The 67,332-nt window shown below is 63.8% G+C and overlaps 5 protein-coding genes across 6 annotated transcripts in view; 4 read left to right on the forward strand and 1 right to left on the reverse strand.

Annotated features, from left to right (window-relative positions):
• The first annotated feature begins 1,630 nt into the window (after positions 1 to 1,630).
• SYT8 (synaptotagmin 8) lies at positions 1,631 to 3,796 on the forward strand. The gene is given in 10 exon segments (XM_028117954.2): positions 1,631 to 1,724; positions 1,811 to 1,860; positions 1,862 to 2,002; positions 2,406 to 2,442; positions 2,445 to 2,503; positions 2,636 to 2,818; positions 2,875 to 3,042; positions 3,127 to 3,232; positions 3,324 to 3,457; positions 3,557 to 3,796. Coding segments are annotated over 10 exon segments (1,212 nt in total).
• A 2,939-nt stretch (positions 3,797 to 6,735) lies between these two features.
• TNNI2 (troponin I2, fast skeletal type) lies at positions 6,736 to 7,581 on the forward strand. The gene is made up of 4 exons (XM_028118335.2): positions 6,736 to 6,864; positions 6,981 to 7,070; positions 7,187 to 7,363; positions 7,480 to 7,581. The coding sequence occupies exons 1-4, from the start codon at positions 6,742 to 6,744 to the stop codon at positions 7,573 to 7,575; spliced, it is 486 nt and encodes a 161-aa protein (XP_027974136.2). The 5' UTR covers positions 6,736 to 6,741; the 3' UTR covers positions 7,576 to 7,581.
• A 6,032-nt stretch (positions 7,582 to 13,613) lies between these two features.
• On the forward strand, positions 13,614 to 52,731 carry LSP1 (lymphocyte specific protein 1). Of its 2 annotated transcripts, none has more exons than XM_028117916.2 (11): positions 13,614 to 13,770; positions 41,413 to 41,550; positions 43,398 to 43,565; positions 45,327 to 45,522; positions 45,855 to 45,947; positions 46,216 to 46,259; positions 46,431 to 46,512; positions 47,475 to 47,609; positions 47,952 to 48,029; positions 48,173 to 48,275; positions 52,280 to 52,731. In XM_028117916.2, the coding sequence occupies exons 1-10, from the start codon at positions 13,703 to 13,705 to the stop codon at positions 48,260 to 48,262; spliced, it is 1,092 nt and encodes a 363-aa protein (XP_027973717.1). In that variant the 5' UTR covers positions 13,614 to 13,702; the 3' UTR covers positions 48,263 to 48,275; positions 52,280 to 52,731. The 2 variants fall into 2 exon arrangements, with proteins under 2 accessions (XP_027973717.1, XP_027973716.1); XM_028117915.2 differs by having other exon boundaries at positions 13,617 to 13,770; positions 48,170 to 48,275.
• On the reverse strand, positions 49,775 to 51,145 carry PRR33 (proline rich 33). The gene has a single exon (XM_028117914.2). It carries the CDS (start codon positions 51,143 to 51,145, stop codon positions 49,775 to 49,777), a length of 1,371 nt encoding a protein of 456 aa, XP_027973715.2.
• A 13,501-nt stretch (positions 52,732 to 66,232) lies between the features above and the next one.
• TNNT3 (troponin T3, fast skeletal type) overlaps positions 66,233 to 67,332 on the forward strand; it is an 8,067-nt gene continuing 6,967 nt past the window's right edge. Inside the window, exon 1 of the mRNA XM_028118107.2 lies at positions 66,233 to 66,249. The gene's annotated coding sequence lies outside the window, so the exon portion shown is untranslated. The remainder of the gene's footprint in view (positions 66,250 to 67,332) is intronic.

The following is a 67,332-nucleotide window of genomic DNA, read 5'->3' on the forward strand; positions in this document are numbered from 1 at the left end:
AAAGGGAACCCAAAGAGAATCGACCCCGTCATTTGCAGGGCCCATGCAGAAAACGTGCAGCCTTTGGTGCCAAATGGTTAGAATTTCAAGACGGCAATGGGGGGCGTTAAACCAGGCCCGGGCCCTTCTCTCCGAGCGCTGTTTCCTCCTGCGTGCGGGGCCGGGCACCTCGTCCCTTCCCGGTGCTGCAGCTCCCTGGCTGTCTGCTCCTCCCCCAGCTGTCCCCTTCCTATTTGTACAAGACCCCACAGGGACAGCGCACACACAGCCCCCTAGGGGTGGCACAGCCGGGCCTGGGAGGCGGGACACCCGGGGCCTGGGCACTCTCTGAGCGGAAGCTCCCTCCACCGAACGAGGAAGGGTCAGGGGCTCTGGGAGCGGGGCGGCCTGCATCCAGCCCGCAGGGGAGGGGGCATCAGTGCCATGTGCATGGTTGTCATCTCTGGGGAATCGCGGTGGGGCTCCTTTCTGCCTCTCCCCATGCGGGGTGCAGAAGGGAGGGGATCCAGCCCTGCTGCCCGCTTACTCCTGGAGGGAGTGTGGCCCGGGCCCCTGGGTCGAGGGGTGGCAGGCTCTTGTGGATGAAGAGGCAGAGCCCCTAGTTGGAGGAACTGTGACCTTGGCTGCCAGTGCCCCCCAGAGGAGGGGAGGCCAGGAGGAGCTGAGCCGGGGGAGTTCCCATGGGTCTGGGGTCCCAGTGTGCCCCAGCGTGGCATCCACCGCCCCCCCCGCCACCGCCCACTCCGAATCCCCAGTCCCTGATGGGGGTGGGAGCAGCCCGCCCGGGCGGGCCAGGTGTGCTCCCGCCCCGGGCCCCAGGCAGGTAGGCTGCGCCAGGCCCACCCTCCCTCCCACCAGCAAGAAGGGTGGCAGGTCGGCAGGTGGGCAGGTCTGGGCAGTGGCTGCTGAGTCAGTTTGCGAGGAATGTTCTGGCCGCTGTCAGCTTCACCCTGTCCCTGCCTGCCCCCACCTCACCCTGCTCCCCGGGCGCTCCTGGCACGGCGCCCGTGCCGGGAACGCATCTTCAGCCCAGGCTTGCTTGGACAGGCTCCCCCCAGCAGCCGACCCCCACTCCTCTCCCTACGTGCCCCCACGACCCCAGCAGAGCCCTGGCCCCTCAGAGCCCCCGTCTCCACGTTCCCCGGTTACTCCCGGCTCGCAGCGGCCCCCACGTGTGAACAGGGCTTCACCCGTGTGACCGACAAACCAGGGCGGGCCTGAGGTCAGGGCCAGGGACGAGTCAGGACCCGACAACAGCCCCCAGGCGGGGCCCAGGGCCCCGGGGAGAGAGGCCGGGAAGGAGGGGGCTTCCTGGAGGAGGAGGCTCTGTAATGAGGAGGCCTGGCCTGCTTGGCTGGGGGCTGGGGGCTGGGGGCTGGGGGCTGGGGAGGTGGCCAGGAGGCTGGGCCTATGGCAGCCAAGCCGGCACCTTGGCCAGAGCCCAGCGCCTCCCTCCCCTTGGCTCCACTCAGAGCCCTTGCCCCTGGCCACCCTGGGCTGCCTCCTTGCCCAGGCAGACCCTGGGCCCGCTGCTACTGGGCAGATGGGGCACTGGGCCGGGGGCTGGGGGGCCAGCCCCAGAGGTGAGTCGGCCACCCGGCTGTCTGCTCCTAGCCAGCAGGGACGGGAGATGGGGCACCCCCCGGGCCCCCACAGCACCCCGGCCCCAGAGGGCACCATGGCTATACCCGGGTTCATTCCGGACCTCATCGTCAGGCTCCCCTGTGAGTTGTGGGACCCCTGGGGCGGGGGAGGGGGGAAGATGCTGTCCACAGAGGCATCTCAGCTGCATTTCTGCGTCCACCCCCAGGGCCCCGCTGGGTGCTCATTGCCATCGCCGTGGCAGCTGGTGTCCTCACGGGTCTCCTGCATCCTCTGTGCCGCCTGCTGCCACCACGGCCACAGGAAGAAGCCCGGGGACAGGGAGGCTGTGGGCCTGGGCAGTCCTCAAGGGACCACCACCAGCACCCACCTGGGGAGGAGCAGGCACCAGCGCTCCCCGGTGCCCAGCTCCGGGCTGGGCCGCCCCCGAGGGCAGCTCAAGGCCCAGGGGCAGGGGCAAGCTCAGCGCCCAACGCTGGTCTGGTCGCCCAGGAGCAGAGGCAGGGAGGGCCCTCCCGGCAGGGGAAGTGAGGAGCGAAGGCGAGAGGGAGGCAGGAGAAAAGGGGGGCAGGTGGGACTAAGGCCTGCAGGCCCAGAGGCTGGTCCACGGGCCACGGGGAGCCACAGGAGGTTCTTGAGGAAGGCAGTGGTGCTCGAGATGGATTTGGGGGGGATCCGTCAGCTAAGCCCCGTCTCACAGAGCTGAGCTGAGGATGTGAGCCCTTGTGTGGCCTGGCCCAGGACGTGGTGCTGCCTCCCCAGGCGTCCCAGCAGCACCTGTCACCTACCCCTACCTACCTCAGGTGCAACCTGACATGGATAACTCGGAGACTGCCCCGGGGGCCCCCAGCACTGGGGACGCCTGCAGTTCTCCCTGGAGTATGACTTTGGAAGGCAGGAAGTGCAGACCCCCCCCCCCCCTTTGCAGGCACAGAGGGTCTGCAGGTTCAGGGAGGGTTTGGGTGCTGGGCAGGTGCTGGGTTCGGGGCTGACCAGGGAGGGCCCAGGGGGCTGAGCCACCCCTGACTCCCAGATCAAAGTGGGCCTCAAGCAGGCTGCAGACCTGAGGACCTGTGGTCCGGGCGGCATGGCGGACCCCTATGCCTGAGTCAGCCTGTCTAGCCAGGCAGGGCACGGGCACGAGACAAAGGTGCACCACGGCATGCTCTGCCCCACGTTCCAGGAGACCTGCTGCTTCCACATGCGTCTGGGCTGGGTGAGCCGGGGGCCCTGGGCCGCATGGGGTTGCCCAGCTCGCACCCTTGCCCGCAGGTACTGCAGGAAGAGCTGTCTCGGACCACCCTGCAGGTGCGGGTGCTGAGCTTCAGGCGCTTCTCTGCCCACGAGCCGCTGGGCGAGCTCAGCCTGACGCTGGGTGCCGTCGACCTGCAGCACATCCTAGAGCAGTGGTACCAGCTGGGCCCGCCGGGCGCCACAGAGGTGAGGCCACGGACTGCCGGGCTCCAGCCTGGCCCTGCCCTGGGTGCCACACGGGAAACTGAGGTCCCCTCTCGCTGCCCGCAGCCTGAGCAGTCCGGAGAGCTGTGTTTCTGGCTCCGGTATGTGCCCAGCTCAGGCAGGCTGACTGTGGTCGTGCTGGGGGCGCGAGGCCTGAGCCTGGGCCTGGCAGGTGAGAACCGTACCTGCCCCTCTGCGTGGAGGGGGTATCCTATGCTCAGCGCTCAGACCTGGGACACTTCTGATCCCTTTCACCTGCCCAGACCCCTACGTGAAGGTCCAGCTCATGCTGAACCAGAGGAAGTGGAGGAAGGGAAAGACTTCGGCTCGCAAAGGCACAACCGCCCCCTACTTCAACAAGGTCTTTACCTTCCTTGTGCCCTTCAGTCAGATCCAGGTGGGCTGCCTGGAGGAAGGGGTCGGGGGGAGCACCCTTGGCGCCAAACCGACCGCTGTCTTTTTCTTTCCCCATGTGCTTCGGCCTGCCTCTACCCAGAGTGTGGATCTGGTGCTGGCTGTCTGGGCCCGGGGCCCACGGGTTCAGGCTGAGCCCGTGGGCAAGGTGCTGCTCGGCACCCGGGCCTCTGGTCAGCCTCTGCAGCACTGGGCGGACATGCTGGCCCACGCCCGGCGGCCTGTTGCCCAGTGGTACCACTTGCAGCCGGCCAGGGAGGCGGACTGGGCTCTGGCCCTGAAGCCCCACCTGCACCTGCCCTTGCCTGGCTCCCGGGAGTGAGGTATGGGTGCTGTCCCAGTGCTGCTGGGACAGGGGGCTGCTGTAATAAATCCCTCCTCTTGCTGGGGCCGTGTGTCTTTCCTGAGCCCGTGGGGACACTGTGGGGTCAGGGACTCCTCCATCACTGCTGTGGGGAGAGGACTCTCTCCAGGCTCAGCCAGGCCCTGAGGCCTCTGACCAGTGTTTGAGCCCTCAGGGGGATGAAGGGGTCCCCTCCAAGCCCGCTGGGGATCGTAGGAAGAGGTAGGAAGACCTCTCTGTCAGTGGGGCTGCGGGGTCTGGGAGGGAGACTGCAGCCGGCCCCAGGGGGACACGGGGTAATCGGGAGGCGTTTGGGGGGTGGTGACAGTGAAGGGAAAGGACCCCAACCCAAGGGGCCGCCCTAGCCCCCTGCAGGGTCCCACACTTTCCAAGGGCTGTTGCTGCGGGGCTTCCTCTTCGGGACAGCAGGGGGCAGTAGATGTCTTAGGAAGCCTCCTCGGGCCTCCTGGGGCTCAGCCCTGGCCAGGAATGCAGCTCTAATCCCCACACATCTGGACGGCTTCAGCTCCCCTGACCCTCCCCACGGCCCTGAGGCCGGCAGGGCTGGGGCCACGCACCCCCAGCTCAGAGGATGCCAAGTCATGGTCCTCCGGATGTGTCTGCTGGGTGGGGGCCCGGGCGGGGGGCGCAGGCCCGGGCCAGGGTGAGAAGGGCAGCAGTGCTGGGCCTGCCCAGGCGGGCCCCAGGCCCCTCGGGTCAGGGAGAGGTTCCCAGGCGGGTGGTGCCGCCATCCCTGGGTTGAAGGACGTGTTCCGAGTGAGCCAGGAACCACCCCAGGGCAGGGCGTTCTGGCCCGCTGCACGTCCAGGCCCCCTCCCTCCTGCTCCCGGGAGGGCAGGATCCCAGCCGGGGGAGGGCAGCCCCCACCCAGAGGGCCCCTGCCACTGCCGTGGGCCACATTTGGGGGGCCAGGCCTTGCCCCCGAGCTGGAGCCAGCTCATGCCCAGGAACACCTGGCCCAGCTCAAAGGCAGCACTGAGCTGCAGGGGAGCTGCTCCACCCCAGGAAGCCGGCCCCCTGGGGAAGCAGAGGGCAAACTGAGGTGTGGACCCTGCTCAGGACCAGAGTGATCCCTCAGCTGACCCTGAGCCTGTGCCCTGCAGTGGCCCAGCAAGGCCACCTACCGCTGACCAGAGGCTCCTTGCAAGAACAAGGGAGGCTTCTCGAACTTGTCACTGAGCTCTAAATAGAGCAACCCAACCTCGGCACCCCCCCTCCACCAAGACTTCTTGGACTGGACGACAGCACGCGGCTGGGCCGGGCCAGGCGGCCTGGGCAGGTGGGGAGGCCCCTGTGCCCCCATTGGTCTGAGGAGGGCTCCATGCCCTTTCTGAGCAGGGGCCCAGCCTGGGGGAGGCCATTTATACCCCTCCCCCTGGGCCCACCAGCCCAGCTTGCCGCCGCCGGCCTGACCTCGCTCCCGGCACTGCTGTCCAGACGCTAGGTGAGGCCAGCCGGGCCAGCTTAGGCCGAGGACAGGCACTTCTTGAGCTAGCTTGCAGGACGACGTCCCAGGGTGGGGGTCCCGGAGGTTGGGGGCCGCCTCCAGCAGCCTCTCTGGGGGGGCTTCCATGGAGCTGGGAGCCAGATGGAGATGCACTGGGAGGTGGCTGTGGGGGGCAGGGGTCGTGGACAGCCCCTTGATCACCGGGCCTCACTTCTGGGTGGGAGACAAGGAGGAGATGCGACAGGTCGAGGGACCCCAGGCCAAAGTGGGGAGCAGTTTCTTGCATGCACTTGGGCCCAAAGCCGAAGGAACAGAACTAAAAATAGCTGGATGGCTCTGATGGCCACCTGCCCCCCACCCCCCCGCCAGGGACAGCTGCAGCAACCCAGGCCCCGCCTGGGACATTTCGGGAACACTTTCTCCTCTTCTCACCCTGGGAATCCCAAGACAGCGCCTCCAAGGAGGTCGGAGCTGGGGGCAGCGTGACAGGCGGCAGGGTTGGTCTGAGGGCTGCCCCCACCTGGGGAGACAGGGACCATGGCGCTCATGCCCAGGCCTTTTCTCTTCCACAGGCTCTAAGCCCAGGACTTCAGGATGGGGGAGTAAGTGCAGCTCCAAGCCCAGGGCCCCTGACGCCCCCACCCTCCCCCCACCGGGGGGGAGGTCTCTGCAGCTCCCCAGCCCGCTCTGGCCACCTCCCCCCCGCACCCCATCACACTGCCCCATCCATGTCCCTAACCATGTCCCTAACCTCTCTCTTCTCTCCCCCCTACCCCACCTGCCCCCTCCCTGGGACAGTGAGGAGGTGAGTACCTGCTTGGGGCTGGAGGGAGCATGAAACACAGAGGGGATGGGACCCCTTACTTGGGATAGGTCAGAGGTCAGAGCTCGAGGGAAGCTGACCAGCCCACCCCTGTGAAAGTGCCCCACCCCACCACCCAGACACTGACGAAGCAGAGGATGCGGCCTCCGTGCCTCACAGGGCAGGGGAAGTGGGGCTGTGGCCAGGTCACCAGAATCGCTTCTTCTTTCTGTCCGCTCCCCCCACCTACGGCGCCCTGCCGGGACCCCCCGCCCCTCCCACTGCCCCTAGGCACGGCCCCTTCTCCACCCTTCCCCCAGCCTTCGGACCTCACCTGCCACCTGGGCCCAGGTGTCCTGGGCCCAGGCCCTCCAGCAGGGCCTCAGGAGCCCCCAGGTCCAGCTGTCCCCCAGGCAGGGCCCACCGGCGCGGTGGGCGAGCGTGGAGGGATGTGGGGGTGCTGGGGACCCGGATGGGCCCTGACTCTTCCTCCCCCCGTACCCCGCAGAAGCGCAACAGGGCCATCACGGCCCGGAGACAGCACCTGAAGGTAGGTGCTGCCCCCCGAGAGGGCCACCCTGGGGTGTGTGCAGGCTGGGCCCCCACGGCCCCTCACTGGCCTGCCCCCCCGCTCCCTGTCCCCCGCAGAGCGTCATGCTCCAGATCGCGGCCACGGAGCTGGAGAAGGAAGAGAGTCGCCGTGAGTCGGAGAAGCAGAACTACCTGTCTGAGCACTGCCCCCCACTGCACCTCCCCGGCTCCATGTCTGAAGTGCAGGTACCCTCCCCGAGCAGCGCTCCAGCCTGCTGCCTCAGTTTCCCCATTGGTCAAGAAGGTGGTTAGGGCAGGTGGACCGCCGCCCAATCCCCCCCCACCTGCTGCCCCACCCCCAGGAGCTCTGCAAACAACTGCATGCTAAGATCGACGCAGCCGAGGAGGAGAAGTATGATATGGAAGTGAGGGTCCAGAAGAGCACCAAGGAGGTGAGCGGGCAAGGGGCGGGGCCGGGCACGCGGGGAGGGGCGCTCCGAGCCGGCGGTGGGGGGGGGGGGGCTGGCCACCGCTGGCTCCCACCAGCCCTCGCTCCTGCCTCACACAGCTGGAGGACATGAACCAGAAGCTGTTCGACCTGAGAGGCAAGTTCAAGAGGCCCCCGCTGAGGAGGGTGCGCATGTCGGCCGACGCCATGCTCAAGGCGCTGCTGGGCTCCAAGCACAAGGTGTGCATGGACCTCCGGGCCAACCTGAAGCAGGTCAAGAAGGAGGACACCGAGAAGGTAGGTCACGGTCCCCTCCACCCCACAGCGTGGCCTAGCACCACCACCCAGCGCCCGCCTGGGGTGTACAGGGGGTCTGCAGCCTCTTCCTAAGCCCCATACCAACCCCTCCCCAGGAGCGGGACCTGCGCGACGTGGGCGACTGGCGGAAGAACATCGAGGAGAAGTCTGGCATGGAGGGCAGGAAGAAGATGTTCGAGACCGAGTCCTAGGCCGCCCGCCACCCCCACGCCCGGCCTGGCACCCCCCACAGAGTGAGGGAGGACACGGCTCGTCTCAGTGGTCAATAAAGGATTCCAATCCCCATGACTGGTCTGGTCTGGTCCTGCCCAGCCTCACTGCCCACAGACTGCCCCTGGGCGCCCAGCAAACTGCTGCGTGCTGGGGGAAACCCGGGCCGAGGGGCCGCGGGCAGCCGGGCACAGGCTTCTGGGACTTCAGGCGCTGCTGGGGGCGGGGCGCCTGCACCCTGGGGCTGGGCGGTGTGGTCAGCCCCCGGCCAACCCCCAAGGCTTGCCCTGGACATGCCCGACACGGCAGGACCGCGGGTTGATGGCCCGAGTCCTGTCTGAGCCAGGGTTCTGGACCACGGCATGGTCATCCTAAGGGGACCAGCCAGGCCCAGAGACCCTGTCCATATGGCATGGTTCCAGGCCGGGGGTCATGCAGGCATGCCCTCCCCCATGCAATGTGGGCAGCCCCCATTCCTCCTGCAGGGGGCACACGGGCACAGTCCAGGATCAGACAGCTCCCAGGGTGGCTTGTGCCCACGGAGCAGGGACACACGGAGCTGGGGTCCACGCTCCCGCCTGCCCCACAGCAGGCCCAGGGGGAGGGCTTGCTTTGCCTTTGCTCTTCCCAAGACCGTGGCCCTCCTCACACATCAAGGGACGATGTCCCAGACAGGCCCTGATGAGGACCGTCACAGCAAGGCCACGGCTGTCCCACCTCCTCTGTGGGGAATGACACGGTGACCCACCAAGCTCCCTCCGCTCAGATCTTTGGAGGGGTGCCCAGGGAGGCCAGGCTGCCCGCCGTGCCCTTGCCCTCTGGACATGCCAGCAGCCGGACACGGGAAGGGTATGCCCTCAGCCGTGGGTCACCTCGAGGGACCACGTCAGCCTCCCCTGCGGCCTTGCCTGAGTTCTGCTCCCGGGCCCTGCTGCCGCCCAGGGATCTGGGTTCATCCTTCCAGGCGCTCCCTGAAGGCCCTCCTTGGAGAGCCTGCAGCTTGGGGCCCAGCCTAGTCAACCCCTGGGCCCTGCGCCTGTAGGTGGGGTAGAGAGGACCCAGGGGTGTTCCGGGCTGAGGCGCATCCCGTGCAGAGCAGAGTGTGGGGATTCAAGGAGCAAGCTGTGGTGGCTGGATAGAGTGATAGAGGCAGTACCCTACGCTGGACCCAACAGAGTGGGGACCCGGGCAGCCGTCCAGGGCCCATGCCCATCAGGAGAGGCGGCAGGGACCCTGGGGGCCCGGCTCCCACGGCTCAGCTCACTGGGTTTGGGAAGACTCACTGTGTGGCAAAATGAGGTTTTTTTTTTCCTTAAAGTCAAGGAAATGTCAAACAGAAAATTCTGGGTAGCGATCCCCCAGGGCGGTGGTCCGAGCAGGGACAGATGGAGCGGAAGCACCGTGATCCATGTAGGTTTGGGGGATGTTGTTAAGTCTTGGACTGGCAAGCGGATCTGATGGTGTTTGTTGCTCTCTAATGACCATGTGAGTGAGCGAATGAGGGAGCAGAGGATGTGGCAAACCAGACCAGACCGACGAGCAGACATGGAGACCAGCTCCGCGCTGGCCTCCTCGCCTCTCTTCCGCCCGCCCGGCCGTCCGAGTATCCCAGGCAGAAGGGCCTGCAGACACACAGCCTCAGCAGGATTTCTGCCAAGCGTGTGGTCCAGCACCTAGCACGTGGGTGGGGACGGCTCTGCATTCTAGAAAGATCTCTGCAGGGTGGAGAACAGGGGCTGGAGTGTGGGACAGGGCATAGGAACCACGGCCACCTCCTGGGAGGGGCAGCAGTGGCAGATGAGGAGCTATATAAGGGGCGGAGTCCCCTCGATTTGTTGCACAAGGCGGGACGCCCAGGCCCATGTTGAGGGGACCAGGCTGGGGGCTGCTCTCTAGGGAGGGGGCTCAGAGCAGGTGAGGGGCTGGCTCTCAGCTGTGGGTTTGCTGGATGCAGGGGTCTGGGCTGGAGATGGGGGTCTGGGTGTCCTCGGAAGTGAGTGCTGGGTGATGCCCCAGTGACGGGCAGGCAGGGGAGGCGGGGAGGAGAATGCTGCTCCAGGAGACCCCAGCCACATGCAGCCCAGGAAGGACCCCCAAAGGGAGGAGGAGGGCAGCCAAGGTGCAGGGACGTGGCCTGTGCCATGGGTGATGCTGGAGGTCGGGGTAGACACGTAGCCCCAGGAAGCCCCAGGGGGACCTCAGCTGGGCTGTGGCCAGGAAGGGCGAGGGGCCTGGAGTCAAAGTGCCGGAGGTCAAGGACAGGAGGGTGTGGGTGGGTGAGGCTGGCGCGTGTGCAGGTGGGCGGGGTGCACCTGCGTGGGGCAGGTTTGTGCCCACAGCCCTTTCCCTGTCGCCGGCCACGAGGCCGGGAGGCGAGCAGCGCCCCAGCGCCCAGGCCTTGGTCCCCAACAGCATCCTGCACAGAGGGCCTCGTGGAGGAGGGGCTGAGCGCTGAGCTGGGGGAGCAGTGACGTAAGTGAGGGAGCAGGTGACAAGGACGCTGCGTGGCAGGTGCAACGGAAGTGGGGTTTTGTGCCGAATGGACCGCCGGCCCTGGACACTGGCACGTGGTGATGCTCCCTCCACGCATGGCGGCTTGAGCTCAGGCCTCCGTGGGCCTCGTTGTGCCCCCACGCTCTGCCAGGTCAGCTTCCGACCCATCCGTTGCCCTTCTCTGGCCTGACCTGGTCTGTGTGTCGACCCTGCTCTTAACCCCTCCTCGCTCATTCTGTCCACCCTCCGGTCTTGTCACCCAACGTCACTGAGTGTGTGGTCCTGACACCTCCTTCCCTGGGGAACCCGTCCCACCCGGGCCCTTGAGGCCCCACCTTGCCTATGGCCTGCTGCCCCTGGACAGTGGCCTTGGTGTCCCCCCGACAGCGTGGAGTCAGTACCCCCTCCCCCAGGTCCTTCTGTGCTGCCCGCCCTGCAGAGGCCTCCTCCCGGCCTGGCTCTCAGGGCCTCGCGCTCCTCGGCTCAGCACGTGCGCTGTCAGAAGCCCACCTGGCGCCCACCGGCTGCCGGCAGAGCTGGTTCCGGTCTGGCCTGGGGTCAGCTTGTGGCTTCACTGGTTCCGGTCTGGCCTGGGGTCAGCTTGTGGCTTCACTTGACCACTCACTGTGTCACCGGACACTGCACCGGGCTCAGAGGGTTTGGAGGCATGAAGACGGACAACACGAGACCGGTACCCTCTCGACACCACCCTCTTGCACTTTGGACGATGCCAAGGGGGGACAAATGGTGGAGTGTCTGTGTCTCGGGCAGACTCATCTCCTCCACGGAGGGCGCAGCGGTGCTGCCGTCAGGATGGACGCTGGGCCCCCGGGATGCCTCTCACAGCATCCATGCCTGTCGGTGCAGGCTGAGTGCAGATGAGGGACCGGGAGGTGCTTCCTGTGAAGGGAGGCGCAGGAGGCCCAGTGGCCAGGGCTGGATGGCCCGGGGGTCTAGGGGACGCTGCTGAGCAGGGGGGCAGACCTATGCTGACTTCCATGTCCTCTGTGAAGTGGGGGTGACAAGGAGGGAGGCCCAGGTGCCCCTGCGGGGGGGTGGCGGCCGTGTCTGAGCCCCTCCCTCCCAGGTACCTTACCAGGTGGCCAGGTGCACCCCATGTACCCCCAGGCCCCACAGAGCGTCCTTGGGCATCGCGGCCCCACCTGGCGCCCCCAGAGCAGCGGACTGCCTCTTGCCTTTTGGCCCCAGCAGGCGTTGGTGAGACAGGGGGCGGGCGGCTGTCAGAGCCCCACAGCCAGAGCGGCGTCGACAGCAGAAATGCATCGTCCCTCCTGGTCCTGGAGGCTGGAAGGCCCAGCTCCAGGTGTAGACAGGTGGGTCCCTTCTGAGGCTGAGAGGGAGAGTCCGTTTCGGGCTGTCCCCTGCTGCTGGTGGTTTCCTGGCTTCTTTGAAGTTCCCTGGCTTGTAGACATCCCCTCCCCCGCCGGCCTCCGCCTCCATCCTCACATGGCCTCTCCCTGCGAGAGAGTCTGTCTCGAGTTCCCCCTTTTCATAAGGACGTAGTCATATCGGTTGAGGGGCCTACCCTAATGACCTCACCTGCAAGAACACTATTCCCAGATCAGGTTCCGTTCTGAGATCCTGGCAGTCAGGACTTCCCCTAGGAATTTGGGGGGGGGACACAGTTTAACCCCCACCAGGAGGGATCGGGCTGCCTCTGGGCCTTTGGGGCTGGGGGTCGGCAGAGGGGGAGGACAGCACAGTCCGGAGGGCCCTGGAGTCTGGGGAACACAGGTGCCAAGTTCTGAGAGGAGATGAAACAGGGGGGCCGGGCAGGTCAGGCCAAGCCTTGGAGGGCAGAGCCGGCCTCGTGGGCCTGGAAGGGGCCTGCACTTGGTTTCAAGCGCCACTGTTTCCCTTTGGAAATTCCTAGTAGCTTTTGACTCAGAGGCCCCGCATTTTCACTTTGCCCCGGGCCCCTGGCGTCAGGGCGTAGGCCTAGCCCTCAGGCAGTGAACGGCACACGGTAGGGAAGCCATGTGTCGGGGGGTGCCCGGCCTCCATCTGCCCTCACCCATCCTGGCAAGACCCCTACTGTTAACAGCCAGGATGCTGGGATCAACCTCACCACAGGCCAGAGGGAAGGACCCCAGTGGCGGGTTGACTCAGGGTCGCAGCCCCTGACGGGGCGCCGGGATGGTCTGTGTCCCTGGGCATGCTGGGGCCCAGCTCCCACTCGGATGGACATCCAGCCACAGCATCTTTGTCCGTGGTGGACAGCGAGTGACCCCTGGAAACCACAGAGGGGACAGGAGAGGCCTCAGGCTGAGGGGGCCCTGGGGGCCCTGGGGGCTCCTCCGTGCAGCCCCTGGGCCTGGCCTCAGTCCAGCCCTGCCCCGTAACCCCCAGTGCGGGACCCTTTCCTATCTCCAAGTGGGAAGGCTTCTTGGTGTGTGTGTGGCGGGTGGGGGCTCACGGCCTCCCCATCGGCTTGTCCCTCGGGCAGGGCCCACCTGCTGGCTGAACACTCTGGGGGCCCTGTCACCCGTCCCCACCTCCTTCTGCCTTGGGGTCCTCTGCAGGTCACGTCCAGCAGGGTTTCTAGGCCCATGGCTGACCAGGGTGTGGCAAGATGGCCTAGCACTCCCTCCTTTCCTTCTTGGGGCCCGGGGTCAGCCCAGCTTGCCAGGGAAGTCTCTGACGCCTTCACAGCCAATTCTGGGTTCTGGCCCTCACAGCCCCATGCCACCCCTCACTGACTTCTGAGCCCCTGGTCTGGCGACTCCCAGCAGTAAAGGACTGTGAAGGGTGGACATGGCCTCAGTCCATCCCCTTGTCCTGCCAGTGCCTCCCGGGGGAGCCCCTGAGCCCCCTGCCTCCAGACCCCGGTGACGCTGACCGGATGTGGTCAGCTCCAAGCTCCCTGAGTATGGGGGTGAGGGGGTCGGCAGAAGGGCAGCTCAGAGAGCAGGGAGCCCAACAGTTTAGGAAAGTAAAGGAGGCACAGAGAGGTGGGGGTGTGCAGCACGGGGCATTTCCTGCAGGGCCCCAGCTGTCAGCTGTCTGAAGAGCTCAGACTGGTCGGCAGGGCTTGGAGCAGGGCCTTGAGGACCACCCGGTCCCTCATCTGCACTCAGCCTGCACCGATGGGGTGAGATGGCTCGAGGCCCAAGGCTCAGAGGACGGGTGCATCCGTGCTCCACTCTGTAAGCGCCCAGGAGAGCTCCATCCAGAGAGGCCAAGGTGCTTCACCTGGAGGCCTGGGGTGCTCATGGAGAGCCAGCCAAGCACAAAGAGACTTCAAGGCCAGGCCTGCAGGGGATTCTCGAGGAGCGTGGGGGGCTCCCAGGCAGGCGTGCGCACACCGTCCCAGCCCCTGCACCCCCCGCTGCCTTCCCAGGGCCCCTCTCTGTCACCCCTGCCCTTGCAACTTGCCTAACACTTCCTGATGGCTGGTTTTTTTCTCTCCTCTTGCATCAACCGATTAGAAAACAACACCCCAACCCCAGCCCCAGTGTGCTTCAAACCTCAACCTGCAGCCGGAAGGGGGAAGTGAAACCCGGCTGGGGGTGGGGGCTCTGGGGCCCGCCGCCTGAGGAAGCACCCAGAACCACAGCACATACGCACAGCCCGAATCAGCCCGGCGCCAGCCCAATGGCGGAGGCTCCCAGCCACCCCAGCTCCGAGGAGCAGGAAGAGCTATTGGCGGAGAAGGATGCCGGGTAGGGATCTGTTCTGAGCGCATTTACACGGGGGCTGGGGCACTTCGCCTGGTGGTGGACGGTGCCATGGGGGCCTCAGGGCAGCACAGGGCGGCAGGGTACTTTCCTGGGACCCCGTCTCTCCACACACTGAGTGGACGCCTCTGCAGTGGGCTTTGCGGGGAGAGGCCAGCTCTGCCCACGAGTCCGTGGGACACCTGGACACCTGATGCAGGGACTCGGACATGGCCCGGACAGCCTGGGAGTAGACAGGCCTTGGTGGGTCGGCCCGGGCCAGAGCTCCGACCGAGGGCAGGAGGTGAGGGGGGTGGCCGGCGGGGGGGGGAGCCCGGCCAGGAGGACTGGCTGAGAGGGGCTGCTTGGCCCCGTGACCTCCGAAGCCTGTGCGTGAGGCCAGGCTGGGGCTCCGTCCCCGGGCTGCCCCCTGCCTCGCGGCGATGGAGGAGGCCGAGGATGATGGCTGGTGCCTGTTCTGGGGATGGGACATGAGGGGGCATGGGCAGCGGCTGTGTGCCGGCAAAGATCCACCCCCACCACTGCGGCCAGAGCCGGGCAGAGAGCCTGTGGAGCCGCAGGGTGGCAGCCTGCACGGGGCAGAGAAGGGCTGTCGGCGGGCGTTGGTGGGCCGGCATCCGGGCTGAGCCAGGCCGTGGGGGTCTGACGGCTCCGGGGCACAGATGAGATTGGGGCTTTGGGGACAGGGGGGCTTCGAGGGGCAGATCTGTGGGGGACAGGCCAGCGATGGACGCCAGTGGGGGATAGAGGCCCCCCGCGCAGGAGGGGGGACCGTGGCCGGGGGCTGCTGCCTGGGGAGCGGAAGGCAAGGAGCAGGTGGCCCGGGCCGGAGGGAGAGGCAGGACATACGCCGACCACAAGCCTAGGGAGGAGAGTGCTGTGGGCCGTGGTCACCTGCCCCAGGGCAGAGCAGCTGCTGGGTGGGGCCGGGTGGGGCCACCAGGCCGGGCCTCAGCAGCCCCGGGGCCGACTTGCCTGCGGAGGCTGGTGGCCGCTACCTGATCCTGGGACCATGCCTTTATTCATAATGAGGGAAACGATGGAAATATCGGCCGTGAGCCTGTGTGTGTGTGTGTGTGCGCACGTGTGCACGTGCATGAGGGCGGGGGACGGTCACCTCTCCTTGCCCGGTCCCACAGGGGGCCCTGGTTCGGGGGCTTCAGGGACCCAAGCACTGGGGCGTCTGGAAAGAGCAGTCAGGGTCAGGGTGCATGAGCCAGGCTGGGGCTGTGGGAGCCACACAGCCCCTCACAGGTCGCTAGGGGACCCATCGCGAGGGTTGGGGCCATGGAGCTCGCGTGTCCTTCCACCCAGGGGTGACCGGCAGACAGCTGCGCCCCACTCAGAAATGGCTCCTCACGTCAGCACCATCCCCGGGCTCCTCGGGCCACCGCATGCCCATAGAAGGGCACGGCTTGAGCAGTCTGGCCGCGGCCCCCCCGCCTCCCTCCTTGGCCCCGTCCTCGGCCCCCCCTCCCAGCTGTCCCACAGGCGGAGGAAAGAGAGGACGGCGTGGACCCAGCCGAGGCCTGGGCAGGCGGGAGGCGGGGCTGCACCTGTGCAGCTTGGTCAGGGGCTGCGGCTGGAGAAGGAGCTGGCTGCCCCCCGCCCTAGAGCCTGGTACCCCGCGAATGTCACCCCCCCTCCAGTGCAGTGTCAGAATGAAACCGAGACCCAGGGCAAGGCAGGGTTCCCATTTCACAAGGTGACTAAGGGAACCGGGGATTTTCCTGTCCAGGGTGGTGAGAAGTCCTGGTGCCCAGGGTGGGGATGTGGGGCCTGGGAAGCCCCAGGACGGCCAAGCCTGGGCAGGGTCTGCTGCGGCTGGGGCACTGCAGCCAACACCTGCTGCCAGGCCCCCCCCACCTTGCCCTACCACTCCCACCCAGCCAGGTCAGGCCGCACCCCTCCAACGAGGCAATAGGCTGCCCCCTCAGATGCCCCAGGACGGGGCCTCCCCACCTCAGACGGTTCCAGGATGGGGCCAACCTCTCAGATGCCCCAGGACCGGGCCTCCCCCCTCAGACTGCCCCAGGATGGGTCCCCCCTCAGAACCTCATATTGGGGCCCAGGACCAGGGTGACCCCAGCAGCAAGCCCCAGGCAGGGCGTTGGCCCCTCCTCTGTCTCACCTGTAGGACAGGTCAAGATGTTCTCTCCTTGCTCCAGCTGCCCAGCTGTGGGATCCCACAGAGCTGGCCAAGGCCACGGGGCTTTAGCATGGCTCTGCGGGGCCTCCCTGGAGGAGCTGAGGTGTGGCCGCGCACCCCACCCTGTGGGGAGTGATGGGCCCGGGACCCCGAGGAGGGCAGGGCCGGGGCCTCCATACAGGTGCCCCGAGAGAGGGCTTTCCGGATGCCTCAGGGATCCCGGGTTTGACAGGTCCAAATCCTGGAACCCCAAACCTTTGAAGGCCCCGTGTGCACCCCAAACTTCACCAGGGCCGACCATGCTGTGCTGGGTCCTCCCTGTGTCCACATGGCAGAAGAGCTGCCCCTCACCTGCAGACAGGCCTCAGCCCTGCCACATCCCAGCCCACTCCCCAGCTCGGCAAGATGCCCTCTCCTGGTGGTCTCCAGGCCCTTATCCACCACGTTCTTTCTCCACAAAGCCACTGGACCCCACGTGCGGAACCACTCACCCCAGGGCAGCTTCTCCATGCCTCTGGGCGGCCACCACAGGCCTGCCTTGGTCACCCTGACCTCACTTCCCTTCCAAGGTCTGGCACTCCTGGCACCTCCCAGTTCCCACCGGAGCCAGACCACTGCAGGCTTAGCACAGACCCTTAGAGCGATCCCTGCCGTCCCGTCCCTGCCCCAGCTTTCCAAGGCTCATCCAGCCCACCTTGGGTGCCCACCACCTAGGTCTGGGCCAGCCAGGGAACCCTAGTTCTATTCTGGGAACCCTGGTTCTGTCCTGGGAGCCCTGGTTCTGTCCTGGAAACCCTAATTCTGTCCCGGGAACCCTGGTTCTGTTGTGGGAACCCTAGTTCAGCTCTGGGAGCCCTGGTTCTGTCCTGAGCACCCTGGTACTTTCCTGCGAGCCCTAGTTCTGTCCTGGGCACACTCGTTCTGTTTTGGGAGCCCTCGTTCTCTCCTGGGAACCCTGGTTCTGTCCTGGGAACCCTGGTTCTGTCCCGGGCACCTTGATTCTGTCTTGGGAGCCCTCGTTCTGTCCTGGGAGCCCTGGGCTGGCCTCCTCCCCACCCCCCGCCCCAGGCTGGCTGGGCTGCTCTGGCCCTGGATGACCCTGATGGGGGCAGCAATTGGGTGAGCCATTGTCTCCTTACCCCTAGGCTTCTGGCCCCCACTGCCCTTTGGGCAAGACATGGCTCCTGGTCCCAGGTGACTCCGGAATGCTGCCTCCATCACTTCTCCCTGTGCTGAGCTAAGAGGCGGGAGAGGGCAGGGACCACCTTCAGGGTCACTCTGAGCAGAGGCCCTTTCTGGGCTATCTGTCCCTGCAGACTGTTCTGGCCTTGCCCTCTGGGCTACAGGTGGCTCGCAGCTGCAAGAAGGGGCTGAGCTGGCCTGGAGCCATGAACACCCTGGACTTCATCTTCCTGTCTAGCTAAGGGAGCTGGGGGGTGGGGGGGGAGTGGGCCTGCTGCATTGGAGGGGGCCAGGACCCCACAGGTCAGAACCCCCATGCAGCCAGACATGCTGGTGGCCCTTCCACCTACCTGCCCTCTCAGGGAGCCCGGCCACCAATTGGTAGAGCCAGGATGCACGGCTCTGCAGAAGCAAGCAGCACCAAAGGCCACTAAGGGGCAGGGGTGGGACCGGGACCCAGCCTCGGTGGCAGGCTGAAGGGTGGGTGAATTGGGGGTGGCATGCTGGGGCTCTTTCCCCAGCCCTGCCCAGGGTCCGGACCTGAGGACAGCAGTCAGAGCTGGGTCAGGCCTAGGGACACCCAGGTGGGCCTCCTCTCCTCCTCCCTCCAGGTCAGTGGTCTCAGGCACCTGGAAGTTTCCCGGGGATGGGGAGGCTGAGCTCAGCCCAGATGATGGATGCCTCCTCCCGTGCCGGGGCTGGTGGAGGTCACTGGCTTCTTCCTGCTTTCCACCTGGGCCCTGTCACATTCCTTCCCTAGGTGGGGGACAGGGAGAGGACACCACAGCACACTTGGGGACATTGTAGGCCCCCGGCGCTGGTGATTCAGGAAGCCGGAAATCCTCCCCTGCATCCTGGCCCCCTCCCTGGTCCCCCATCTGCCTTCTCATGAAAACAACGCTGGAGCCACATGGGGGCAGTGCCAGGAGGGTCTCAGGGAGCAGAATGGGGCAGGCCCAGATTGGGTGGCATTGCAGACCCCACCATCCTGCCTCTGCCTCAGTTTCCCTGGAAGGGTGCCAGACTGACTGGTGAGCCCTTGGTCAGGAAGATGAGAGTCCAGCAGTCCAAAGTTTAGCTTTCCTGGGGTCTGAGTTCCCAGTGCCTGGGGGAGGAAGATGAGGGACACAGGGCCCCAGAGGCATGTCCAGCACCTCTTTCTGGAACCCCGAGGCCCCCTGAGGCCTCAGTTTCCCCATGTGCCAGCCTCCATCAAGCTCTTCAAACAGAGGTTCTCGTTTCATGGTCAGAGAGGCACTTCACAAGGAGAAACCAAGGCTTAAAACGACTGCCATCAAGAGACACTGTCCCGAGCCTGGAGGGACACTGGCTGGCCCTAGCTTGGAGGCATGTCTCCTAAGGATGCTGCCCTGCAGGGACCCTCTTTGGGGAGCCTGTGCCCCCTGTGGGCTCATGGTTGGGGTGCTGGGGATTTGACAAGGCCTCAGGGAACCCAGGATGTCTGGGCTGCCCCTTGGAGGTGCTTGCAAACCCCATGCAGTGCTGCCAGATGGCTCTGCACCTGTTGGGTTCCCGTCGGGGCAAGGGTGATGTTTCCTGGGGCCCATCCAGAATAGGGCGTAGCTAAGAAGACACCCCCAGAGACCTCCCCAAAGGCAGAAATGGGATGTGGCACCATCAGAACAAGCTGATTCTTTCTAGAGGTGTCTCACCCAGGCCCCAGTCTGTTCCTCTCAAGGAATCTTTCCAGGGCCTTCTAACACCTTCTTGGAGATTGGGGATCCAGGGCAACAAGCAAAGGGAGTTCTCAAACCTCTCCTAGTGGGTGGGAGTACACAGCCACAGGCCCCCAGCCTGCGCCCCTCCCCCACAACCACGAGGCTGGAGAGAGGGGCCGGGGGCCTATGTGGGGTATGAGGTGGCCAGGAGATTAGGAGATTGAAGAAATCAGGCCTCCTAACCCTGCTGGACAGCACAGCCCTGTGGAGCCAGACACAGGCAGATAAGAGGTGAGGGTGGGAGGTGGGGAAGAAAGCCCCTTGCCCTTTCCTGGGACCAGGCCAGTCCTGTCCAAACTCCATCTGCTAACTGCCTCTGAACTGGGAAGTTGGGAGTTGGTGGGGTGGGGGAGGGACCAATATCTGCTCTGGCTTGCAGGGAGGGGCTGTCTGGGAAGCCAGAACCTGTCTGTGACCCCCTATGAGGCACCCACATCCCCCTGCAGGAGTGGGAGAGACTTGGGCCTTAGACACTGCAGCAGGAGCAGCTATGTGGATGTGTGGAAGACAGCAGGGGTGTGGGGTGTGACAGTAGTTGGGGGGAGTGGCAGATTCTGCGCCTTCCCCCCCCCCCCCGAGCCTCAGCTTCCTCCGCAGCACACGGGCTATGTGGGAGGATGGGGAAGGGTCAGTGCCCTGCTCTGTGCCTGGCGGGTGGGATCTCAGATGCTGCTCCTTCTGTGCTTCCCACAGGTGTCTGTACCCCTCCCTGGGTGTGACTGGCTATTTTGATGGTTTTGCTTCTGAGGTAACCCAAGGCTGTCTTCTCCTCCCTCAGCTACCTCCCTCAAAGGAGAAATGGGACTCAGGAGAGATGGATCTAGCCAACTGATTCTGGAGGAACCTAGAAAGAAACCTTCAGTCTTTATCTGGTCCTATCCCCAAACCAGTCCCAGCTTCCTCATGACACCCACCCACCCCCCACCTTGGCCCCTCTTTCTTTGCTGGGCTGGCCCACGTAAGACAGATAAGTGTTCAAGACATTTGGAGGCTGCCTTCTCTGTAAGTCAGAACATTTCTCTATCCAGGGTCACCCAGGAGCCACAGAGGCCACCCCATTACCCTTTCTCGCCACCCCCACCTGGGCCCCACAGGCATGCCTGTTGCACATTTCATTGGGATACCGCTCCGTGAGCATGTGGGGTGTGTGTGTGTCTGTGTGTGTGTTGAAAATGTTTGAACAAGAGAACAGATTCTTACTTCTCCAGCCCTTATTTAGGTTCTATTGTAATGCTCAGCCTACTGGGCCATGAGGGTCTTCTCTTTTATCTTCTTCATGAACCATGAAGAAAGAAAAGAATAAAAGACTTAAAAGGAAACTAAAAGACTTAATGATGGAGAAAAATATGAATGAAATAAAAGTGAATGAAGAAAGGTAGGAAGCAGGAACACCTGGCTGGCTGGATGATGGATGGATGGATGGATGGATGGATGGATGAGTGGATGGATGGATAGATGGATGATAGATGGATGGGTGGGTGGGTAGATGGGTGGATGAATGGATAGATGGATGATGAATAGATGGATGGATGTGTGGAGGGATGGAAGAGTAAGTGGATGGGTGGATGGATGGGTGGATAGATGGAAATATGGATGGATGGGTGGATGGATGATGGATGAATGGGTGGGTGGGCAGATGGGGGGATGAATAGATAGATGGATGATGGATGTATGGATGGATGGATGGGTGCATGGATGGATGGATGGATGGATGGATGATGGATGGATGGATAGACTGGTGAATGGACACATGAAATGGAAGTATAGGTAGGTTGGTGGGCAAATGGATGGAATGCTGACAGATAAATAATTGGATAGGCTAAAAGAAGGTTATCAAGACATATAGATGGATATGGATAATGGATTGATTTTTAGATGGACAGATAGGGGAATATAGGAAGTGATAGATGAATGGAAAGATTGATGGTGAGTAAATATGCATATGGTTGATGCTGTATAAACTATCAAAGAGATAGATTGATGAACAGGAGCACCTAAATCAGGAATTTTTCACTCAGTGTTCTCTTTCTAGAATACTTTTTCCCACCAATGTATATAGCCACCTCTAATCTTTCTCAAGTCTCTTTTCAAATAAGGAAAAGATTATCCCTTCCTATGAGGTTTTCTTTGACTATCATACATAAAATATCAATTTCCTCCAAGACCCCATATCCTCCCACCCTGATTTATATTTTCTATAGTATTTACCACCATTTGATATATTACAGTATATACTTACTGTTTATTTTTGTCGTTGTTGCGTCAGCTAAAATGTCAGCCTTGTGAGAGCATGGGCTTTGTTAATGCCAAATCCCTGGTACCTAAAAAGTGGATACAGTAAGTGTTCAATAAGTTTGTTGAAAAATATATAAGGATAAATGGAGTTATGAATAAATCAATAGTTGGTTGGATGAGATACGGATGAGTGAATTATGGATAAAAGTAATCACCTTTATGGAAGGTTTACTAGGTTGCACCAACTATTTTAAGTTTTAACTCATTTGGACGGCTTAATGGGCAAAGTAATGGGAAATATGTATATGGAAATATAAACATGTATGTATTTATGCACATCTTCATGACTTGCTAGATGGAAATATGGGTGAACATATTGGACAGATAGATATATGAATGGGTGTATAAATGAGATTGATCAATAGTAAAATATTTGGAGAGATGGATGAGAGTAAAGACAAAAATATTTGGAGAGATAGAAAGGTGTATTAGAGATGAACAGATAGTTCACTGGTTGAGTAGTGGTCAAATAGATATAAAAATTGATGGTTGAATATATACATAATAGTAATTAACATATATTGAGTTCCAAGTGGATGGATGGCTGAGTATTTCTTCTAAGTGTTTTATATGTATTATGACATTTAGATAAATGGTTGGATGGGTGGGTGTTGGGGGGTGGATGGATGAATGGAGGGATGGGTATATATTATTGATAAATGCTTGAATGGATCAAAGGAAGGTTATTGTGTTTACATGGATAATTGAATGGATAGGTATCCTGAGAAGTTGATGGATTGATAATGATGCATGGAAAGACAGATAACAATATAAAGAGGATGGATGGATGGATGGATGGGTGGATGGATAGATGATGAATGAGTAAATGGATGGATGGAGGGTCAACGGATGGATGGATGGATGGATGGATGGATGGATGGATGGATGGATAATGGGTGGATGGATTGGTGGATGGATGGATGGATAAATGGATGCATAGATAGATGATGAATGGGTGAATGGATGGATGGTGGGTTGACAGATGGATGGATAGGTGGATGATAGATGGAGATGGATAGATGGGTGAGTGAGTGGATGGATGGATAAACGAATGGATGGGTGAATGGGTGGATGGATGGATGGATGGGTGGAGGGATGGGTGGATGGATGGCTGATGGCTGATGGATGGATGGGTGGTTAATGGGTAGATGGATGGATGGATAGATGGATGGGTGGATGGATGGATGGGTGAATGGGTGGTTGGATGGATGATGGATGGATGGGTGGATGGATAGATGGATGGATGGGTGAATGGGTGGATGGATGGATAGATGGATGGGTGGATGGATGGGTGGTTAATGGGTGGATGGATGGATGGATGAGGGAATGGATGGATGGATGGGTGGATGGGTGGGTGAATGGATGGGTAGATGGATGATAGATGGATGATAGATGGATAGGTGGTTAACAGGTGGATGGATGAATGGATGGATGGATGGGTGGCTGGATAGATGGATGATGAATGGGTGAATGGATGGATGGGAGGTGGTCAGATGGATGGATGGATGCATGCATAGATGGATGATGGATGATGGATGGATGGGTGGGTAAATGGATGGATGGATGGATAGATGGGTGAATGGGTAGATGGATGGGTGGATGGATGGATGGGTGGATTGATGGGTGGATAATGGGTGGATGGGTGGATGGATGGTTAATGGGTGGATGGATGGATGGACGAGTGGATGGATGGATGAGTGAATGGGTGGACAGATGGATGGGTGGGTGGGTGGATGGATGGATGGATGCATGGATGGATGGACGGATGGATGGATGAGTGAATGGATGAATGGGTAGGTGGGTGGATGGATGGATGGGTGGGTGGGTGGCTGGGTGGATAATGGGTGGATAGATGGATGAGTGGATGGATGAATGGGTGGGTGGGTGGATGAATGGATGGATGGGTTGGTGGATGGGTGGATGGATGGATGGATGGGTAGATGGATGGATGGATGGATGGATGGATGGGTGGGTGGATGGATGGATGGATGACAGATGGATGATGGATTGATGGGTGGTTAATGGGTGGATGGATGGATGGATGGATGGCTGGATGTGTGGGTGGATGGATAAATGGATGGATGGGTGGATGGGTGGATGGATGGATGATAGATGGATGATGGATTGATGGGTGGTTAATGAGTGGATGGATGGATGGATGGGTGGGTGGATGGATGGATGGATGATGAATGGGTGAATGGATGGATGGATGGATAGATGGGCAAATGGGTAGATGGATGGGTGGATAATGGGTGGGTGGGTGGACAAATGGATGGATGCATAGATGGATGGTTGGATAAATGGACGGATGGATGGGTGGATGAATGGGTAGATGGTTGGTGGTTGGGTGGATGGATGGATGGATGAATGGTGGGTGTATGGGTGTATGGCTGGCTGGCTGGCTGGATAGATGATAGATGGATGATGGATGGATGGGTGAGTGGATGGATGGATGGGTGGGTGGGTGGATGGACGGGTGGGTGGGTGAGTGGATAATGGGTGGGTGGGTGGATGGATGGATGGGTGAACGGATGGGTGGTTAATGGGTGGTTGGATGGATTGATGGATGGATAAATAGATGACGAATGGGTGAATGGATGGATGGTGGGTAGACGGATGGATGGATGGATGGCTAGATGGATCATAGATGGATGATGGATGGATAGGTAGTTAATGGGTGGATGGATGGATGGATGGATGGATGAATGGTGGGTGTATGGGTGTATGGCTGGATGGATGGATGGATAGATGATAGATGGATGATGGATGGATGGGTGAGTGGATGGATGGATGGGTGGGTGGGTGGATGGACGGGTGGGTGGGTGAGTGGATAATGGGTGGGTGGGTGGGTGGATGGATGGGTGAACGGATGGGTGGTTAATGGGTGGTTGGATGGATTGATGGATGGATAAATAGATGACGAATGGGTGAATGGATGGATGGTGGGTAGACGGATGGATGGATGGATGGCTAGATGGATCATAGATGGATGATGGATGGATAGGTAGTTAATGGGTGGATGGATAGGTGGTTAATGGGTAGACGGATGGATGGATGGGTGGATGGATGATGGATGAAGGATGGATGGGTGGTTGATGGGTGGTTAATGGGTGGATGGATGGATGATAGATGGATGGATGGATGGATGAATGGATGGATGGGTTGGTGGATGGGTGGATGGATGGATGGATGGATGGGTGGGTGGATGGATGGATGGATGACAGATGGATGATGGATTGATGGGTGGTTAATGGGTGGATGGATGGATGGATGGATGGCTGGATGTGTGGGTGGATGGATAAATGGATGGATGGGTGGATGGGTGGATGGATGGATGATAGATGGATGATGGATTGATGGGTGGTTAATGAGTGGATGGATGGATGGATGGGTGGGTGGATGGATGGATGGATGATGAATGGGTGAATGGATGGATGGATGGATAGATGGGCAAATGGGTAGATGGATGGGTGGATAATGGGTGGGTGGGTGGACAAATGGATGGATGCATAGATGGATGGTTGGATAAATGGACGGATGGATGGGTGGATGAATGGGTAGATGGTTGGTGGTTGGGTGGATGGATGGATGGATGAATGGTGGGTGTATGGGTGTATGGCTGGCTGGCTGGCTGGATAGATGATAGATGGATGATGGATGGATGGGTGAGTGGATGGATGGATGGGTGGGTGGGTGGATGGACGGGTGGGTGGGTGAGTGGATAATGGGTGGGTGGGTGGATGGATGGATGGGTGAACGGATGGGTGGTTAATGGGTGGTTGGATGGATTGATGGATGGATAAATAGATGACGAATGGGTGAATGGATGGATGGTGGGTAGACGGATGGATGGATGGATGGCTAGATGGATCATAGATGGATGATGGATGGATAGGTAGTTAATGGGTGGATGGATGGATGGATGGGTGGATGGATGGATAGGTGGTTAATGGGTAGACGGATGGATGGATGGGTGGATGGATGATGGATGAAGGATGGATGGGTGGTTGATGGGTGGTTAATGGGTGGATGGATGGATGATAGATGGATGGATGGATGAATGGATGGATGGTGGGTGGACAAATGGATGGATGGATAGATGGATGGTTGGATAAATGGACGGATGGATGGGTGGATAGATGAACGGATGGATGGTGGGTGGGTAGGTAGGTGAGTGGATGGATGGATGGGTGGATGGATAGATGGGTAGATGGATGATAGATGGATGATGGACGGATAGGTGAATGGGTGAATGGATGGATGGATGGATGGATGGATGAATGGATGGATGGATGGGTGGATGGATGGGGGATGAATGGGAGAATGGATGAATGACAGATGAGTGGTGGATGGTTGGATGGATAGATGCATTGACAAGTAACAGTAGAGTTAATAGTTGATATCAAATACTCTGCCCTATCATTCCTATTAGGACATGCCCTAGTTATGAAATGATGGATGCTGGCCACTGCATTTAAAGATCTATTCTTGCCACTTCCCATCCATCAGCATTTCTGATAGAGAATCAAATAATTGTATTTTAAGTTCTTAGTGACAGAGAACCGCTGCCATTCCAAGGCAGCCTTCTCCCCATGGGAATATTTTTCCTTCTTTTGAACCGAAATATGTCTTGGCACATTTCCTCCCTGGCTGTCTGTGACTGGGATTCCAGAACCAGGAGCAGGAGGCAAGGGAGAGATGCGTAGGTTGAGATGGAAATGAGGCACAGGCTCACTTCCCCTGGGCGATCTGGCTCAACCTGAGGGCCAACCCTGCACCCCGCTCCCCTTTCCCTTCTCCTGTTCCTCTAGAATCTTGAGGCATCTGCAGCTCTGGCTGGATGCTGGGATGGATGGTGGGCACAGCTGCTTCTGGGGCACACCCTCACATTCTCTGGCTCCCCCGGGGGTTGTGGGAGGGGAGAGCTGTGAGCTCCCCTCCCGGGCTGGCCACAGGACCCAGCCTGGTGTGTGTGTGGGGGGGAGGCGGGGGACGAATCAGAGCCAGACTTCGTGACGCCCACGAAGTCTGCACCAGTCAGCCCCTACCTGAGTCACCGCGGACCGGCGTTATGGGCCATGTGGCTGGCACTCAGACACACACGGCCTTCAGAGTGACTTGGTTGCGTGTGCGCCACTCGCCCGGATGATCTTAGCCGCGCCCTCGTCCAGCCTCACGTCCCCCAGGTGCTTTCAGACCTGGCCCCCTGGCCCAGCAGAGGCCAGGCTAGCTGCGGAAGTGAGAGGGGCTGTTCACCCGTGCTATGGGGAAGGAGGGCAGCAGGGGCAGGCAGTCAGCACACCAGCTTGTGGTACTGGCTCTGCCGACCCCAGCTCTGCAACCTCGGATACCAGTCTGAGCCTCGGTTTCCCCATGCGGGACCTGGGTGCAGCAGCCGTGAGGGTTGGCGAGCCGGGCAAGCTGCTGGACATGACTGCTGGGCACTGAGCTGGGCTCGGTGACGCCCTGCAGACATGAGTCCAGTACCCGCCTTGTCCGGTCACTCGCCCGCGAGCGTTCTCAAGTGAGTCACGGCGACTGAGCCCAACCAGAGGAACAGTGGGCTGGGCTGCACCTCCCGGGCCTTGGCCAGAGCACGAGGGGCAGGGGGCCCGCCGGCCAGGGCACCGCACTGACCCTGTGCCCACCGGCCACCCTGGGCGCGTGCTCTCTGCTACCAAACGGGGCAGGCCATGTTCGTCTCTGCCTCTGGGGTCTCCCTGCTCTGACCTCCCAGTGCAGTGCGGCGGGTGCTGGGGAGGGCAGCAGCCTCCCCATTTGGGGAGCAGAGAGGATTCCCCCTCGAGGTGATAAGTGGAGCAGAGAGCTGGGCATAAACAAGGGGAAAACTGGAGAACCAGGAGGGAGGGGAGGGAGGGAGGGGGAGGGAGGGAGGGGGAGGGAGGGAGAAGAGGAAGGGAGGGGAGAGGAAGGGAGGGGGAGGGAGGGAGGGGGAGGGAGGGGAACAGAGATAGGGGCAGAGAGAGACACAGAGGGAGAGGAGAGGAGACAGGGTCTGAGTGTGGGAGCAGGGAGGGCTGGGGGCTGGCGGGGAAGGAGCAGAAGGCCCAGGCCGGGAGGGGGCAGGGCAGGGGGGCTTGACCCAAGAGACCCATAAAGGCGAGGACAAGAGGAGGGCCAGAGGGCCAGCCAGGCCAGGCCCAGGGCGAGGGGAGAGGTGCGGAGGGATGGAGAGGCAGATGGGGGGGGCTAGATGCCCCGCCAGTGGTGGGGATGAGCTGCAGGAGAGCAGAGTGAGGCTGGAGCGGCCGCCAAGGTGGCCGAGGGGAGACCATGCCCATCCCAGGCCGCTGAGGTCCTGCTAAGCCCCAGGGCTGCTGGGCTGGAGGGTTTTCTCTCTGACATTTTTACTAGTCTCGGAAGGAGGGGAGGGGGAGGAGGCCGAGGGGGGAGAAGGGGGCTGGGGGGAACAAAAGGGAAGCAGCTGCTAAACGTCCTGAAGGAGAGACCCACAGAGTCCGTGAGGCCGCACAGACGGGGACAGACAGACGGGCACCCAGACGCCCGGGGGGCAGCTCGCGGGGAGCCGGCCCGGGAGACCCCCAGGGCCAGGGGGCCCGGGGTGGACAGACACAGGCCACAGACAGGGAGACAGGGCGAGCAGACGGGGAGGGGGTGTCAAAGCCAGAGAGCCCAGACGGCCAGCCAGACGGAGAGATCGAGGGACAGGGACAGGGAGCGAAGGAGGGGACAGGAGCAAGGAAGGAGAGAGGAGGGGGAGAGGGGTCCCAGTAGCAGGAGGAGGAGCAGGGGGAGGGCAGCAGACAGAGGCCGGCAGCCTTTGAAGAAGGAGCAGCCGCGTCCCCAGGGCTGGGGTCAAGCCAGGTCGCCGGCCCGCGGGGCGGCCGGCCAGCAGCATGAGCGGCTCGGCCCTCCTGAGGAGCAGTTCCGGCAAACGGGGCCTGGACAAGCTGGTGAGGTAGGTGCCCCCCGGCCCAGGCTGGGGCAGGGCGGGCAGGGCCGGGCAGCCGGGCCAGGAGCCCGGGCACCCAGGGCAGGGCGAGGGCTGTGCACGTGCGCCGGCTGTGTGCACGCGGCCCGCTTCCTCCTCTCGGCCCACGGCTCTGCACACTCTTGCCCACCTGCACGCCCGCTTGGCCTTGGCAGGACCACTCTCTTCCCAGACACCTTCCCCTGGCCCCGGGGCCTCTGGCCCAGTCCGCTGGTCCCAGGGTGAAGGGGTGTCCTCGGCACGCTTCCAAGGCCTTGCCTATGCTCCCGCCGGCCCCTGGGGACCACCCTGTCACCCCTTGCTTTACAGATGATGAAGCCGGACTTCGCGGCCACATTCACCACCCCCTTAGTGCACCAGCCCTGCATGGGAGGCGCCACAGGGCCGTGGTGAGTGCTTGGGCCTCGGAGTCAGAGTCTCCCTGGGCTGGAATCCTGGCTCCCGTGTCTTGGGCTTTGGGCCAGGACCCTATCCTCCCTGGGCCTCAGTTTCCTCCTTTGTAAAGTAGTGGCGTGGTGTCACCTACCTTGAAGAGGAGTGAACAGAAGCAAAGGGCCAGGGGCGGGCCCAGAGCCACCACTCCATTCCACGGGCTGCTCACCACTTTACTCTGAGCCGCCTGCAATGCCCTTCCTCCTTCTCTACCCTTCCAGGCATCTAAGGCCCAGCTGAAATGCTGCCTCCTCCATGCAGCCTTCTTTGGCTTCTCCTTCAATGGCATGGAGCGTGCTGGGCAGACTGCAAGCTCCTGGAGGGAGGGACAGGCATCAGCCTCCCCAGCTCCACCCACGCCTTGACTCTGGGAGGGAGGAGAGACACGGCGTGTGGGTCGTGCAGGTTGGCTGAGAGCAGCCCCAGACCCCTCCTGCTCCGGCCGGTCGGGTCCCTCAGACACTGAGTGACGGCTCTCTCCTGGCCCCTCCCAGGCATGGCCCACGGGCCACCACTCAGGGTCAGGACCAGCAACGGGGTTTGAGGGGGCCCCTGCTGGCCATGGTCCCCCGCAGCCCCACCCTGCCCGCTCGGAAGGTGGACCCCCGTTCCTGGGCTTCACACCTGCTCCTTCCCGGCTCTGCCAGGCCCACCCTGGTGCTGCTGACCAAGGGACCCCCAGGCAGGGCTCCTCCTCCCTGCCCAGCCGGGAAGCATCCTCCCAGGAGTCACTGCGGCTGTCCCCTTCCAGAAAGCTCTGTGGCCCGAGGACTAACGGGTGCCCAGGGTCAATCCGTGAGGCTCACCAGCACTGCTTAACAAAGGGGGAAACTGAAGCCCAGCAGGGCAGTCATGCAGGAAGAGCCCCAAGGTGCACGGGACTCAGGTCCCTCATCCCAGGAGGACCTGGGTCACAAATGTCTGTCCAAGAGTGGCTTTGGCTCTGCTTCCAAACCCAGTGTTAGGCTGCTGCCCTGGGCGAGCAGGGACAGTGGAGGCAGCGGCGGGGCTTGGACGTGCAGCTCCAGCTTGGCTGGGGCGGGGGGCGGGCACAGGCTGGGGAGTGAGCCCCGAGCCCCTGAGGGACCTGCAGAGGCCAGTGGCACAGAGAGGGAAGGACGCGTCCCTTTGAACTCCGTGCGCCGTCCTGCTGCCGGGGGGCCGCACGGGGAGCAGGAGAGAGTCTCTCCCAAAGAGTGATGTCAGGGTGCCTGTGTCCGGCTTTGGTGAGCGAATCATACAGCTCACATGGTGATGCTCCACAGGTGTGTGGTCAGTGCAGGCCCGGAGCCAGCCCTGGGCCGGGAGACCCCCACCCACCCGTGGACTCCAGGGGCCAGGCGGCTAGTGGCATTGCCACCACCCTCACCGATATTAGCACCTGTCCTGCCTCTCACGGGCTTCACTTCCCGAAGCCCGGGCCGACGGCCCCTTGTCCCTGCTGGACAGACAGAAAACCAGGCTCAGAGAGGCTAGTGACTTGCCCTGGGTCACCCTGGGAGAGGGGACCTGACAGCCGTGCCCACTGCGTCACCCTAATCCTTCGCTGGGGACCGCCGGGGTGCGGGGTAGGGCCCCTCTCTGTGACAAAGCTCAGTGGAGGCATTCGGGAAGCCAGGAGGGGTGGGTGTAAATTGAATCCAGTTTAAGTAGGTTAAAAATGGGCCCGGGAGGGGGGACTTGTCCCCATGCCTATCCGTACCCCTGTCTCAGCTCGGCACCATCCCCGCGGCCGCGGTGCGGGTCCTCGCCAACTGTCACCGCCCAGGAGGAGGCTTCAGGTGGCAGGGCTGGCCGGAGCCGACTCCTGCTGCTGTGCCCCCAGACCCGGCTCCATCCTCTGTCCCCTCCTACTGCCCCTGGCGATCCAAAGCTCAGCCAGGCCCATCCTGGGCCAGGCCAGTGTTAAGGATGAGCAGGGAGCACCACTCAGGTCCACAGAACCCCTGGGTTCCAGCTGCCTGCCTGGTCAAATGGTCTCGGGGGACCGGGCTTGGTGAAGGGGGGCCTTGGCTGGCACGGACCAAAGGGGCTGGGTCACCCTGCTGGTGTCTCTCTTGGCATTCAGGCTCACGGTCCCGCCGGGGAGGCTCTGGGAGCTGGAGGAGCCCTGAGGCAAAAGCCCCTCTGCCCACTGCTCTGGGCACACGTTCACCATAGACATGCCGGCAATCTTCACGCCTGCCCTCCCACCCTGGGCAGCCAGGTCTGGGAGGCCTCTGGGGACCCCGGTGTGGCCAGCAGGGCCAGGGATGAGCCAGCCTGAGGAGGTGGGGGTCGGGGTGGGGGTGGGGGGGAAGCCAAGCCTCCAAACCAGTGTCCAAAGGGGCGTGGCTGCCTCGGGCCCACCCAGGGCCCGAGGGGAGGGGGGCTGGCCCTCACCCTGGCAGAGCCCGGGCGTCTGGTGGGTGGTGCTGCCCTGGGACAAGGCGGTCTGCCGGCCAGAGCTGCCCCAGGAGCCCAGGCGAGCTGGCATCGCGGGGGTGCGGAGCCTGAGTGGCCCAGCCCCCTGGGCAGGGCATCAGGGCCGGAGCCCAGAGCACTGAGGTTCAGGCTCCAGTCCCATCCCACGAACAAGAGCTGGACAGGGCGGCGAGCAAGCAGCAACCCCGGGTGCACTGGGCACCTGGGGGCTCTCCCCCCACGCCCCTGCCGGAGCCTCGAGAGGGCACCCTATGGCACCTGAGCCCCGAGGGTTGGCTGGAGTGGGCAGGGCTCCCGGGAACACCTCATCGAGCTCGGAGTGGCTCAGCACAGGTTGGTGGCCCGGGGCCAACCCACACAGGTGTCCAGGGGCAGGTGGGAGCTGGGGGTGGAGGAAGCCTCGGCGGCCCCTGGGGGCAGGGAGAGCGTGGGATCAGACCAGGGGCCACCCCAAGGGGTGGGAGCGTGGCCAGGAGGGGTGCTGCCCATCTGGGAAGGGAAAGGTGCTGAGTGGGCTTGAGGTGAGGTGGGGGGCAGGGGGTCGTGTGCCCAGCGGGCTGTGAGGCTCTCCCAAAATGTGTCCTAACAGGTGTGGGGGGGGGAGAGACGAAAAGAGAGAAAAGAAATGAGAGCGAGTGAAGGAGAATAGAGAGGAGGGGGCACGGGGCGGGGGTCCCGGTGGAGGCAGGACGAAGGTGTGCAGGGAGGGGCAGGGGTGGGCACGGGGCGGGCAGGGCGGGGCCGGGGTGGGGTCGGGAGTGGAGCAGACAGGGCAGGGTGGGGACGGGACGGGGACAGTGATGGGGACCAAGTGGGGACAAGCCGGGACGGGAACTGGACAGAAACAGGACGAGACAGGGGTGGGGACCGGGCAGGGACAAGACGGGACAGAGACAGGACCGGGCGAGGGGGCGGGCTGGGGCAGGGTGGTGGCCAAGAGGAGCGAGAGGGCGAGTGCAAACTGCAAAGGGCATGGATGAGGCAGGGCACGGGGACGCTCCAGGGGAGAGGGGGGCCGGGCGGCCTTGTCAGCCCCTCCCTCGCTGTCCCTCCCACATGCCCGTCCCACAGTGGGCCTCCCACGTGGCCCCTCCCTCGCTGTCCCGTCCCACACCTTCCATCCTATATGCTGTGCCCTCCCACATGTCCCTCCCACACTAATCTCCTCCCACACGGTCCCTCCCACGTGCCCCTCCCACGTGCCCCTCCCACGTGTCCCTCCCACGCTAATCTCCTCCCACACGGTCCCTCCCACGTGTCCCTCCCACGTGTCCCTCCCACGCTAATCTCCTCCCACACGGTCCCTCCCACGTGCCCCTCCCACGTGTCCCTCCCACACTAATCTCCCACACGGTCCCTCCCACGTGCCCCTCCCACGTGGTTCATCCCACGTGTCCCTCCCACACGGTCCCTCGCACATGGTCCATCCCACGCTGTCCCTCCCACATGGTCCCTCCCACACGTCCCTCCCACGTGGTCCCGCCCACGTGGCCCTCCCACGGGGCCCATCCCACGTGTTCCTTCCCACACCTTCCATCCTATATGCTGTGCCCTCCCACATGGTCCCTCCCACACGTCCCTCCCACACGGTCCCTCCCACGTGTCCCTCCCACACGTCCCTCCCACACGGTCCCTCCCACGTGTCCCTCCCACCCTGCTCCTCCCAGGCCGTTGGCTCCACACCATCTGTCCCACGCTGTCCCCAGCAGCGGAGGGAAGGAGGCCCCAAGGGCCAGGTGGTGCACGTGCTGAGTGCAGGAGGTGCGGCAGCCCCGTCTACTGCCCACACCTGGCCCACCGGGGAGATGGGAGGGGGAGCGCGGAGGAGCCGCAAGGAAGGAGGGAGGGAAGCCAGTGAGGCCAAGAGGGGGCGGAGCGGAGGAACAAAAACCCCCACGGGGAGGAAGGACGGGAAAGGGGACGGAGGGTGGGCTGTGTGCTTCTGAACCGGGGCCCCCGAGCGGCGCCCAGGCTCTCCCGCCCCCGACCCCCTGCTGTCCGGCACCGGCCTGCAGGCGCTGTGGGGAGGGAACCCCAGCCTGCCTGCCTTGGGGGTGGGGGCAGCCCCAGGGCAGAACGCTCACTGCTAAGCTCAGCTTCCTCTCCTGTAAGGCGGTGAGGAGCCGCACGCTGGCTGTGAGGGGTCACTTAGCTCCCAGCTCCTGGCGGGGCCCTCAGGGACCGAGAGCGGGGCAGGTCCCACCCCACCTCAGCCGGCAGACCATCCCAAGGCTGGCCCCACGTACCCATGTGTGTGCATGAGGAGGCTGAGGCTCGGGGAGGTTTGAGGCCTGGCGGGGGTCTCTGCAGAGTTAGAGAACGCTCGGCCAAGGGGGTGGCCCGGCCCTGACTCCTTCTCTCCTGCCAAGCCCCCTGCGCCCCCCGGATGCCCCGCGCAGAGGGGCCGGGGATCAAGGAGCAGCTCAGAGCAGGGGCCGGGCCGGGGGGCAGGCAGGGCACCCAGGGCTCCAGCGGCAGAAACAGTGCGGCGGCGTCAGGCAGAGGGTCAAGCTGCTCCGTGCACCTGGGGCCAGGTTTGGAGGCCACGGGATCAGCCCGAGGAGGAGAGCCGTGTGCGGGACCCCTGGGCTGTCAGGAGAACCTGCGCCCCACCCCGCCCCGGGGCAGGACGAAAGGGGAGAGCCATGGCAGAGGCTGCAGCCGGTGCCAGCCACCAGTCGCGTGTCACGGAATGTGCCAAAGCCTGGCCTCGTGAGCACGGCAAGAGCTGTGCCAGGCAGCCCCAGCCCATCTTGGGAGTGACGGGCTCCCCCGGAGGGCCGTCCAGCGCCAGGAGGAGCCTGGGCAGGGCCTGGAGGTGAGGCCCTGTGGTCAGCCCCTCGTGCGGTCCCGGAGGTGGGCCCGAGGGCTGCGCAGGCGTGGCGGGGGGCGGGGTGCCCGGGCAGTCTCCTGGGCGGCCGCGACACTTGGCCCAGACCCCTGCAGCGCTGCGGTCAGGGACTCAGAGAAGGGATTGCGCAGCAAGTACCGTGTGCAGGGCAGAGGGGGGAACCGCACGTGCAGGGCCGGGGCCGGTCACAGCCACACCGGCGCCCCACAGGCAGGCCGAACCTGAAGAGGGTTGGCCTTGACCTCTGACCCCAGGCCCAGAGGGGCGAGGGCAAGGAGGCTGACCGGGGAGCACATCACAGGAGGTAGGACCCCCCCCCCCCACCCCGGCAACAGGGAGGTGATGGGCCAGCCAGCAGGACGTCGGGCTTTGCTCTGGACCCCACTCTGGGGCAGAAGTGGACGGTCCCCGACCCAGCCTGTGTGCACCAGGGGGAAGCCTGGGAGAGAGGGGCTTGGGTGACCCAAAGCTCTTCATGGGCCCGTGGGTCGGGGCTCTGTGGAGCCAGGCTGTAGAGGGGACCCCTGAACAGACAAAGCCCCACTAGGAAGGTTTTGGGGGCGGAGACTCCCTCTCCCTCACGCCCTGTCGGCGAGTGGGCACCCGGGCAGCCAGGACTCCCTGCTCGGCACCCTTCCCGGCGGGCCGTTTGAGCAGACGAGGAGGGTCCCACCTGCCCGGCCTGGACACCTTTGGGGCCGGTGGCGTGATGGGCCAGCCTCAGCTGGGGTTGCCCTGACCGGCATTTGGAGGCTGGTCCCCCCACAGCCTTCGTGGATCTGGGAAGCCAGGGCGCTGCAGGCCTGGGGGGACAGTAGTGGCAGGAGACTGGGGGCCAGGGGCTGCCCGGGGGCTATCAAGGGAGGGACCCATCTGGCCCGCGTGGACGGCGGGCTGGCCGAGCCAGCGACCAGCAGAGCAGCTCAGCGTGGGGCGTGGGGCAGGATGGGGAGGAAGGGAGCCCGTGGGCACAGATGCCCTCCACACCACTCTGTCCCCGAGGGGCGCCCGCGTGGGAGGTGCTGGGAGCATGGGTCACCCGGGAGGGATGATGGGGGCAGAGGGGAAGGGTGGGGACACCTGCATGCTGATTAGCTGCCCCATCCTCTCTGACGGGCATCCGCCCACCACGTCCCCTTCCCCTGTCCTTCCAGGCTGGGCACAGGCACAGGCGCCCCTCCCCTGAGGGGACTTCCTGCGGGCTCCCCCCGCCCCCGGCTCCAAATAGGGGCCCTCTTCTGGGGTCCCTGAGCCTCGCCCTGAGGTCAGCCCTGGCTTTCCTGGCAGCCCCTAAGGTCCCTAGGAGCAGGGATCTCACTGTGGGCCCCTAGCACCCGGCTGGATAGACAGCCGGCTCAGGGAGGGGGAGGAGCCCAAGGCTGAGGGGGACAGGCCAGCCCGGGCATGTGAGAAGAGGGCTGGACCACAAGCCTGGGCTGCCTGGGAGGTTATGGAGCAGGCAGGCAGCAGATATGGGGGTGTCATCGGGGGGGTGGGAGCCCAGCCCAGGGCGGGAGCCTGGGATGGCGGCAGACTGTGGTCTCCTGCCTCCCCTTCCCAGGGGGAGACCCCCCGACCCTACTCTTCAGCTGCACGCTGGGGTGACAGTCCCCCCTGAATGGGGTGAGAACCAGGTGGCATTTTGAGCCAGTGGTGGGGCCATCTCAGGCTGAGCAGGGCCTGGCGCCTGTGCCCCGGAAGGGTCCCTGTGGCCTGAGGCCCGAGGCAGGGGCCACCCTCCGCAGTCTGGCCCTGGGGCCGGCCAGGAAAGAAGGGCAGAAGGGGGATTCCTTGGCTTTGGGGGCCGTGTGGGGCAGCTAGGGGTCCCCCCCAACAAGAGGCCCCCAAGGGCTGCCCCCACTGTGGAAGGACGAGGGAGGGTGCTGGACAAAGAGGGCCAGTGAGGGCCCTACGGAGATGACACCGTGATGAAGGAGGCGCCGGCCTCGGCTGTGAGAGGGGCTGCCCGGGCAGAAGGTAGTCCTGGCTGGGGGCTCGGGGCTCACATGTGTGGAAAGATGCCAGTAGGCAGGCCGCTTGGCCTTTCCCACCAAGGCCGGGCTCAGAGAGCCCAGAGCCCCTGCCCGGGCCACACGGCCCTGTTCCTCTGCCTGGGGCTGGGTGGGTCTGGAGTCATGCGTGGGGCCACCTTTGGATGTGGCCTGGCCTGCGGCACGCAGCTCACAAAGCACATGGTCCAGCCAGCTGTGGGCTCCCGGAGGCTGCCGCTGTGCCCCATGTCCCCCAGCACCAGCCCAGCGGTGCTGGCCCCTCAGGGCCTCGCTCCCTCCCCACACCTCAGGGCCAGCTTGTGCCCCTAGCCTGTGCCTTTCGGGGAGCCAGCCTTCCTGTGGTATTGGGGAAGCCAGCTTTGCAGGCAGATGTCCCCTCCTCCGGGGAGGCTTCTCAGATGACACCTACCTGCCCACCAGGGCCAGGAGGGCTGTGGTGTGGGGTGTGGGCCAGGCCTGCCCCGTGGTGCTTCAGCTTCCTTTTGGGGGCCCAGGTCTGCCAATAGCACCAGCCAAGAGGAAGCAGGACCTAGGGTGGCCTGGGGAGGGGTCTTGGTTTGCACCCTGCTGAGTGAGGCCTGCACCCCTTTTTACAGCTGGGGAGCAGAGGCCAGGCCCGGGGCCTCACCCTGGGAAGGGGATCAGAGAGACCAAAGCCACAGCCCTGCCCTGGCCCCAGCCCCTCCTCCTGGGGTGACCTCCTGTGGTTCCCTCCATTCAGCCCCCCCCCCCCCGATGATTCTCGCGTCTCCTCCAACTGCCTTCCACTGAGCTCCTCCCTGCTCAGAACTTTCCAGAGCCCCCAGGGTCCCCAGCTGCTCTGCCCTGGGTCTTCCAGAGACCTAACAACACCCCCAGGCCGCCGGGTGCTGTCCCTTCTGGGAGCGACCACAAAGGGGAGGGTCAGGAAGGGCTGCACTCCTGCACAGCAGGGGAGGAGCCAAGCGCTCAGCGGGGACACTGAGGCCCCGGGGCTGGGGTGAAGGCCCAGGCTGTCCCCGCCCCTGCAGCTCTAACCCCTATGAGGCGCCCAGCATGGGGGAGGAGGGAGGGAGACAGGAAGGGGCCCTAGGGGCTTGGCACTCCAGGCCTTTCCCTGTGCCCCTGGCCACTCTCCGCTCCCTCGTCACCCCGGAACCCTGGTGCTCCCCCACTGCCCCTCAGCTCCCTCAGGGGTGACTCATCCCCAGGGCTCTCCCCGGGTTGGCCTGGGTCCCTCCTGACCACCTCTCTGGGAGTCCCCATGCACCCCACACTCTGCTCACCCAAGCTCACCTTGGGGCCTCCCCCCAACCCGCCCCCCTTCCCTCCCGGGGTGCACGGAGTTCTGGAGGTTGCTGTCCCTCGGCCCACGCCACCTTCCTGGCTGGTAGTCCCCCTCCCAGGCCTCTTGTGCCCCATGGGGGGCTCGGAGACCCTCCTGTCCATCTCCCCACAGCTGCCCCTCCTGGCCACGGCCGCACTGAGCCCTCTGGCCCCTGGCCGCCTTGGCTCTCCTCTTGTAGTACCCTCTCCCTGGCCCAGGAGCCCTGGCTCATCTTTCAGACCCAAGTTCAAAGTCGCCTCCTGGGCTCCCCGGGCCAGTGGGGTTGGGCGTGCCCGGGGGGCTGTCTACCTGGCCCACTGACTGGCTGGGCCTTCGAGGAAAGGGGTCGTCTCTCCCCATGCGCTCCAGGGCCCTGGCACAGCCAGAAAGGTGCTGCTGGAGGAGGGGCGGCCGGGAGGGCAGGCGGCCGGGGCGTCGGGGAGCTAGGTTCCCGGCAGCGGCAGCTCCCTGCCCACACCCCTGGCCTGGGGCAGCAGTTGTGCGCCTCCCGCCGCCCCGCCCCCCCCCCCCCCCCCGCCTGCTGCTCTGGGGCTGCCTTTGCGCTCTGGGCTCCCCCCAGCTGCCTCTCGGCATGGACGGGGGACAGCCAGCACCCTGGCCGTGCCACACCCGCAGAACCCTCCCTGCACGGCCGTAAGCATCGCTGAACTCCCTGCCAGGGCCGCTGACCTCTGCCCTCGGGGCCCTGCTCTCTGGTAGTTGGGGACCCCTGGAAGCCTGCGCTAAGAAGGCCTCTCCGTGGGCTCACCGCCCCCCACCCCGCGCCTTCACTCATGAGGGACCAGTCGCTCAGCAAGTGTCCACTGGTGGACAGTGTTGGAGACCCTGGGGAGGCAGGGCATGGAGGGGACAGAGACCATGCTGGTCCTCAGGGAGACCTGTGCTCTCTGCTCCCAGCGGGGCGGCCAGTCCCACTCCCCAGCCTCTCGGGCAGCTCCCACGCGCTGTGTCCGGGACCCCTGTAGCCGAGAGCGTCCCCTGCAAGCCTAAAGGAAGAATTCTCCTCCAGCAGGCCTGGCCCTGGAGCCTGGCCCCCGAGCCCAGCCCCCAAGCTCTCCCCGTGACTCTGAGCTGACCTTTGGCAGGAGAGACAGGTGGGGTGGCCCACAAGCCGCCTGCAGGGGGCAGAGTCAAGCTGGGACCAGCCCATGCAGGCTTGGGGGGGGGGACAGCTGGAGAGGCCAGTCGGCTCAGGACCCTATCCTCCAATCCTCTATCCTCGGACCCTAGTGGTTGGGGGGGCCACAAGGGGGATGCTGCAGAGGGAGGAGGGGGGGGGCTGGTGCCTCGAGTCGGGGCCGGTAGGCAGTGGACCTGACCAGCAGGAGCAGCCCCTGGACTGGGGGACCCCCACCCAGAATGGGGAGCTGTGAGCCTTCCTGGGGCCTGCTGGGGTCTGGCCACACTGTGCACCTGGGTGGAGCGAGGCCCCACGGCAGAGCCTGATGCTGGGGTGCAGAGCCCCACTCCGCGGCCCCTGGGGCTGAACCCTTGGCTGCGCAGAGTGAGAACAGACACAGGAAACAGCCTAATTGCATTTGCTAAGGAACACCAAATCCCTTACAGCTGCACTCGGGCTGAGCCAGGGGCCACGGGGCGGGGGTGGGGGGGTGGGGGGCGGCCATCGCCCGTGTCCTGACAGCTCCATGGAGCCTGCCAAGGGGTCTGGGCTGCTGGCCGGGGAAGGGGGGCGCCTTTCCCAGGCCAGAGGCCCCCACCCCACCCCAGGAGAGCCGCCCCCTCTCAGTTCCCAGAACGGAGCCCAGCTGTGGAACAGTGAGGGGTGAGGTCACGGGAGGGGCCAGGAGGGGCTGCATTACTCACATCCTGGGGCTGGCGGGAGGGAGGAGGCGAGGGGGGGAGGGCTCCTTGTCCTTAGGCCGCTGGGTCTCCCAGCATGGGGCTTGGGGGACAGCAGGAGACCCCTACCCTGCAGCCCTGCTCTGCTCCCTGCAAGCTCCTGCCAGTGGGGGCTCGGGGCCACATGCAGAAGTCAGGTCATGAAGGGTGACCCTCGGAGGGGTCGGCTCCTCGGGAATGCTGCTCTCAGAAAACATGCCTCGGTCTCCATCCTGGGCCGCTGTCGAGGCCATGGTGAGGGTGCCGGGGTGGGGGTACTGGACCTGCCATTTTGCCTCTCACCTTGTTCCCACTTCTGAGTCTGCGTGGACAGATGGACACCCGCGTATGGGCACGTGTGTGCGTGCGGGGGCGTTTGGGACCACGTATGGAGGGCGGGCACGTGTGCCGACGTTGGCCTGAGCGTGGATAGAGCCCATGGAGGAAGTGTGTGTGTGTGCATGCATGCCTCTGTGTGTGCAAGGGAGGACCAGCCACGCATTGTGTGTCCATGCGTGGGGCCCTGCCGAGTGTGGGCCCGCACAGGGCTCTTGTGGCCTGGACCTATCGCCGTACGTGCAGACCCCAGAGGCTTAGCCCATGTCTGTGTCTGGGGTGACCAGACACATTGTGGGTTCTGCGCTCAGATCTCGGCAGAGGGGCCTGGGAAGCAGGAGCAATGTTGGAGAGAGGCCCCCACGGGGGTTCCCAAGAGCAGGCTGGAGGGGGACCTGAGGCTCAGCTCAGGCCTCGGATGCAAGCACACCTTCCCGGGCCACCCGCACCCGACCTGGGCCCACGTACTCACACCCACGCACCACCCATTGGCCGGAACACTGCCAACACCCCGACACAAACTCGCTGATAGGCATGTGCAGCTAGGACACGGGAGCAAGGGGAACAAGGTGTCCAGGCAGTCAGGGATGGCCAGGAATCCCTCCTGGGGTGCCCCCGGGGGCCACCCCACAAGAGGGCTGGTGGGCCCACACTCCACCCCACAGCCAGGGACACAGCACCGAGCTCCCACTGCATCCACCTGCTCACACCCTCCATGAAGAGGGTCTGCGGGGGTGAATGGCGGGGAAGGACCTCAAACCCCAAGTCCCCACAGCCTGAGAGCACCCTAGGCTCTACCTCCCCAGAAAACACAGCCCTGCAGCTTCCCAGCCGAGGGCCTGGAGCAGGATGGGAGCCGGGTGTGGGGCAGGAGGGGCTCCCCGGGGCCCCGGGGGTGGGAGCCAGAGGTCCTGCCGAGGCGTGAGGGTGGGCGGACCGGGGGTGCTGAGGTCTGAGCGCGGCGGAGGTCTCGGGGGCCACAGCGGCGGGGGGAGGGGGCCCCGAGCGGGGGCTGCGGAGGGGCCTGGCTTTTGTCTGGGAGGCCCTGGGAGGGCTGAGGAGAGATTAGATCATGGCTGGCAGGGCTGCCGAGACCGTGGAGCCGGCCATCCCGGCCAAGGGATGGAGGCCCAGAAGGAGCGGGCTGTGGGGTCAAGCAGCGGACACCAGCAGGACGGGACTGAGACCCCAGCTTGGGGCGGTGGGAACCCCTGCAGAAGCAGAGACCAGGACTCCCCTCCCGGGGTCCGGGGGAGCTGGGGGAGGCAGGGCCATGTCAGTGGCCAAGGCCTGGGGTGCCCCCCGGACCCCGACAGTCTGAGATCTGCTGGGCCAGGGCCAGGGGGACCAGGCTGTGGACCCCCTGTCCCAGGCCCCCCTTGCGTAGCCCTGAGCGAGGGACCCCGAGAAGCTGTGGGGCCAGCATGCACTGATGGAGGAAGCTCTCCGATGCTGGCTCTGCGGTGGGCCTCAGTTTCCTCATCTGTGAAACAGCCCAGAGAGGAGTCAGGCTCCAGCTGGATGCAGCCTCTTCTGTGGACCTTGGGCCCTTTTGGGGGGCCACCTCCTTCCAACATGCCAGGCCCTTGGGGAGCAGGAGGCAGCACCCCAGCTGGGCAGGTCGGCTAAGGAGGTGGCTGCCTAGCCAGGCCTGCCCCTGGCGGGACCCAGGGGGTCCCTGGGCCGAGGCTGATCCACCAGCCCAGCCCGGCAGTGCCTGATTGGCCGAGGCCGATCCACCTGATGCAGGTAGGACGTGTGGCACCTCCGGCAGCCTCTTTCCATGCCTTCTGCGGCCCAGCTCTGCTTAGGCCAAGGGAACCTAGCTGATGGAGGGGACACAGGGGTCTTAGTACTGGGGTTGCTCCAGCCTGCCTGTCCCTGGAGCCCCTCCATCCCCAGGCCTGCAGAGCCCTGGGAGCGCCCCCTGGGCCCCGAGGGCACCGTTGCGACCAGCTCCCATGACCTCTGCTCTATAGACGAGGGAACTGAGGCCTAGACAGGAGGCGGCTTGGACCAGAGTGGCAGGGCGCGGGCTGCGGTGTGACCGTCTCTCCGTGTCCCCCAGGCTCACCACTCAGCGGAGCGCGGAAGATGAGGAGGAGGCCGCCCGGGAGCGGCGCCGCCGGGAGAGGGACCGGCAGCTGCGGGCCCAAGACAAGGACGGAGGCGGCCAGTCCCCCAAGCTGCCCGAGCAGGAGACCCTGTAAGCTGCCCCCTCCCACCAGCTCGCCCGGCCCTCACCCCTGGGCAGAGAGGGGGGTGCTGATGGTCGGGGCCCTGGGCTAGAGGTCCCAGAGCAGGGGAGACCACGGAGGAGCTCAGCCCGGGAGCAGGAGTGGGGAGAGTTCTCAGGGTGAGGGTCCCCGAAGCCCCCGGCGCCAGCAGAGCCTACTGGCCGGCCGGCCGGATGGACTCCCGTGCGGCCACCCCTCCCAGCCAGCCTCCCAGAGCGCTGACTCAGGCTCTGGCCGCCCTGCGCAGTCCTGGCCCCTGCTTGGACCGACACTGACCCCAGCTGCGTGGCCCTGGCCCCGGAGCCCCCCGCCCAAGCTCCCCGCTGCCGGTGACTCATGGAGGCCACGTCCAACTTGGCGGGCCGCAGGCCGGCTCGTTTCCTCCCTGGGCCCAGGAGGCCTCCGCGGCCGGGCTGGGCTGTTTTTACAATAATGCCCCCCTTCCTCCCGCCGCTGTTTTGTTCCATTTTCTCCGAGTCAGCAGCTCCGGGCGGGGTGGGGTGCCGCAGCGGTCATGGCCCCTCAGGCCGGGTCCTCGTTCTAGATGGCAGGGGCTGGGGGCAGAGGGGGAGCCCACCGGCACCAGATCCCAGGCCTGCCGTGGGGGGGACGGGGTGCAGGGGCTTCCTGGGGAAGGAGCATGTCACCAGAGCCCTGGGGGCTCAGCTGAGGGGGCAGAGGGAGACACAACCCCGCACACGGGGACCCCAGGGTGACAGAGGAGGCACGGCCCAGCAATCAGGGGGCCCTAGACTGAGGGGGGAGTACAGCCCCCCTCTCCGGGACCCTAGACTGATGGAGGGGGGCACAGCCCAGCTCCTGTGGGGCCTTAGACTGATGAGGGAGGCATAGCTCAGCTCTTCAGAGGCCCTAGACTGAAGGGGGAGACATCGTCCAGCTCTCAGGGGACCCTAGACTGATGGGAGGCACAACCCAGCTCTTGGGGGACCCTAGATTGATGGAGGAGGCGCAGCCTAGTTCTCAAGAGACCCTAGACTAATGGGGGAGGCATAGCCCAGCTCTCAGGGAAACCTAGCCTGATGGGGGAGGCATAGCCCAGCTCGAAAGAAACCCTAGATGGATGGGGGAGGCATGGCCTCGTTCTCAGAAGGCCCTAGACTGATGGGGGAGCACAGCCCAGCTCTCGGAGAACCCTAGACTGATGGGGAAGGCATAGCCCAGTTCTCAGAAGGCCCTAGACTGATGGAGGAAGCATAGCCCAGCTCTGAAGGGACCCTAGACTGATGGTAGAGGCACAACCCGGATCTTGGGGAGCCCTGAACTGATGGAGGAAGCATAGTCCAGCTCTCAGGGTACCCTGGACTGATAGGGGAGGCACAGCCCAGCTCTCAGGGGATCCTAGACTGATGGAGGAGGCATAGCCCAACTCTCAAGAGGCACGGGGGAGGCATAGTTCAGTTCTCAGAAGGCCCTAGACTGATGGAGGAAGCATAGCCCGGCTCTGAAGGGACCCTAGACTGATGGTAGAAGCACAACCCAGCTCTGAGGGAGCCCTGAACTGATGGGGGAGGCACAGCCCAGCTCTTTGGGAACCTCAGACTCATGAGGGAGATAGAGCCCTGTTCCTGGGGGGCCCTGGCTTAATAGGGTGAGACACAACCTTGGCCTCAGGCAGCTCCAGACTATGTGGGAGACAATGGGGAGGCTCAGCGCAGCCACGGGGTGCTGCCTCTGGCAGAAAGGGTCTCCCACCCCTGGAGCCCAGGGTCTGAGGAAGGGAGGAGGGGTGTGGGTAGTGTGTGTACGGCCCCTCATGGCCTGGCCCAGCTCTGAGCACCCTGTGCGGCTCTTTCAGCCTCAGCCTGAAGCCCTCAGAGGCTCCAGAACTGGACGAGGATGAGGGTTTCAGCGACTGGTCCCAGAAGCCGGAGCAGCAACGGCAGCACTGGGGGGCCGGGGAGACCTCCAGCTGCGGGGAGCCCCCTTGGGGCGAGAGTCCGGAGGGGCAGCAGGAGGCGGACAGGCAAGTGGGGGTCAACGTCTGGAGGCAGGGCTGCCGGGCAGGGGCTCTCTCCAAGCCCCCAACCGGTGCCTGAGAACCGGCCACCAGCCCCGCAAAATGCCCTGGAGCTGGGAGCAGGGGGAAGGGAGGAAGAGAACTAGACAGCGGGGCGGCGGGCCGAGGGGCTGCGGGGAGGGCTGGGGAGGAAATCTCATTCCTGGGCTCCCCAGGGCCCCTGGGCCCCGTCCAGACCAGCTGCGGCCCGGGCCGGGGTGTTGCCACGTCAGCACACATCTGCAGCCCACTTACGTAATGGAGGCTCTGCGCCCCTGCCGCCCGCCCGCCCCTTCCTCCCTCGGGGCTGGCTGATCTCCATTCCCACGGAGGGGAGCAGGTATTTCCAGATGTGCGGGCCTGTGAGCCGGCCTGGAGGGACAAGCTTTCCAGATGTGCAGACGTGTTTGCTGGTCTGAACCGGGCAGGCGGGGGTGGGGGCCGAAGCGCCCCTGGGGCCCAGGGATGGGATGGGGGTTGCGCCCGGAGCCTCACCCCCACCCCGATTCAGGGGTCTGAGTGCTCCCCACACCCTGCAGGCATGCTCAAGGCCCCCGACTGTGGACAGGGTCCAAGCTCTGCTCAGGAGCTGCAGGCTTGGGGGGCAGGGTCCCCCAGTTACCTTGAATGTCCCCAGACCCATGTCTCTCCCCTCTCTGGGCCACCCCCCGGCCCTTCAAGGCCCCTCAGGAGCCTCGAGCTCTAGCTAAGACCCATCCAATTCTCCCACCACCCTTTCTCTGCCCTACAAGCAAGCTCCCACACCCTGGGAGCCAGCTGCCTGGCCGGCCCTCTGCCCGCCGGTGCCCCTTCCAGGCCTCAGTTTCCCCCATCTGCCTTTGGGAGTCAGTGCACACTCTGCATGTCTAAAACGGATCTGGGGTCAGCAAGGCTGGCCTGTGCGCTGGCGTCCGGTGGCTTAGCCCTGCCGGCTCCCTCCCCTCTCCCGCCGGCCGTGGGCCACAGCTGTCCCAACAGCAGGGGGCACTTTGGCTCTTCCGTCGAACCCTCCAGCGCTCCAGCAGCCCTCCTCCCTGCCCCACACCTGCCGCGTCCCAGTACCTGCCGCCGCTGAATGGGCCCTCTGTGCGCCTGCCGCTGCCTGGGACCGACCCACCTTGGGCGGTGGGTCTGGGTCTTGAGCTGGCACCAACACCAAGGGGCGTGAAATCATGGAAAATTCGAGAATTTCCCGTCTTAACCCAGGTTCAGTCCTGCTCAAACAGAGCCACGCTGGCTGACAGTAGGCAGCGATCCTCACTGTGACCTCTGCCCTCGCCTTGTCCTCCAGCGGACCAGCCCCCAAACCACCCACAGACCCTGCCCCACTCCTTCACAAAACCCTTCTTCCTCAGGCTCCTTGCCTCCCTCGCGGAGCAGGGCAGGAGCAAGTGGGGGCCACAGCCAGCAGGGGGGACACGGACAAGCATGATTTGAGCTGGGGCCTGGAGACTGGGTCCAGCCTCAGAGTGCAGGTGGCCCCCAGGCAAGAGAGAGCACCCTGAGCAGCAGAACTCTGGCAGTGGGCACCATTCACCAAGGGGCCCCAGGGACGGAGGGCTGGCTCTGAGGTCCTTGGACCCATTTCTCCAATGAGGCTGGGGTCTCAGGATTCCTTGGCGCTCAACTGGTGTTTCAGATGGAGAAACTGAGGTTTGGAAACGGGAAGGGACTTGAGACAAGCAATTGAACGACCTTCTGTGGGATTGCCTTCCTCTTCCTCCCCAGGTCCCACCAGCATGCCTGCAGGAACCAGGATGGAAATGAGCAGAGCCCAGCCAGCGTTTGCCTGGAGGCGCTGCATCTGAGCCCCAGCTCAGAGCTCCAGGAGGGGCCGGCAACAGAGGAGATAGAGCCCAAGAGCCCAGAGGGGACCATGAAGGGCAGCCTGGGGCCAGCAGAAGCTGAGGAGGCAGATGAGCAGGTGGGGGTGGCTCCCCTTGGGGTGGGCACACTTGAACCGCTGGGCTGGGTCTGTGTCTGCTGACTGCATGTTCTATGAGCCTTGCTGGGCCGGCTTAAAGGGGGAACCGCCCCACCCCCAGACTCTAGCACCCGCATTCTCAGAGGGTGGAGGGGCTTGCTGACCCTGGGATCAAGTGAGAACTGCAGAGAATTCGAGAACCAGAGCATGTCAGGGCTGGAAAGGGCCTGAGGCCCAGGGAGGGGAAGATGTTTGATCCAACAAGTCCTGGATGGGGCAGGAGGGGTGCAAAGGGGGTGCTCATCGTATAACCTCAGATGTTCTGTTTCTAGCACCAGAAACGCCAGCAGCCCAGGACACCCAGCCCCCTGGTCTTGGAGGGCGCTGCTGAGCAGGGCTCGCCTCCCCTGAGCCCCAGCACCAAAGTAGGTCAAGCCCCAGAGCCTGCTGCCTTTTCCTCTTTCCCAGAATCACGACCAAATGACAGCCCCAGAGAGGCAGCCACACGTCACCTCCAGGAATAGGGAGCACCTCCTGCTCTTTCTCTGCTATTCCCCCAAGCCCAGCACTCAGCCCAACCCTGAGAAATGGATCGTGGAAGGCTGGACTGGTGGACGGGAGCCACTGGGGCAATGGGGGGGGGGCTGGTGTGGGCTCTGGCTGAAGGCTCACATCTCGGCTTGCTCTCCGCAGCTCATCGACAGAACCGAGTCCCTGAACCGCTCCGTCAAGAAGAGGTGTGCCTGCTCTTTTCCAGACTAGGACTCAGGGTTCCCCAAGAGAGGGTTGAAGAGAGGGGTCTGGGGGCCAGAGATCCAGGGGCCTGAGGGAGATCTGGTAGGGGCTTGCGGTGGGGTGTACAAGCCAAGTGAGAGAGCATGGGGTGTGACCCTTCTCCTACCCTCCAGTAACAGTGTGAAGAAGTCCCAGCCAGCACTGCCCATCTCCAAGATTGATGAGCGGCTGGAGCAGTACACCCAGGCCATCGAGGTATGCTTTAGGCCTCTCCTCTTCTGCTGGGTCCCTCCTCCATTCATGCACCCATTGTCCCATCCAACCAAGAGCCCTCCATCCAACCAAGAGCCCTCCATCCAACCAAGAGCCCTCCATCCAACCAAGAGCCCTCCATCCAACCAAGAGCCCTCCATCCAACCAAGAGCCCTCCATCCAACCAATACCCTTCCATCCAACCAAGACCCCTCTATCTAACCAATGCTCCTCCATCCTACAAGTGTCCTTCCTTACAAACAACACTCCTCCATCCAACCACCACTCATTCAAACCTACACCCCTCCATTCAACCAACACCCTCTCATCTAACCTATATTCTTTTTTTAAAAAGACTTTATTGATTTATTTGGGAGAGAGCGAGAGAGAGCGACCACATGAGTGGGGGGAGGGGCAGAGGGAGAAGGAGAAACAGACTCCCCGCTGAGCAGGGAGCCCGACGCAGGACTCGATCTCAGGATTCTGAGACCATGACCTGAGCCAAAGGCAGATGCTTAACTCACTGAGCCACCCAGGTGCCCTAACCTATATTCTTATATCCAACAACCACCCCTCCATCCAACCACTACTTATTCCAACCTACATTCCTCCATGCAACCAAAACCCCTCCATCCTCCTAATACCCCTCTCTCCAACCAACAGCCCTCCATTCTACCCATGCTCCTCCAGCCCTATGCCATGAGCAGCATGACAGCACCATATCTGTCTCTAACCCCACCATGTCACCTGTGCTTTTCGGATTAAGAGAATGTTTCACAAGTACTCCAAATGGAGAAACATGCCTTTTTTTCAGAGTGCCCTGCTCTAGCCCTTCACTGGGAAAGCACTCCTATGGAAATACAAAGCTATAGAGGACATCGTCTATGTGTTGGAGGGTCTCCCACTGGCCTCTCTAACATGTCCCATGTGGCTGTTCACTAAAGTGGGCTCTTTCTCCTCTGCAGACTGCTGGCCGGACCTCCAAGCTAACCCGCCAGCCCTCCATTGAGCTGCCCAGCATGGCCGTGGCAAGCACCAAGAGCCGGTGGGAGACAGGAGAGGTGCAGGCTCAGTCCACTGCCAAGGCCCCCTCCTGCAAGGTAGGACTCATCCCAGGGTGAGTCGGGGTTCCCTTGCTAAGACAAGTATGAGACCGTCCAGGCTGAAGTGTGGGTAGACAGAGCACTGGGACATTTGGGGGGTGGCATTCACCATGCTGGCCCCCAGAGTGGAAGGTCATATGGGGCAACTGGTTGGCCCAGGGTGGGTAGATGGTGCCACCTTCCCTTTCCTACCTCCTCCCCTGGGCTCTCACATAAGGAAGCAGGTGGGCAGGCCTAGGCCCCGGTCAGGAAAGCCCAGGCAGGAGAGAGAGGACCAGCACTTCGAATCCTCCATAGTCGAGGGTCTACACCTGTAACATGTCCTTCCTCTGCCCCCAGGATATTGTGGCTGGAGACATGAGCAAGAAAAGCCTCTGGGAGCAGAAAGGAGGCTCCAAGACATCATCGACAGTTAAGGTAGGGTGTAAATGTGGTTGATGTAAAGACGGCGGGTCCAGCAGTTGAGAGCAAAGAGGGGCCATCCTCAGTGCATCTGGGAGGGCTCCTCAGAAGCAGCATCGCCTGCTCTCACCTTTGCTCTTGGTCTCGTTCCCCAGCAGAGCACCCCATCTGGAAAGAGGTACAAGTTCGTGGCCACCGGACATGGGAAGTATGAGAAGGTGCTCGTGGATGAGGGCTCGGGGCCCTAGGCAGCCCTTCCTGGTGAGTCCAGGGCAGTGGCCCGAGCATGAGGCGTCATGTGGTGGGAATGTGGTGGCGTGGACAGGGCCTGCTTGTTACAGGCTGCCAGGGCGGCCTCGGAGCTGGCCGCAACCTAGGCTTGGCTCGGTCTCCCTGCCCTACAGACTCCCCTGAACAAGCCCCTTCTTACACCGCGTGCGACTGCTTTTCTCCCACGGCTGGCTTCAGCTTTATACGGCTCTACTGTGCAAGGCAGCTCGAACCTCCTTCTGGGAGGCGGGTGAGCTCATCCTGACCACTGCAGGACTAGCGTCAGAGGAAGTGGACGGGGAGGGGTCCTGGGAGCTTGGGTCTGTGTCTTCGAGGGGCCAGAGCCTTGGTCTCGCGCTCCCATCAGGGGTCCGCTCCAGTCCCCACCACCCTGCCCATCACAAGTGAAGGAACATGGTCCGCTGCCGCAGTTAGACACACTTTATTAGTAGCCTGGGTCCTAGGGTCCACTTCCGGCACCCATTACGCCTTGGGTGATGCAGCTGGCCGCCTGCTGGCCTCTTCTCCCTCCGGGGAAGACCCTGCTCCCAGGCATCGCCATGTCCCTCTCCCATCGCTGCTGACCCCATCAGAGCCCTGGCCCTCCCCCTGGGTCAGACCCCAGCTGACTGCAGACTGGGGGCCCCAGAGCTGCGTGAGGCCTGGGGTGCCCTTCCCTCCCTCACCCCCTCCGCTGGGCTCCTCTCCTGCCCCAGGACTGAGGACACCCTCCTCACCTAGCCACTGAAGCTGGGTCCCGACTGATGGTGAGACCCTCCCCCTATCTCCTAGCGGCGGGCCCCTGTCATGCTTTGCCCCCTGGGTGAGAGAAACTGAGGTGGGCAAAGAAAGGGACAAGGCATGGGGTCCGGCTCCCCGAAATGTCAGTCAAACCACTGAGGTAGCTACGGGTGCCGACCGACCACCGAATCACCCTGACCGGGTCCACTCTGCACAGCCAACATAAATCTGTCCCCAGGCTCTCACGGCGGGCGGGGGCCGGGGGGCACCGCAGAGCCTACAGCCCCAGCGTCCTCCCCACCCTGTCGAGCCTCAGCGTTCATGTCATGCTCAGAGGCCCTCCCTGCCTGCCTGCAGCCCCTCAGGAGCCCCGGTGCACCCCTGCACCTCTTTGCCCTGGGTCCCAAGCCGAGGGCCGGCCCGTGCGAGGTGGACTCACCCGCCCCCCTCCATAGCTGCGGTGTGTGCTTTCCTTCTCACCAATCCTTTGCCCCGTCAACCCCCACGTTCTACCCCAATGCAGGCCCCTCCTCTGGAATCGGCCTCCTCCCTCGCCCCACCTGCCCCCGGCCTCATCCCCCGCCCCACCGCCGTCCTTCATGCTGCCGCCCACCCAACCTGCCCCCTCCTGGCTGCCCAGCATCCGTCTGGCCCTGGTGTCCTCTTCAGCGGCCGTGGCCTCCCAGATGGACCCCCTGTCCCTCCTCTGTCCACACCGTGGTCCTGGGCCCTGGTGCCGTCCAGGCCATTCACTGGAGCCTCCAGCCGGCCGCCGTCCGGTTGAAGTTCTTGGGCTTGGGGTTCAGGTCCAGGACAGAGGAGTGGACTGTGGGAGGGGGCCGGGTGGCTGCCTCCTGCAGCTTCCGAGCGTTGAATCGTGGCCTGCACAGGAAGGGCAAGCGGCTCAGGCCAGCCACGGTACAAGCCCCGTCCCTGGGCCCGGCCGGGCCGCTTTGGGACTTGGCCACTGACATGCGATACAGCACAGCATTCCACATCCTGGAGGCCCGGGAGGCTGGGGGCCGGGACACTGGGCCCATGGGGGCTGTCACCTCCTGCTCCCCGCGCTCTGGGCTCTGCTCTGGCCCCGGGAATGGGGACGCTTCTGCCTCCTCCATCAGCTGCTTCTTGAGGCGTGTCCAGCCACTGAGCTGGGGCTTGGGTGCAACTCTGGGGACAAGGCATGGGTGTGGACCTGAGAGTGGGGCAGGGGATGAGGCTCCACAGGGTCTGGAGACCAGTTCAGCCGCAGTGGCAGGGCCAGACACAGGGGGCTCCTCCAAGGGCTCAGCTTCAGGGCCCTCAGAGGCTGGCCTGTGAGGCGAGGGTGCCGGTGAGCAGTAGGTGGGGGCGATGGGCACCACAACCTGTGTGCTGGCCTCTCTGGGCACTGAGACCTCAGAGCCTGGGAGCGGCCTGGGCACAGGGGGTGCCTCAGGCCAGGGACTGGCAGCCTGGGCCTCAGTGGGCAGTGAGCGGACGTGGGCCACGGGAACCAGGGGCTGGGCCCCAGGAGGGCACGGGGCTGTGTCTTGGTCCTGCCTCCCAGGTCCCCCATCTGGGGCCATCTGGTGGGGCTCAGGGGTCCTGGCCTGTGGGGGTGGCACTAGCCGGATGTGCACCTGGCTGACGTGGGTGACCCCTGCTGTGGGGGCTGAGACCTGTGTGAAGCCACTGGGGGACCGGGCGGGGTCTGGGGCTGGGGTCGTGAGCTGGGGCCCTGTGGCCTTGAAGTGAGCGGCCAGGCTCCTGCGCTGGGTGGAGCTGAAGGGGAATATGGACTTCTGTAGGGGTGGTGCCACGTGGTGGATGATGGAGCTGTGGGGGGAGTGGGACAGGGCGGCCACAGGGCGCGGGGCCTCCGCGGGACGCGGGGCCTCCGTGGAGCGTGGGGCCTCCGCTGGGCGCAGGACCGTGGGCTCCTGGTCATGGCTGGCCTCGCTCACAGGGGACAGGGAAGTGCGGAAAGCCCCCAGTGGCACAGGCGGCCCTGTCATCTTCTTCCGGGCGGCCTTCCTCAGAAGTTTCTGCAGACGCACGTTGTCCTTCCCTGGCTTGGGCAGCAGGGGCGGTGGGGGTCCAGAGGGCCCCTGGGGGCACAGGCCAGCCACGATGAGCATTGTCGCACCCTGGGGAGGAGAGGGACAGCCGTCAGGTTAGCTCTCAGCCCTGCGAGCACTCCTCCCGCAGGGGCACGTGGTTTCCCCATCATGTGGGAGGACCTGAGGCCAAGGGGTCACCACCTGACCATCAGAAGCTCTGCTTCCCGAGCACTTGGCACCTGCCAGGTGCGTCCCTGGCAAATCTGTCTGTATCAGCAACTCGGCAGGGTGGCTCCACCTCTGGCTGGCTTAGAAAGGAGTCCACCCAGGCCTGAGCCCCTCAGTGGGTGATGGACGAGGGTGCCGCCCGGGTGCACAGCCTGGGCCGTGAGACCCGTGGGCAAGCTCCAAGGGGGAGGCACGTGCTGGGCCAGCGGCCCACCAGGGCAGGAAGAGCGCCTGCCCGCAGACGCGTGAGGGGCGCCGTGCCGTCGCCAGTCTGACCACAGGCTCGTCCACTGTGAGCCAGCGGTAAGGGTGGCGGCCAGAGGCTCAGGAAAGCTGAGGCTGCATCATCAGAGGTAGATTGGCCGGGAGGTGGGAGCAATTTTCGCTGAGCTACGCTAAATGGGATATTCCCGCAGACATCCTGGCTGGGGTGGTCCTGGCCAAGCCGCCCGCCCTGGTTTCTGGGCGCCACGTGCTTGCAAGGACTTTGACAAATGGCGTCTGGGCCAAGCCAGAGGCCGGCCGGTTTGTGGGAGGAAGGAGGCCCGGAGCTGCTGCCCTGTGGAGGCTGGCTCTGTCAGGCAGGAGTGGATCTGCCTGGGGAGGGGCCTGAGGGGTCTGCCCAGGGCTCACTCTTGGCTGTGCCTGCTTCTGGGGGCCCAGGACCCCAGGAACCACGGGAATGCCAGGTCTAGCTCTGGGGCTGCCAGGCTAGCAGGCGAGCAGGCAATGGGCAGAAACCCCTCCACCAGGAGTCATGCAAAGGCCCACGGCCCCGGGGCCCAGCGTCGGGAAAGCAAGCTTCCACCGTGGAAGCAGACACAGGGTTTCGATGGCTGGAACAGGGAGGCTGCCCCTGGGGGGAGGGGGGAGTGTAGGTAGGGCAAGGGTGGCCTTCGGAGACAGACTGGAAGCACGGAGGGCAGGGCAGGTAGCCCCTCCCCAGACCGCAGCCTCATGCTCCCACCCACGCCTGTGTTTCAGCTCTCCTGAGACTACGGGTGCCTCTGGCAGCAACCTCCACGCTCGAGGGGGAGAGTCCAGCCTGATGCCCACCCTGGCCCTGCCATGGGAGCCACTGCCATGACCTGCTTGGCCTGCCCGCACCCCTCCATCATCCAGCACAATCGCCACCTCTCTGCTCCTCCACCCCCTTGACCTCTCTCCCCTCCCACTCTCTGACCCCGACTCTGCCTCTCATGGCAGGGGCAGGAAAGGGACTGTCACTGGTGATTGACCCAAGGGGCCACCCCCACAGAGGCCAAGGCTTCCGAAGGAAGGCCCAGGCTGGGCAGAGAGAGAACACCTGCTGGGGAACTTCCAGATCAAGAGACAGTGAATCCTGCACCACGTTCTCAGACCCTGCCCCGCCCCCCTCCAACCCCTGCTTGCAGCCTCCTCCTTCTAGTGCAATAAAGCTCCTCGTATGTTCCAAATTCTCGTTCTGTGTTCACTAACTGGGGGAGCAACAAGGGAGCAGTGCCAACCCAGTTGGAAATCCCTCCCTACCCACACTGGACAGTGGTAGCAGCCAGGTCTCTGGCCTCCAGAATCAGATAGTGTTCGGTCCCATGGCCTTCTGCAGTGTTAGACTCTGCAATCTGAGGTGTATGGTGGCTTAAGTTGGGGTGCAGTTGACGGGTGAGGTCCAGTCTTCTTCCAGAACATCTGTGATGCTACCCTCCCCTTGAATGGCCTGATTAAACTTTACTGCCCTTGAAAAAGTGTGCTTTTCTGGTCTTTGCCCCTAGACTGTGCCACCCCCTGAAAACAACACACCCCCTTGGGCTTATCCCCCATCCTAGCACCTGGGAGATACTCAGTGAAGATTTGGCAGATGGACAGATGTAGATGATGGACGATGGGTGGGTGGAGACGGATGGGTGGATGGATGGATGGATGGAAGAAGGGGTGGAGGATGGATGGGTAGATGGATGGATGGATGGATGGATGGATGGGTGGGTGGAAGGGTTGGTGGGTAGATGGGTAGAGGGATGATAGATGGGTGGGTAGATGGATGGATGGATGGATGGATAGATGGAAGGGTGGATGGATGGATGGATGGATGGTTGAAGGGGTGGAAGGATGGATGGATGGATGGAAGCATCAGTGGCTGGATGGGTGGAGGGATGATAGATGGAAGGGTGGGTAGATGGATGGGTAGAAGGATGGATGGATGGATGGATGGATGGATGGAAGGGTGGGTGGGTGGATGGATGGGTGGAGGGATGATAGTTGGAAGGGTGGATGGATAGATGTAGAAGATGGATGGTGGAGGATGGATGGGTGGGTGGATGGAGGGATGGATGGACAGATGATGGGTGAAGGGGTGGAGGGATGGATGGATGGGTGGATGGGTGGAAGGGTGGATGGATGATGGATGGGTGGAGGGATGGATGGGAGGGTGGGTAAGTGGTTGGGTGGGTGGATGGATGGATAATAGATGGGAGGGTGGGTAGATAGATGGGTGGATGGGTGAAGGGCTGGAGAGATGGATGGATAGATGGATTGATGTATAAATAGAAATATGGGTGGATGAATCTTGGGTAATGGATGGATGGGTCGATAAAGAATAGATGGATGGGTACATGGGTGGATGTACAGAAGGTAGATGGACAGAAAAATCATTGTGAGAACAGTAGATGGGAGAAGAGGTGGAGAGGCAGTCGGATCAGTGTGCACCGGACAGTGGGTGGCTAGGTGGCTGGGTGGGTGGGTGTGCTGGTGGATGGCTGGACGCTGGTTGGATGGACAGTAGAAGGGAGGAAAGAAGGAAGCTAGTGAATATGAGAATGGACGCATGGGAACAAATGGGCGGGTGGGTGGTGGGGGGAGTGGACCAGAGTGTGAAGGGGGAGAGCACGACCGTGCTTCCCAGCCCTGAGCCCGGATGGCCTCATTGTCTGGGGAACCCCTTCGAAGAGCAGGACCGCTGGACCTCTGGCATTCTAGGCCTGGCTCTGCTCAGAATGTACGTTTTTTGAAGTCTTCAGGGTCACAGTCTGCCTGCTTCCCCGAGGATAGTGTAAATATGGACAAGTCAGGACTGTTAAAACTCCACGAAGCCACAGCCATCTCTTCTCATCCGCGGCCCACCCCGGAGACTGCACCCAGGGCCATGCTCTACCAGCTGGGGAGCATCTCCCAGGGCACATACCGCTCTCTCCCTTCCCACCCAGCCCGGATGGGACATCTGCCAAGGGCAGCCGCAGAGGTGGCCATGGTGTCCATGGCTGGGCAGTGAGCCGGGAACCAGAGTGGATGGCACTGCGGGATGTGAGGCAGATGGGGTGGACGGTGCCAGGCAGGCAGCCACGCAGGCTGCCCTGACCCACGGGGGCCCCTCTCAGGATACTCAGCACCCCAGGCCAGCCTCGGGGATGAGGACCCAGGGTTTGACTCCTCTGAGAGCCACTGACCCCACTGCTGCCATGATGTCAAGCCTCCACCCCTCGGAGCCTTTGGGCCAGGGCCTGCTCACCTAAAGGGTCCAGAGGACCAGAAGGGCCACTGCCCGAGGGGTACCTGGCCTGGGATGCTCAAGCACTGACCCCTGCTCTGTGCTGCCTGCCTGAGATCCCCAGCTACCCCATAGCTCCCCTGTCCCAGGCACCGAATGCCCCCCCGCAGCAGGAGCAAACCAGTGAGCTACCATGGTGCAGAAGCACCCAAGGCGTGTGGTGTGGCAGATGCACAGGGCTGGGGAAGGATTGTCCCCAAAGTGCTGTGTCAGCAGCTTCTATCTGGGGCCTGGCAGAGCCCAAGCCTGTGGGGCTGGCACCAGTGTGGGTGCCCAGGACCCGTTCAAGGTCCCTTGGGGCCCCACCACCCCCATCCATGCAAACTGGGGCCAGAACCCAGACTGGGGGGAGCCTGCTCTCCCCCCCACCGCTGGGGTCACCCCTGAAGACAGATGGAGTCAAGATCTTTGGGGGGGCCTCCTCTCCCTCTCACGGCTTTCCCCGTACTCTGTGGCCTCGCTCAGCTTTGCCGGCTTTAGAAGCCCACCCGCCACCGTCCCTGGGCTGCACTCTCCCTGAGGTCCCCCTAGCCAACTCCTTTCTGGGGTTGAGATCAGTCCTCCGCCCCAACCAGGGCTGGGCCACCCCTATCCCTTGTCTCCACCCCAGGTCCCCAGACCTCCTCCGGCCCCCAGGGCAGGCTCCTGCCCTGCCCTTTCCTCCCACCCGGGCCGGGCCAGGCCAGGTGGACTGGGGTGTGGATTACCTGTTGAAGGCTCTCGGAGGCCTGCGGCCTGTCCAGCAGTGCCGGCGCAATACTGTCCCACTGCATCACGGGCCTGGTGCCCCGAGAAGGAGGTCATGGATACCCAAAATAAAACCTGTGCGATTCCTCTGACCTCAGCGCCCGCTCTCTGGCTCGGCCCATTCAAGGGAGAGCACCTGCCAGAGGCCAAGGCCGCTGAGCGGGCAGCCACCCTCCTCTGCTGGCCGAGCAGGGCCACTGCAGGGCCTGTGGCATGCCCATCTGCAGGTGCAGCTCCTAAGAATGACCTGGCCTGACCAAGGGGCAGCCGGCAGCTGCCGGGAGCGGGCCACCCGCAGTCTGAGCGGGGCTGGGCTTGCCCGGGGCTTCCCAGGCCAGACTCCAGCACGGCCTACTGACGAGGCCAAATGCTCCCAAATGTGCTGTCCCCACATATGTGCCCCCATCTGTCTGTGTATGTATGTTGGGGGGTGTCCTCAGGTCTTTGTGAGCAGAGCAAGAAGCCCCACCATGGGGAGGAGGCATGGCGGGCCCCCAGGAGCTCCTCGGGGACCTTCCCTGGAAGGGATTCTTCAGGTGATCTCACTGGGCAGAGTTGGCCAAGGGTCAGCGGCATGTGGCCCGCCAAGCCCTTGCCCATCCGAGGACCCGGACCGCTGGAGGGAACAACTTTCAGACAGGAGGGCAGGGCCATCCCCAGCAGATCGGGCCTCGGGGAGGCGGGCAGGCGAGGGTCTCTGTCCCCTCACTGTGTGGCTATGGGCATGCGTCTCCTGTCTTGGGTCCCTGTGACCTTATCTCCAACATGGAGGGATGAATGGGGTGCCTGTGGGACCCTTCCAGACGCCTCTGAGGACCCAGAGCAGGCACGGAGCCTCCAGCGTGGAGCTGGGGCTAGGGCGTGGGAGTCTCCTGCCAGTCACGCTGTCGTCCCTCACTCGGAGCCTCCAGAGGGCAGGGGCCTCATCTGCGTCTCCCCAGGGCTCACCCCTGTCCTGTGTGCTGGCCCACCAGCTGTTGCCCTGGGCCAAGCCGTCCCACAGACCCCACCATCCGTGCTCGGCAGCCCCTTGCCTGGAGTCCTCGGGTCTGGAAAGAGGTGCCCAACAGCTCTGGCCCCTCTCTGAGTCTCGGTTTCCCTAATCCGAGAGGCAAGCAAGGGGACCATCAGAGGCCCGGGCAAGATGTCTGCCGGGTGGATGGTATCACCCGGAGTCCCGTGGGCAGAAGGGCCAGGCTCCACCGGCAGAGAGGGGGGAGAGGTCTCCAGGATCTGGACCCCCAGACGGGGAGCTCCCAGGCTGATGGCAGAGGTGCAGCCCTGGCCTTGGGGGGGCAGCCACTGGGGTCGATGGGGACCCTTAGCACTCAAGATCCTGCTTGGTCTGTTACTTCTCGGGCCCGTCTGGCCCGTAGGCCCCAGGTCTGGTCACTAAGCAGGGCTCAGACGTGACAGACACCTGGCCGGGGACTCACAGAGCCCTCCACTCCACGGAGGGCTCCGGGACCTCGGGCCACGTGCTGTGACTGAGGAGGCAGGTGGGCCTGTGGCAGAGGACGCGCGCCCCAGACACCGCGCAGGGAGGGCGGCTGGGCTAGGGGAGTCGGGGCCCCAGGCAGGGGCCCCCACAGCAGCCCGGCCCTCAGAGAGCCTTGGGCTGCCTCCCCCGGGCCACCCGGTCGGTCCTGTCAGCCCTCCTCAGCCCGTCAGGAATGTGCCCTCTCTCTCGGCGGAGGCGGGGGAGGGTGGTAAAAATAGAAGCTGACACTCTTCCTCATCTCCTTCCCCGCACACGCGCCCCCATCCTCGCCTCCTCAGGCCTCCTCCTCGGCTGTTCCTATACTTGGTAAGGGGCCTGCATGGGCACAGCCCCCTCCCGCCTGCCCCCCGCGCCCGGCCACCCAGCCCCTGGCCAATGGGCTGCTGGGCAAGATCAAATGTCACTATAACATGAGTTCGTGAGCGGAGCGGGCACTGCCTGAGCCGGTCCTGTCCACAGGGAGCTCCAGCCCGTCTCTCCAGACTCAGCCACAGGTCGGTATGGCCCAGGGCTGGGCAGGGCCGGCCCGCCACTCGAGGCGCATCTGGGGTCCCGGGCTGCTGAGGGTCCAGGAAGCCATGTTCCCACATGTCTCAGCTCTGAGCACGGCAGCTTGGAGGACCCACGGAGCCATCCCCAGGTCCCAAGGGTGCTGGCATGGAGGGTGATGCTCTCCAACCTGAACATGGGGAATAGCCATTCCAAACCACAGCCCAGCAGCCGGGGAGGCCTGAGGAGGCAGGTGGGGGCTCCCTGCAGGGAAGCAGGGTGGAGGGCTGGAGGGAGGCCCAGGGGTCGAGATGAAGAGCCCAGGAAGGACACGGGCCACAGCTCAGAGGGCCACCCGGCACAGGGTCCTGGCTCGCCCCCGGGGCCATCTGGGCCTTTCCATGGGGCTCCAGTAAGCTCAGGGCCCGAGGCCAGCTCCCCTCAGAAGCGGGGGGCTCTTGGCCTCAAGTGGTCATAGCCTCCAACCATTTGGAGAGTCAAACATGAGGCGTCTCGTGTAATTCACCCCAGGAGCGGTTCCATGGGGAGAGGCGGCTGGGGGGCCTCGGGGACAGCTCCCAGAGGTCAAGGACAGGAGCAAACAAGGCCAGGCCGGGGGTGGAGTGGGGACCTGGGATCTGTCCCCCACCTCTAGCCATGGAGGAGGAGCACTTGCGCCCCAGAGGCCCCGCCCACGCTCCTTGCCCTTCCCGCCCTCCCGGCGCCTCCCCTGCCGGCTCCTTCTGCGTGCCCTTGGCCATCCCATCATGGGGGGGGGGGGACCCGGGCAAGGAGCCCCTGCAGGGCAGGATGGGGGCTGAGGCTGTGCCGGGTGACGCAGCCCGGGGCCCCCAGCCGGTGGGGGCAGGGCCTCCCACCCTCCCCACCCCATCTTGTCACCTGGGAAGGAGGGAAGGAGGGTGTACATCTCCAAGGAGCTCTGACCTCAGGAGCTATTTTCACTCTACCTCCCTCCCCCACTCCACACTGAGGGCAGAGCACGAAATGGACAACTGACTTCCTTCCCGGCTGTCGAAATGCTGCCCCCTGCCCTCCAGCACACCCCACCTTGGCCCCTCCCCGACAGCCAGCCAGCTGGGGGCACAGAGCCGCCCCGTGGTGCAGCCTTCGGGGCTCCACTGGGCGGAGGGACAGGATTCTGGAGAAGCTTCCCCCACGTCGGTGAGGTTTTGCTGCCCTGACTCACGAAAGGGGCTTCCGGGCACCCTGCCTGGGGACACGGGGGTCCTCCTGGTGCCCCCCTTGGACTCCAGCCCAGAAGACGGGAGAGCAAGATGCAGGAGCTCTGGCAGGCCTGGGACACCTGTGGGGGCCGGGGGGGTGGGGAGCTGGCCAGGAGGAGACCTGAGCCGGCGGCTCCCCTCACAGCCCCCCTCCCCGCGTCTTGGGTTTCTGGGCAGAGGTGTCTTGGCTAATTTGGGTGCCTATTTCTGGACACCTCAGCTGCCACTGTCTTCTTAAAAATAACCAGCCACTGGGCTCAGGCCACAACCGCCCCCTCTTGAAGCTGCTGACAGGTGTAGGGCCCTGCCAGGGTCGAGGGGGGCCCCGGGCTCTCACTGGCCCTCCCACCCTGGAGAGTGGCCCACCAGGAGGTTGAGACCCCCAGCTGCACACAGGCGGGAGGCTCTAACTTGAGGGGGCAGCAGAGTCCTCTTTCAGGAAAGAGCCGTTTCTTGGGCTGGGGTGGGGGAGCAGAGATCTGGGGGTTAATTTTGCATGGAGCTTAAACTGCTCTGGGAAAATTAACATTCTGGACAGAGGCTTCAGAAAGCCGTTCCCACCTTGGTGATGTGATGTACATGCATCTTTAGATGATGAGCTTGTGTTCTTATACGAAGCTCCCGGGGCTGGGGGGGTGGGGCACAACTACTGTCTTCCACTAAGCTGCAATATGTCGTCCTGAACGCCATGTGTTAAGCCCCGGGCCCCTCAGGCATGTGCAGTGGCCAGCTCACGGAACGAGTGTCCCCGAGCGCGCTGGCCGGGCGCCGGCCGCACCTGCACACGTGCGGCCGGGCCCGAGCACAGAGCTTCTCTGCAGACGTTGACAAATTCAAGAGCATCCACGGGGCCTGGGAAAGCAGGCTGAGAGGGGCCGGCCGGATGGGGCTGTCCGCTCAGTTCTTGCTCAGGGCCCCGGCTGGGGGACGCACAGAGAAACAGCCCAGACCCCGGCCCCATGAGCTCGGGGCCCAGTCTGCTCTGTGGGGGTGGGGGTTGGGGGTGGAGGAAGACAAGGAGAATGGCTCATGCACCCTTGTGGTTTTGGGAGAGGGGACTGAACAGGGGCTGTGGGGGACTCCCAGGGCACCCCCACAGGAGAATGTGGGGTCCCTGCAGGAAACTATCAGTTGGGGAAGGGAGCTCTGGGCTCACACCGGGAGGGGTTGTCACGGGGATGGTGAGGCACGAAGACCCAGGAAGGTTCAGCACGCCCACTGGGGGAGTGGGGCTCTGTCACCTAGGGGCTCCCAGCGAACCCCGAACCACCTCAGCCCAAAGGCAGAGACCATCAAGAAGCAGGTTTCGAGCCACATCAGCAGGGCTTCTCTGCTGTCCAAAATAGTCTGGACAAGCACCGTGCATTCTGGATGACCCTCCTCGGGGAATGCTATAGAGAGGGTGTCTGCCCTGGGTGGGGGTGGACACCACGACCTTCCAACATCCCGTCCAGCCCCAAGATTCCAAGCTCCAGGCTGGAGCCAGGGCAGGAAGGGGGGCGGGGAGGGATCAGAGTCCAGCAAGGAGGGCTGGGGGGTGGGGTTGCTGCGGAGGAGGCCCGTCCCAGGCCGGGAGCTGGCCTCCACCCTGTCCTTGGATGTCCCCTCACACCCCCAGCCCTAGGAGCCCAACGCTCACCCCTTCCAGCACTTCTAGACCAAGGCCATTCTGACTCTGGTCGCGTTCCTTCCCCCACAGAAACAGTCCCACCACCATGTCGGACGAGGAAGTGTGAGTACCAGTCCCAGGAGCCACCCGCCCTGCGCGGGCCCCCTGAACCTGGGCTTGTGTGCAGAGGCCAGAGGACCCGCGGTCTTAGGAGACACGGGGTGAAAGCCCAGCTCACCCCTTCTCTCTCTCTCTCTCTCTCTCCGCCCCCCCACCCCCGGCCCCAACAGTGAACAGGTCGATGGTAAGTGTCAAATGATTCTCCCTCTGCGTCCACCCTCAGGGACAAAGTCACACGTGAGACAGGCCCATATGGCTGTCGACAGCACGGTTCTCCTCGGGAAGCCCTGGTGGGAAGCCCGAGTTTTGCCACGTTGGCTGCCGTGGGCGCTAGACCGACCCCCTCTGAACATGGGCTCCCCACTCCTGCCCCTGCACTCGGGGCCCCCTCTTCCTCCCAGGACACATCCCGAGATGTGGTCACGTTTGAACCCTGCCCCTGTACACCCAGTGGGCCCTGCAGAGCTGTCCAGGGCAGCGTTCAGGCCAGGGCCTCCAGGGCTGGCGGCCTCGCCGCGCTCTCCCAGGGGGACTTGGGCCCCCCGTCCCCTGCCCCGGCAGGATTCCCGGGGTATCCAGAGCCCAAGCCCCCCAGGCCCCCTCCTCAGTGGTTCGGGGTGGGGCAGCTGGCTCCCAGGGCAGCCCGCTAACACGGTTCCCGTGTTCTACCCCGTTGCAGAGCAGTACGAGGAAGAAGGTAATCCTGGCGGCCCCACATGCCCCCGCCCCCGACCCAGGCCGCCCCACTCGGCTCGGGACGCGGCCTCACCCCCACTGGGCTTCTCGGACTCCCGGAGCCCGTCCTCCTCATCACTAATGACCACTTGCTGTCACCTCTAATCCCCCACATCTTCATCCACTAATAGACACACACTCGTTAATCGTTCGTTATACCCATCCTGGTGGTGCCGTGTGGACAGACCTGACGTGTGCTTTACGACTCACCCTCATTAATATCAAGGGCCGGCCGTGTGGACCCCGCTTGTCTCTCCCTCCCCTGTCTCTGTGTCCCCGCGTCTCCCAGCATCCCCACCTTGCGGCCATAACCTCCGGGCTCATCTGGAGACCCCTCCCTCGCGCGGCCCGGCGTCTGTGGGAGTCTCCCGGTCGTGCCTGGGCAGGTGTGGGGCGCAGGGGAGCTGCCGCACCTGGGAACCGCGCGGAGAGGCGGCTCTCAAGCCCGGGTGGGTGGGTGCTCTTCCGAAATCCCTGGCACGCGCTCAGGCCCGGGGAAGTGTTCACGCAACTTCACCAGGCAGGGCCCAGCTGTGAGGCATGCTGGGTGCTGTGTTTTGGAAATATTTTGAAAACACTTGGCTACCCTAACAACGTGAGCAAAACATTTCTTTTTTTTTGTGCTGAAAAGGTGGAAAGACACACTTCTGAACAGGCCATGTGGGCCTGGGGAGCTGCCCCTTCCCCAGGGAAGGCCACGTGGCAGACAGGAAGGGTCCCCTGCCCCCGTTTCCCCCAAGACCCTCAGTGTCCACGTCACCTCGGGCATGCGCAGGGACCGCGTTGCCCGCCTGGACCCTCCCGGGCGTTTCTTACTACAGTGGGTTTTGTCCCCTGCCCTCACTTCCGTCACCCGTGGAGCAGGACTTGGCTAGGCCCTCCCGCGAAGACACACCCGTGCTGGGGCGGGCGGGCAGGCGGCGGGTCCCAAGGCCCATCTGGGGGGCCTAGGCCCCAAGGAGGGAGCAAGAAGCCGGACCCTGGGGCCCCAGGGGTGGTCACAGGACAGAGGCAGGGTATAGGCCCAGGTCTCCAGGGCTCCCCACCTCCGGCTCTGAGGGCCAGTTACCCCTTCTCCTGGGGGACTGGCCTCCTTCCCCGCCACCCCGGGTGCACCCCTAAATGACTGTCCTTGTTTCCTCTCTCCCTCCCGGCGCTCCCACCTCAGAAGAGGCCCAGGAGGAAGGTAAGCGGGGTCCAGGGCCCCGGCCCCCACAGGTACCCCTAGCGCTCTGCGCCCCTCCCCCAGTGTGCCCCCACCCCCTAAGGACGTGCTGTGTGCTCCTGGCTAACCTCTCCTCTCTCCTCCTGCCGCCTGCACACCTGGCGCTCCTCCACCTGCAGAAGTCCGTGAAGAAGGTATGAGGACACAGGACTTCTGGTCCACATGTGGGGCCCAGGGCCTGGCTGGAGCCCACGCAGGGTGGGGGAGAGGGCAGGGAGGCAGCGAGGTGCCAGCCAGCAAAGGACTCCCTCATGTGGCCCTAACATCACCCACTAACCGTGGCCAGTGCTTGACCAGAGTGGGGGCCCGGCACTCCCCTGACTCAGGCTGAGCGGCAGATGGGACTCATGCCCCCAGCACAGGGAGACTGGGTCGGTGGGCGGACTGCTGGACCGGCCTGGCCTTGCCAGCCCTGAAACTCGGCCTCCGGCCCAGCGTGGGGAACTGAGAGCCCGCGGCCAAATCTGACCCTTTGACCAGGTCAAGGCCCCAGGCCAGATGGCGGGTGAGCATGGGGTGATGGAGAAACAGCCCATCAGCCCCCAGCAGGGACGTTCCCCGGCCATGTCCCCAAGACCTGCCCCGTGGGCCCCTCCTCGGGATCCCGGGGGACAATGAGAGGTTTGGGGAGCCTGCGCTCTGATCAGTGGCCAGAGCAGCCAAGGCGGGTGCCCATGTCAGTGTGCCCTCGGAGGCCAGGACAAGAAGGGCAGTGGGGGCAGGAAGTGGGGTGCCCTCTGGGCCTGCTCCCCTGGGCTGTGGGCCCTGCCCTGCCGGTTCCGGTGTCCCTGTACCAGGCCACAGCCAGAGCCTGTCAGCCCCTGCCAGTCCCTCCTGGGGGGTGAAGGACAGGTGGGGACCCCATGCCCCCCACAAGTCCACCCTTGAGCCCCAGTTCCCCGTCAGGTCAGCGAGGCAGGGACAGGACCTGGGGGTGGCGGTGCCCGCCAACACTCACCATGTCTCACTGGCTTCCCGCATGCTCCCTGCTCCTTATCCTCGGCCACTGACCCTCCCGAATGGCGACCGGTGTTTCCATTAACCTCGGATCCTTCCTCCTTTGACCTCTTGTTCTGTGGCCCTCCCTCCCCCATGAAGTCCATGAACCAGGTATGTGCCATGACTTCAGTCCCGTGTGGGTGCCCGTGCACACGCGTGACCACGTGTGGCTGTGAGCCGGCACCCAGGCCACGCAGGAACAAGAGGGCCCCCGTGTAACCTACTCACAGTGTGGTTCTGCTCAGACCCCGCCATCTCTGCCCCTTCCCACCACCCCTGCCCCCAGCCTCTGCCCAGGCTCACGGCTGATTTTCTCTCTCCCCCCCCGCCCCACTGTGCTGTTCTGCAGAGGAGGTCCAAGAAGGTACGTCCCCGCCCCCACGCACATCCCCGCACATCCCCCCCCCCCGGCCTCGCTCCCTGCCTGACTCCCACCACCTTCCCACGGGCTGGGGACACGGTGGGAAAGTTGGGTCTGGGTGCAGGCTTCCTCCTGGCCCCTTGGCGCACACCCCTCAGGGGTGTGGGGATGAGGCCCTTCTGGGGCCACCAGCAGGAAGGTGGGCGTGGCCAGCCCCAAGACCGAGTGCTGAGCCCATGGTCCGAGAGGGTGCTGGCCTTGGGAGGAGGGTGCTGAGGTCCACTATGACCCTCTGGACTGCACAGGGCCGGGTGGAGAAGAGCAGAGGAGGAGAGAGGGCAGATGCCTCCACCCTGCCCTGGATAGCACGTCAGAGGGGGAGTCAGGAGGGGTGAGGTTGAAGGGAGGGTGGAGGGCCAAGTGGGGTGAAACAGAAAGTCAGGCTGAGGCTCGAGGCATTACGGCAGCGACCTGGAACAGCCAGGGGCCTTGCGTGCAAAGGAGCAATCAGTCAGGTCCCGCATCCCACCCACCACCTGGGCCGCAGCCAGGCACGCCCTGGCGTGAGGAGGCCCCTGGGTGGGCCGTGCCTGGGCGGGGGCAGGGGACTCGCAGGTTCGAGTCAGGGGCCCGTGTCAGGGAGCTCTTGGCCCCTCTGCTCGGTGGGGCCGCGGGGGCCTCCGGGCTGGGCCTGAACCGCGAGCACAAGCCTGAGAGTATCTTCCCTTCCTGGGCCCCAGAGAGGCCGCCTGCACGATAAAGGGGCGTGCTGGCCCCCGCGTGGGGCGGCGGACGCTCGGCCGTGCAGGTAGAGGCGTCCAGGGGGCTGCAGGCCTGTAGGGGCCCATGGTCAGCAGGGCACCCTGGAGCCCACACTGAGGCCGAGGCAGAAAGGCAGGCAGATGGTGGGGGGGTGGGGGTGGCATCAGCCCCCCCCCCCCCGCCGCTAGCCACCGCTGCAGGAGTGCTGCAACGCGGCCCCTCCTTCCACGGGCTCCCTCTCCGGCTCTCGGCCGCCCCCCACGCCCCCCTGCACCCGGGAACCGCTTCAGCTCGGCCCCCAGAGAAGGCAAGCACACCTCAGCAGCGCCCCTCTTCCCCACCAAGCCTTCCTTCTGCCCCTTTGTCAGGTTCCTGCTCCCAAAGCACCCCTTTTTCTTGCTCCATTTCCCCATGCTCACAGCCCCACCCCCCCGCAAAGTGCAGGGAGAGGGTGACATCAAGCCCACTTGCTAAGTGGCCAAAGTGCTGTCAGTGGGCATGTGGCGGGCTCCTGAGCACCCAGGGGAACCCGAGCCAAGGGGAGCCAAGGGGGCCACACCCAGTGCATGTGCAGCAGCCCCCCAGGCCCCTGCCCGGGCTGCCGCAGGCAGAGGACGGAGTGCAGAAGATCCAACACATGTTCTCAGCCAGGCCTCCTTGGGTTCAGATCGGCCAAGGGCCCAGAGCAGAGACCGAGGGCTGAGGGCAAGACCTTGCTAGGCTGTGTGGACCCCAGGCTGTGACCCGGCCAACCAGGACCTCTCCGAGGCCTGGGGGTGGGGGTGGTCAGAGGAAGCACCCCCACATGAGGGCAGCCAGGATCATGCAGGCAGGCGGGGGCTCGTCTCAGGTCTGGAGGCCCACATGGACCGCCACACGGCAGGGCCCAGGAGGTGGTGGAGGGAGAGCTGGGGGGCCCATCCAGCCTCAGGAAGAGAAGCCTCTTAAGGCTCTGCAGGGAGGTCAGGAGTGCCCTCACCCCTGGGGGCAATCCAGCCTGGGCCCCACGGCCCGCTGTGGGAGGGTCCAGGCTGTGTCTGGACAGACCCTGAGATGGAGAGGACCCCCTGGCTCCCCACCCCTCTCCCTCACCTGCCTTGTTTTTCTTCCCTTTTCCCGGGGTCAGGCCTTGCTGTTCCACAGGGCGTCCGCCACGGGGCTCTGCAGCCCAGCCCTTGCACACTTCTGCCCCAGACAGAAGTGGGGCGGTCAGTGGAGACCGGCCTACAGACCAAGGGCCTGGACAAGGGGTGCATCCTCCCCTCCCCCTCAGTCCCCATCTCTGCCCCCTCCCATCAGACCACCTTCCTTCCTCCTTCCCCCTGCCCTGCCTGGCCCCTGAGGACTCTGTGTCTCTGGTTTCCAATCCCTCCTTCGTCCCGCATTCCCTCTCCTGGCCACGTCCTGGTCCACGTGCCCTGAGCTCTCCTCCTGGGAGCCCACAGGGACCTTTTCCTGTTGCTGGCAGGACAGGAGCATGGCTGGTAGGCTCAGCTGGAGAGGGAGAAGCAGGTGGGCGTGCGGGCGGGAGGCCCCAGCCCCCAGGGGCCTGTGGGCAGGAGGGGGCCACCCCACTCACCGAGTTTCTCTTCGCTCTCCCCATGCTGGTGCCGTGGTGACCAGAGGAGAAGCCAAGACCCAGGTGAATGTGGGCTCCGGGCAGGGCTGGACACTGAGGGGGGGCGGGGGACCAGGACCAAGGTCACCTGGGAAACTGGGGTCCCACAGAAGACAACGCATTTGGGCTCTGTAGAGGGTACACCCCCAAACCCCTGAGAGAAGGTGGCCGCGTCTTTGCTCCTTGATTTGGTATTTAAAGCTCTAGGTGTCTGACGAAAGCTCCTGATGAAAATGGGATTATTTGGGGCGGCTGGTGCCTTCCCCCACAGGTAGGGAGCAGAGTTCACCTGGGTGCTTCTTCCCCAGCAAGGAGCACAGATGAACTCTGGGGGCCCAGCAGGGTGTGGCTGTGCCCCACTGTCCAGTGTAGGCAAGGAGGACTCCCTGTGGGAGGAGGTGGGGGGCCCACGAAGAAGGGGGGTGGGGGCTGGGGGAGACGGGACAGAGAGAGGGGGGCTCCCTGGTCCCCCGTGGCTGCCGGCCTGCTATGGGAACCCCCCCAGGCCCTAGCCGAGAGGCGGCCCTGAGAGGCGGGTGGAGGGAGGGTCTTGCCCCCGTGGCCCCTTCAGAACAGAACCACCAGTGGACCCGCCATCTTTCATGGCCCTGGGGCCTCTGGGGCACTGTCGTCCTCATCTGGAGGGTCTTTCCCACGTTTTACCCACTTGTGAGCATCTCAGAGATTTTGTTTTTTAACCTGACGACCCTGACTTTTCTGTGTTCGACGAGCACTTGCAAGCGCACGGTGCGTGACCCCCCACCCCGGTCCAGTTGAGTGTCCCTCCTGCGCTCCGCGCTGTCCGGCTGGACTTGCACCAGCGCGCCGGGGCTGTGCCCCCCGTGTGGGACGCCCTCGGGGGTCCGCGGGCACTGCGGCGCGTCAGGGGTCCGGCCAGCACGCCCCCAGCCCCTGCACTTTTATTTCTCAGCAATTTTAAATAACACTGCTGGGTCCCAGATATTTTCTAGTTTTAAAAAAATGTTTGTGTTTTCATTATGAAAATAAAACACCTCATTAAAGAAAATTTGGAAAATACGTAAAAGTCCAATGAAGAAAAAAAAAAAAACCGTCTATAACTCTCCCAGCCCGCCAGCCAGACTGCGG

The sequence above is a fragment of the Eumetopias jubatus genome, unplaced genomic scaffold (assembly GCF_037043125.1).
Source record: "Eumetopias jubatus isolate StellerSeaLion01/CBP00866 unplaced genomic scaffold, mEumJub1_p1.0 scaffold_13, whole genome shotgun sequence".
NCBI lineage: Eukaryota > Metazoa > Chordata > Mammalia > Carnivora > Otariidae > Eumetopias > Eumetopias jubatus.

Coding starts and splice junctions, on each gene's coding strand:
- TNNI2 (XM_028118335.2), top strand. CDS start 6,742: ATGCTCCAGATCGCGGCCACGGAGCTGGAGAAGGAAGAGAGTCGCCGT. Junction 6,865..6,980: donor GCTCCATGTCTGAAGTGCAG/GTACCCTCCCCG, acceptor CCCCACCCCCAG/GAGCTCTGCAAACAACTGCA. Junction 7,364..7,479: donor AGAAGGAGGACACCGAGAAG/GTAGGTCACGGT, acceptor ACCCCTCCCCAG/GAGCGGGACCTGCGCGACGT.
- LSP1 (XM_028117915.2), top strand. CDS start 13,703: ATGGCGGAGGCTCCCAGCCACCCCAGCTCCGAGGAGCAGGAAGAGCTA. Junction 41,551..43,397: donor CTGCCCGAGCAGGAGACCCT/GTAAGCTGCCCC, acceptor CGGCTCTTTCAG/CCTCAGCCTGAAGCCCTCAG. Junction 48,030..48,169: donor AGACATCATCGACAGTTAAG/GTAGGGTGTAAA, acceptor CTCGTTCCCCAG/CAGAGCACCCCATCTGGAAA.
- PRR33 (XM_028117914.2), bottom strand. CDS start 51,145: ATGCTCATCGTGGCTGGCCTGTGCCCCCAGGGGCCCTCTGGACCCCCA.